The sequence below is a fragment of the Arctopsyche grandis genome, chromosome 2 (assembly GCF_051622035.1).
Source record: "Arctopsyche grandis isolate Sample6627 chromosome 2, ASM5162203v2, whole genome shotgun sequence".
NCBI classification, from domain to species: domain Eukaryota; kingdom Metazoa; phylum Arthropoda; class Insecta; order Trichoptera; family Hydropsychidae; genus Arctopsyche; species Arctopsyche grandis.
Window position 1 is genome coordinate 14076115 of NC_135356.1, and position 68770 is coordinate 14144884.

At 33.4% G+C, this 68770-nt stretch overlaps 1 protein-coding gene across 1 annotated transcript; it reads right to left on the reverse strand.

Annotated features, from left to right (window-relative positions):
* Window positions 1-42326: 42326 nt before the first annotated feature.
* Window positions 42327-60647, reverse strand: dos (daughter of sevenless). The gene is made up of 11 exons (XM_077446284.1): window positions 60406-60647; window positions 49597-49725; window positions 49339-49522; window positions 49151-49257; window positions 47697-47853; window positions 47312-47375; window positions 46824-46878; window positions 45565-45639; window positions 45422-45487; window positions 43731-43805; window positions 42327-43460 (listed from the first exon to the last, which is right to left on the reverse strand). Exons 1-11 carry the CDS (start codon window positions 60484-60486, stop codon window positions 43326-43328), a joined length of 1128 nt encoding a protein of 375 aa, XP_077302410.1. The 5' UTR covers window positions 60487-60647; the 3' UTR covers window positions 42327-43325.
* Between the last annotated feature and the right edge of the window lie 8123 nt (window positions 60648-68770).

A 68770-nucleotide genomic window follows, 5' to 3' on the forward strand; every position in this document is an offset into this window, starting at 1 on the left:
ATCTACTACTAACCGTTGAATCATATCCAATGCTAGATAAAGAAAAACTTCAAACTGAATTAGAAGTGTTTTACTCAAGGAAAGAAATGCATAGTATTAACGATTTATTAATAATTTTAAAACTTATTTTTGCAATCAATTTATGCAAAGTTGGTGTGGAAATAGCAAATCTTATTCAAATTCTGCTTACAACTTCAACTACCTCTGAGCTAGAACGGTGTTTTTCATCAATAAATAGAATAAAGACATACATATACGAGTATAAGAAACACAATGGTTCAGGAAAGATTGACGGCTTTGGCTATGCTGTCAATTGAAAAAAAATGATTATGAACAGTAAAAAATTTAACGAAAAGGTGATACATCTTTTTTCAAAGAAAAAAGACAGAAGAATCAATTTTTAAATGAAATAAAATACATACAATGTTTAATTGTGATAATTTTGATGTTAATAGTAAAATATAATCCAAATAAACATTTTTTTTATTTTTAATCAACCGCAGCACCCCCAGATATCTTATCCACGAGCCGCCACTGTTTAAACCGCTCAATTTTCCAAAAATTTCAACCAAATAGGCAAGTTCATGTCTCTTCATGTTGGTTTTCTTCGAGAAAGGTTGCTAATTAAATGTGTATATAAAAATGAAAGAAAAATACAAATAAACATTCATGCATTGAATTTTTACTGTTAAGCTACGATATGAAGTCTTATTTATTTGTAGATATTATGGTATGAAAATTATTTTTTTATTAAAAAGTTTGGAAACCGCTGCTCTACAGCGTATCGATTGATATATGAGCTGAAGCATTAGTTATTGTATCAATCTGGCGAGAGTATTCACACGGATACGGCGAGACACTTACACTTCCATATGTACGCCGCCCGATGTCTAGTCAGCGGAGCCTGAGGGGGCGTGTATTGTTCAAAGGTTGTAAATGCATTGTTAAGAGGGCTGTTCACCCGAAACCTTAATTTTGTTACCGTTCCTTTCTTCGATATATATATTGAGTGTATGTATATATTGAGTGAATGCGACAATATATATATCAATATATATATTGAGTGAATGCGACAGTTGCGCTTCGACCAGATAAAACGTGTTTTAAATTGACAAAATCGAGGTTTCGTATTCTACTATTTTCTCCTCCAAAACTGGACCAATTTTTAAAAAAATTTCATCATCGGTATGAGACAGATATTTTCTGTGCATCTATCGCCGTACTTTTTTTTAAATCGACCGTTAAATAACCACGCTAGACTCTTTTCGTGGGTGTAAAAAAGAGGCGATTTTATAGATGTTTGGCGGCTCCTAGCTCCTATAAAAAATAATTAATCAAAAAAATAAAACGATAGATGCACCCCAATGGTGGATATCCATAGCAAATCAAAAAATAATTTCTCTAGTGCCATAATTGAGGTAAGGAGAAGTATAGTACGTTTGTATGGACAAGGCGCTGCTGTCCAACCCTCTTAAAGGTTTGCCGAACAATGGATAGCACTGTGACTATCCTACCTCTACCGATGTCACACCAATGCACAGGGCTTCTCAAATCGTATATATGTATATATGTACATAAATACATACACGTCCACGTGCTATGAGACCATTTTCGAACGCACATACATACATTGTATGTACACCGGCTGAGAGCATTTTTGATATCAATTGAGCGCAAATGTAGGGAAACGCACAAAAGACAAAAGTTCTACTTCCGGTTCTCGGATTTTGTTCATTTTTTTTATTACTAAAAATCACTATATACATACATATATTACAGATTAAATATCAAGAAGATAAAAATATTTTTAAAGGTAAAAAAAAAATAATAAATTATTTTAAAAAAAAAAGTTGCTACTTCCTGTTTACGAATTCTGCCAAAACCTTAACAGCTCTAAGTTAGTACATAAAGAATATAAATATATGTAAATTTATTAATAGGGAAGACTTTGACGTTGAGCCAATTTTGTGACAACTGCTTTATAGGTTTGTATGGGTTTTTGGTTTAATTTTAGAAACTATTTTATTCATGTGCTATTTTATTGAGCAATTTCAAATATTAATCAATTTCGGTAAGTATAATTTACCGAAGGGTTTGACATGACTGATGAATTTTAGTAATTTAGATATATATAAGAAAAATGATTTTGATAATAAATGATTTTGATCTTTTTTAAATTTTTCAATTGCAGTTTCAAAAATAAAATAACGTTAAACGGAATTCTTATTGTTTTATTTTTTTGGTTTTGGCTATTTGCAGATACTATATTTGCAAATTATTGGCTATTTGCAGGTACTATATCTGCGAATTATTGACTTTTTGCAGGTGCTTTATCTGCGACAGGCGAAAAGTCTTCTGCACATGCGCGTGAACTGTCACTGTCAGCGTGTTTAATGTTAAAATTTTGTTTTAAACCTCTTAAAATTTAGTTCGAACTCGTAAAGTGACGTAGAGTAAAAAATATAATCCAAACTAGTTAATATTATTAATTGTTAGAAAATTATTATCATATACAATGTATAAAACCTACATAATAGTACAAGCCGCGAACTAGTTAAATGATATAAATCTATTATAATAACGTGCGAAATTTATTTGCCTCGTGTATAATGAACGATTGATTAAACAAGTCAAGCATACATTAAATGCAAGAAATTATAATCGGATTATAAGTTCACGCGCATGCGCAGAAGGCTTTGCGCCTGTCGTAGTTATAGTATGTGCCTGCAAATAGCCAATAATTCGCAGATACAGTAACAAGATCTTTCGATTTTCGATCTCTGCCTTCCGATATTTGCGTTTTCGGGCGTTTCACTTTCGGTCCCGTGAGGTAGACCCGTAACACAAACTATAACAGTAAAACTTCAGTTGTCGGTAAATCTTATTTACCAACTTATTTCTTTATCTATGTACGTAGTAACAATAGATGAAGTTTAGTGGCGTAGCTACCCGCAGACTCCACAATGCGGGGGGGGCGCCGCAAAGTGGCGTGCCTTTTTCACAGATTTTTAAATTTGTTATGTAATTTCTTTGTAATAATTTTTCCCTCCGCCTCTGCCAGCACCTCATCAGCTTTTGCCGTATCTCCTTCCGCCTGCGTGTCGCTACTTCTCGGGATTCCGATGCATTGCCTCTCGAGCCGTCGAAGAGTTGCTTCCTCTCCTTCGCGAGCAGATCGATTGGGATGATTCCTGCAACTACCAGAACAGCGTTCTCGGAGACAGTCGAGTACGCCGTGGCTACTCTGAGTGCGCTCCCCGCTGTACTGAGGCATACTTTTTCCTCGTCCTTTCTATTTCCATGAAATCCGCCCAGATCGGTGCTGCGTAGAGAAGCGTCGAATGGACAACGCTGTTCAGCAGCTTCCTTCTCTTTGATTTCGGCCCTCCGAGGTTTGGCATCAGTCGTTCCAGCACCGCTGTTACTGTTGCAGCTTTTTCGACCACCCTTGTCGCGTGCTCCCGGAAATTGAGTTTTTTGTCCAGATGGACTCCCAAATATTTCAGGGAATTCTGGAACAGTACCGGCTCTTCTCCTATGTTGATAGTCGGCGGCGTCAGCTTTCGCCGGCGGGTGAAAAAGATCGCTTTCGTCTTGCAAACGACAGTCCCGCTCCTTCTATCCAATTGGATACCCTTCTGAGTGCCTCGTTAGTGTGCAGCTCCAGCCACTCGGGTTTCCTTGCCGACACCAGGATTCCGATGTCGTCCACGAATCCCACCACGAAGGCTCCTTCTGGCAGCTCGATTCGGAACACTCCATCGTACATGACGTTCCACAGGGTCGGTCCGAGAACCGAGCCCTGGGGGACGCCTGCCGTCACTTGGTACGTCCCTTTCTCGCGTCCGCCCCCGTGGTGTATTCTAGAATCCGGTCGCTGAAATAGCTTTGTACGATCCTCAGCAGGTAGTCTGGAATTCTGCCGTTCGCCTTCAATGCCTTCATCACTTTCTCCCATTTTTCCGTATTAAATGTGTTCTTCACGTCCAGTTTTATCAGCGCGACGTGGCTACTGGCTTTTAGGGGTCCCGCCCAGGCCTCTCGCAACGTCCTCACTACCGTTCCAATAGCATTCATTGATCGTTGATCTGCCTCTTCGGAAGCCAAACTGTTGCGGGGACAGTCCTTATCCTTTGTAGAAGGAGTTTCTCCAGTAGCTTTCCGAGACCGTTGAGCATGCACAAGGGTCTGTAGGAGGACGGGTCGTCGGGCGGCTTGCCGATCTTTGGGAGGAGAACTAGGCGCTGCCACTTCCATATCTCGTGGAATTTTCCAGTCTTCAGGCTTCCATTGAACAGACGGAGTAGTATGGCGGGAGCGCATTCTTCGACCGCGAGTATGGCTTCGTTTGGAGCACTCTCGGCTCCGGTCCTCCGAGCTGGTGCATTTCACCGCGATGTGTCCGAATCTGCGGCATTTGATGCATCGTGTCTTGTGGGTCTGTCTAAATAATTGCGTCAGCTGCATCTTTCGGCAGATTCACCGCTGCAAATTGTGTTCCTCCGAAGGCTGGCCTCAGGAACACAATTTTAGCGTCTCTGGCTAATTGGGACGACACCGCCGCTAGTGACGCTTTCAGCTCGGCTTCGTTCGTAGCCTCGTCAATGTCCTTGATTTCGATGTCAGTTGTCGGGACGAGTTTCTTTACTGACGCCCCCTTCCCGAGAGCCGTGGTTATGGCTCCCACAAGACTATCTGTCTGCAATGTGCCTCTCTTCATTTGCAGAATCACGTCTTCATTTTTCGTGCTACGGATCGCTGTTACATGTTCTTGTCCTGTTCGGGCTTCTTTCCGTATCAGCCTAACCCTTTGCCTGCGAGACTAAGTTTTTTAAATCTCACCTTCCTTGCGGCACGATATTGTAAAAAACTATTTTTTCTTAGCGTGATGTCCAGACACGCTAATTACTGTGAGAATTTGCGACTTAACTGTCCAAAAAATAGGAATCTATATAAATAAGATATTAATCTATCTCTTGATCCATCAATACGTCCAATACAATACAATGTCCTCTACAGCAGCGGTTTCCAAACTTTATGCTACTAAAAAAAAATTTTTTTCCGCGCCTCCCTACCTTTTATTTTTTAATAGATATAATAATATAGACACGTTTTAAATAATAAACCTTTATTTAAAAAAAAATACTGAACACTAGAATAGACAGAATAATAAAAAGGTTTTGCTATAACATAAATTTATACGAACACTGTATATTTATTTTTATATTAAATTCAGTGGCGGCTCGTGGATAAGATATCTGGGGGTGCTGCGGTTGATTAAAAATAAAAAAAATGTTTATTTGGATTATATTTTACTATTAACATAATAAAATTGATTCTTCTGTCTTTTTTCTTTGAAAAAAGATGTATCACCTTTTCGTTAAATTTTTTACTGTTCATAATCATTTCTTTTCAATTGACAGCATAGACAAAGCCGTCAATCTTTCCTGAACCATTGTGTTTCTTATACTCGTATATGTATGTCTTTATTCTATTTATTGATGAAAAACACCGTTCTAGCTCAGAGGTAGTTGAAGTTGTAAGCAGAATTTGAATAAGATTTGCTATTTCCACACCAACTTTGCATAAATTGATTGCAAAAATAAGTTTTAAAATTATTAATAAATCGTTAATACTATGCATTTCTTTCCTTGAGTAAAACACTTCTAATTCAGTTTGAAGTTTTTCTTTATCTAGCATTGGATATGATTCAACGGTTAGTAGTAGATCTTCCATTGGCATTTTCTTACAGTACTTTTCAAAATTTTCTTTATTAAATAATATCACAGCTTTTCATTCATTAGAAAAAGCATATCTTGCTTTTATATCCTTAATAATAACAACGCACATATTTTTGGATTCTATAATATGTGCGATAATATATGCATCACATATTTTTGGTTTCAATTCGCTATAAGAATCTCGTATTTGTATAATGACATTAGTAAAACTTTTTAAGTTTTCTTTAATTGAAAATGCATCGATATTACTAGATTTCATTTGGTTATAAATAATTTCTACATGCGGCATTAACTTGTGAAAAAGTTCTGACTAAAATAAAAAATTGTATTCAGTAAATTGGTAGAATCTGTTATTGTTTTATCAGTATTTTCGGAAGAATATTTAACTTCTTGAAAACATTGGCTCAGCTTCTCTTGATTTTTATACCATCTTAAATACTTAGAGTGACGTGTAAAAGGAAGTGTAGAAAGATAGAAAGTGTAAGAGGTGTAGAAAGAAAGACAAAAGGTGCAGAAATGAGGAAAAGTGAGGAGCGTGTCGAGCGCACACGAACGCAACAAAAAAATGTGTATAGCAGTGTTGGGAGTGCAGTACGGACCAGGCTTCTAGCTGCCCCCGCGCCCCTCCTTCGAAATTCGTAATTCGAAATTCATAACTCGTAATTCGAAATTCGTAATTTGAAATTCAAAATTCAAAATTCAAATTTACAATTTCATAATTCGAAATTCATAATTCGAAATTCGTAATTCGAAATTCGTAATTCAAAATTCGTAATTCGAAATTCGTTATTCGAAATTCAAAATTCAAATTTACAATTTCATAATTTGAAATTCTTAATTCGAAATTCGAAATTCGAAATTCGAAATTCGAAAGTCGTAATTCGAAATTCTAAATTCAAAATTCAAAATTCAAAATTCAAATCTCCAATTTCAAATTTCGAAATTCAAAATTCAAAATTTAAATTTACAATTTCATAATTCGAAATTCGTAATTCGAAATTCAAAATTCAAATGGAACTAGTTTTGCCAAAACTAGTTCCATCTTCTTCATTGTTGTTAAAATGTAATGCTCACAATATTAATTAAAAGACACAATCTACAATACTCAGCAATTAGGGATTTCCATCGAAAAATTCTGCTATGGTTATAAATTCAGAAATTCCGGTGTAAACCAGTCTTTATAAACATTGACACGAACCATGTTCAATGCATTTTTTTTTCAATGCTACCTGTACAGGGTTAGCGGGTAGTATTTATGTTTATTTTTACATACTCAAAATACAACGCCTATCGGCGTATTTCAAGCTCATGGACTTGTTGGCAAAACGCCGATCGGCGTTGGTCAGAATTCAAAGGGTTAAGCTAAAAACTTCGAATTCGTACATAAATCGAAGTGTATGTCCAATCGACTACGCTATTTTATTTAGTATTTTTACTTGAATAGTTGAAAATTGTGGTCGACTTATTTGTATACTTCCATTAAACATGTATGATATTATAATTCTATGTACATATATGTAATTACACAGACTTATTCATTGGGTAAAAAGCCCACACACCACTAGGTATATAATCATAACCCAATTTCATAAAAAAGAACATGATTATTTGAAAAAAAATACTATAAAATGAAAATAATAAGATTACAAAAGCGGTACTTAATATTTCGTACTTACGAGAAAAGTATGAAGAGTGGTATCGACTTAAATAAAGATTTCTGTTAAAATGCATAATGCACAGATTACTATTCATTGAAACTCCAAGTATACAACAGATGTGCACACAGCTGATGCGGTTCGAACAATTACTACGAAAGACTTAAGGAGCAGAGATACAGAATCGTACGGCACGGCATGCCTAGAAAGACTCCGGCTATGAATGGTCGTGTCTTATGGAATTTAATTCGTACGATATTATTATTTGAACATTTCTTCAAATATGGGAATCATCGATAACGATAATACAAGAAAAACATATCGCCGAAGAGCTATGTCTGGTCAGAGTTGCTATATGGATGTGAAACGTGGACTCTGAAGACCAGGATGATCAGCGGCATCGAAGCGTTTGAGATGTGGGTCTACATGCGTATGCTGAAGATCCCATGGATCAAAAAAGTCTCAAATTAAACTGTCCTCAGCATGATAGGGAGAGGCAAGGAACTTATATATGTCATCAAGTGGAGAAATATGGAGTACCGACACATGATACGGGATCCAAAATACGAATTTCTCCGTTTGATAACCATGGGAAAAATAGAATATAGGAAATGGATTGGCAGGAAGAAGTTGTCTTGGCTTCGAAACATGCGCATGAGGACCGATATGAGCGCCGAAGAGCTATTTCGGATGCGGAATTAATCTTAGAAAGCAGAATGCATTTTTAGTGTAATTGAAGTCATCATCATTCGCAGTCATTCACCATCAACTGTTTGATGAAGACCTCTCCAACACGCTTCCATTCTTATTCACACAGAATTGCATTCATCCACTGAAACTGCATTTTCCTTATTTCATCCGTCGACTCATTTGTGGCCCGGCCCTCTCTTACATCCTGTTTCACTCTCTTGGGTACCGTTTGAGCACTTCTTTTGTCCATTCTTCAAAATCCTTCAATTCACTCGCTCCATTATGATAGCTATTCTAGCCACGTATCTCAGTGAGGGACTCTCATCTCTGTATTCCTCTCATGCTATGTACATACATATATCCTAGTTATACCGACAACACTTCCATACCAAGCTTTACACTTTCGGACATTGAACATTTGATATTAAACGTGTAACTTTCTCATTACTACATACATCATTACCGACAAAGTTCACTAATGAAAAGGCAATTTAAAAAAAAAATTATCGAATGTGTGACATCTATGAAAAAATATTATCATAAATAACATATGTAGCTAGCTTATGTATTATAAACTTTTTCTAAATATCTATGACATTTTATAGAGACATCTATATAAAATATTATAAATATTTGTGCTTATGTGAACATTTATAAAAAATGACCCCTTACACGAAATCCATGTGAACTGTATAAGAGGTAAGTAAAAAATGTTTTTGATTTGAAACATAGATGTCACAATAAATCTTACACATAAAGAAAATATCTGTAATTTTTTAAAAAATCACAAATTGTTTAAATTTAAGGGGTTATCTAGTCTAGAAATTTGAAAAAGTCGTTATTTTTTTTCATATGTTTAAAGCTTAAGCCTCTAAGAATATGTCCTTAAGAGAATTTTTCAAAATTTAAATTATTTTTGGACATAACTTTAAAGCCAATATATACAAGGGATGTGCTGCTAAACTATTAACCGGCCTCCCCCTTCCTGTAAAAATTTAAAAAATTATATACATATGTATAAAAAAATTGAAGTATTATATGTACTGACATATAGACGGAAACACTGCACTGTAGTTGAAAATTCTTTTCGAAGATACATATCTATCTAATATATGATTTCGAAAGAAACTTTGTATATATGTATATGTATGCAAGTATTTTTGGTTGGGAACGTCAAAAAAAAAGTCAAAAGTTTCCATGACGACGATTCGATTGTTGAATATTATTTTTTTTCGATTCAAATAAATTTAAAAAAAAAAACAAATGAATACATATTTACCATTAGATTCGCCATGTTTAAGCTATTTATATTACAAATACTGAGCGAAGCCGGGTTTAACAACTAGTGCTATATAAATACAGGGCTTATTTTGAAAAAAAAATGGTGCTGGAACCCACTTTTTGTCAAGTTTTTTATTGGAAAAGATTATATTAAAAATATATTATAAAGAATATTCGTTTGAAACCGCGTTTACATGGGAAAAAAAGCCTGTATAAATATATAAGTTATATACAAGTTAATACATTGCATACATATGTATATCTTGCATGAAAATCTTAAACTTTATATGAAAACTGTAAATATGAATTATATACTATCAAATCAAAATGTAAGCAACGAAGGAACAGCGAAATTGAAAGACGACTAAAATTGTTTATGTATGGGACCTTCTATTCTACGTACTTTGTACCTGTCCAGCTATGTTAGTATGATTAGTAAGTCAGTTGGATTGCAAACTAATACTATGTCATCTGTGAACCAAAGATGATTCAAGAGGAGACCATTAAGGTTTAATCCTGCTGAATCCCTCAAGCACCGCATTGAATGTCATAGCAGATACCTGACGCCTTTTCCTATGTTAAATCTATCTGTATCTGATATGTATTTATTATATAGGTATATGCAGAGAAATGTTATAATAATAGAAGTGGCTTTAGGCGTAATATTGTTGCCAAGTGACGATTCTCCACAGACAATCCTAAATAATTTTAGCATCAGTCGTATTTGATGTTTGGTGGTCGACGTATGTCCGATAAAAACTTCTCTGGGCAAGGGCATCGTTTAAAATTGCACGATGCATTCAAAAACACACAATAAATAACATGGGATACATTTTTATAAGTAAATTGATCACTTAAGTAGCATATTATTCAATTAACAGCGTATATGAAAGCGTCGGCATTGGGCAATAGCATACAATATTGCGTAGTTATGGAAACAGTAAGCGTGTTATTGAAACAAGAAATGTATTCGAAAGGGCGCTTCTATTATTATAGCATTTCTCTGGGTATATAATATAATATAAAAATATAAAAATCCCCAGCTCAGATAAATAGCTTTTACTCGTTCAACCCATACAACCCTAAAATTAAAAAAACAATACTATGCGATTTTTACCACAACAAAACTTACCGTCTCAGTAAAATTTTTACAAAAGTAGTAGAAATAAAAATAATAACATGGAGATGAAAGGCATGAAAGGATATATGTATGTATGTATGAATTACTACAAGTACCATACCTGAGTTCTTTATTTTCAATATATTTAATTTACAATAGATGTTGATTTATAAATACATATATTTATATATTTATAAATATCAAATATATAAACACGATAGTTCATAATAAAAAAAAAATGTATAAATGATGTGGGTTCTATTGGTACTATGCCAATAGAACCCAAATCAATATTATAGGTTTGGGCTTTGTAACCGTCTAAAATTAACTTGTACTACAATAAACCATACATAAAAATATAAAAGCGGATAGGCTGTTATGCCAACGGAAAAATTGTTTGTTCGTCGTTTTCTATTTTTACCCGTGGACCCTCTGAGAAAATCGGATTGTAACAATCTTCATTCGAGAATCATCTGAGAAGGTTGGAAAATTTTCATTAAATAGCGTCTTTATGAATATATTATGAATATTCTTCAAAAATTATCATGATTGTAAAACATTTTTAAATACAATAATTATGTTTTAAAACCTTTTCCAACGTTTAAGACGTTTTCTAGATCTCGTGGAACCTTTTAAGATCTCTGAGAAAAATTGAAAAAAATTACTTTAATAAATATACATATGTATACTCGATAGAATATGCTCCATGCATCTATCAATACATGTACATATATGTATAACATTTCAGAGAATTTTCTAGTACTCTCGTGGACTTTAAGTAGGTGATTTTGTTAAGAAGTGATTAAAAAATTGTTTTAGATAATTGGTGAAATTTGAAGCTGAATTTTAAATTTGATTTATTGCGGTAATTCTCTAAAGATACATAAAGTCTCTGGACCATTTTTATTTTAATTATTTATTTTTCAACCACCCTTGGTTTGTTTACATGGTAAAATGAAAATAAATTTGTACCAGGCGATCTTTTATATAAAACGGAGTGTTAAAATTGTGCATAATACATTTACCTGTACAATTTTACGATACTCGTTCAGTTGTCAGCATTTTTGCGGATTGTTTGATTGCGATTTTTATTTTGCAAAATTGATATATACATTGTACACAGGACTCATGAAGGGGGTGAGGGGGGAAAATCGTGATAAGGATATAGTAGAAAAATAATTTTAAATCAATAGCAAATTACGAATCTGCATTCATTGGGCTCCGATGAACAATGATTACCTGTTCTTAAAATAAAAAACGTTTTTTTACCACAATTTTTAAGCATATCCAATAAGGAAAATATTTTGTTTTCAAAATTCTAAAATACGACCCCAACCCCAAAATAGGGGACCCTGAATAATTATTTTCCCAGGGTTCATATGATGCTTTTATTCACAACGCAGTGCAATCGGAAAGGTGAGGCTGGTTGTAATAATTGCTGTTTTAAGAGCTCAAAATAACCCATACCAATGAAAATATTATTAAACAAGGGATAGGGGTATAATTATATTTAACTACATGTACACGTTAAGTATATTTCTTTATTTTCATTAAACAACACTGATACAGAGAAGTTTAATTTAACATAATAATTGATTTGATTTTTAACATTGATATAACATTTTTAAATTTAACACTGATATACATAAGAAGTACATTAACATTTATTAAGTTATTTGATAAAATTATTTTTTTTATTTTTTTACCAACACCGATATACATACAAGTGCATAAAGTGAGTAAGTCGTTAATATATGTAATTGATTTGAATTCAACACTGATATACAGAAGCAAAAAAAATAACATTTATTTGAGTAATTTGATTTTAAAATCATTTATGAGAATTTTGCTAACAACACCGATATAAGTACATAAAATGAATGTGACATTATGTGAACAAATAATTTGAATTCAGCACATTTTGAATTCAGTGATTAATTAGTTATATGTATAATGAAATACCTCTGAAAACATTGGATCAAATTCCTTCTCCGGTGAATTTCCTGCAAAGTTGACGTATAAAATCATGAAGATGCATACACTGATTATGCTGCCAATGCTGTGGAGAAATTAATACATATATTACAAACAATTCACAATAAGTATGTATTCGCTAATTTGCATAGGTATTATTATTACAGTAGCACGATTATCAATATATCTAAGCAAGTAAACTGCCATCCATTTCGACGTCCGTTCGGTTGCTGATAATTTTCTCTGAAAGAATAAATAAATTACCCAATTAACACACTGAAAAATAGACTTCACGCTAACAAATATAACTTTTTGAATAAATCATATAAGAAGACGGAAAATTTTTACATTTAGAGTTTACATATATCAATTGCATAATTCATTGCGCGTGCATACAGAAGTGTTCTTCTAAGCTGAATGAATAATTAAACACCGACAAATTAATGAAAAAAATCATAAATGTTCACATATGTACATTTGTAAATATTATAAATTAAGTAAATAAAAAAAAAACCAAATAACACATGAAATTAACCAATCAACAGCGTCGATTTATTAATAAAGTAATTACCTAGGTTCTTCTTCCATTTCTATGCCATGTTTTATAAAGAAAATAAATTATTAATGTTATTAATTTTCATACATACATATATCGCATATTGTTTTATAAATTACTCAAAAGTATCCGTAATTTTGATTTAATTTGATTCAAAATTGAATCACCCTCAAAACGACTCGCCATTGGATGAAATAAGCATGTCAACATTTTCCCGTACCGCAGTTCTGGAACTTTCCAAATTTCCCAATCTGGTTCTATACATATGACATAATTACCCTCAAATAAAATAGGTCAAATGGAATATTATAAAGTTGGAGGGCTCTAAAGCTACTTTGTTGGTTGGAAAATATGCTAGGACGAGGTGTTAAATTTGTTTGGGTTACATCAAGGGCTTTACACGATTTTAAAAAATCAAAATTACGGTTGCTTTTGCGTACGCTTTTTTATGGAATAAAAATTCTGTAATATTGCCAACTATTACCAAAATAGAGTGCTATAGCTGAAGGGTCAGCCAAGTCCAGTTCGGGAAATGTTGGATCGAACGGAGGATCTACAGGTGAATTCAACATTGCAGGTACTTCATTTATCGGAGGTAGCACAAATGGTGCAATCAATCCAATGGGTCTTTCCACCGCTGAGGCATTGCAATTTATTGGCATGGGAATATCTGTGCATATATTAAATTTCATTAAATTAAAATATGTTATGTTACACATATGTATGTATGTACATACATACATGGATATGCATACGCAAGAATAAAGTCGTTTAAAAAAACCCGACTCCAACTCCTGGTAGAATTAGTATTTGTCAACAGTTTGTTAGGGCCCAACGTGACCCATCACAGAGATGGTGATGGGTCACGTTAACGAATTTTGATTATTTTTTTTATCGTCTAACAATAAAATTATCGTTCGTCATACAAAAGTGAGGTATAATTAGCTTCCATATCAGCACACAGCTTTGCAAACAGCTTTGCTCTCAAAGGACTATTCCCAATGTTGTTTATAATTCTTATAACTCGCTCATATTTTTTGACAATAGAGCTGCTCTGAGAATCATACAGTGTGTCCAGATAGCTTGTGGTGCTTTCTTTTTGATCAATGCTTTAAGACCTGCTTTGTGAACGGACATCGAGTGAGCTCCGTCGGTACACAGTCCAATTATTATTTTATGTCGTTCACTTTATGTCGTTTTCTTCAACAAAGCTGTCTATTATATCAAAAGTTTCAATGGATGTGGTATTCCCAAGAATGTGTTTGCAAAATAATATATCTTCTAACATATTATTATCCGCGACATATCGAACATATGCAATTAAATGGGCATCTTTAGCTTATGCAAAGGCGCAATTTTTAAAATCTTCTTCTCCGGATAATTTTTTATAGGAATTAAATGTATATATAAAAATGAAAGAAAAATAAGAATAAACATTCATGCATTGAATTTTTACTGCTAAGCTACGATATGAAGTTTTATTTATTTGTAGATATTATGGTATGAAAATTATTTTTTTATTAAAAAGTTTTGGCGCCTCCCCTGGCAATAGTCCGCGCCTCCCCTGGGAGGTGCGCCTCCCAGTTTGGAAACCGCTGGTCTATCACAAAAGTTGCAACCGTCCCGGATGTACCAACATATGTACATACATACATAGATTGTCCTGAAATTGAAGCGCCTGCCAATAACCCGGTTAGACATCAAAATGAAATGGAATTAAATAAAAACCACCAACTAATACCATCTGCCTGTACATAAATGAATATTCGCTTTTCGATAGCAAATTATAAGCCGATTAATCAAAAATAATACAATGACAAATACAACAGTGGTTGGCATACATAATCCCCCATCATGGATAAAAATTATTTAAAAATAGTAATAAATAATTAATAATTTTAAATGATTCCGGCCGAGAGGATAACGATCGAATCTTTGGAACATGTGACAGTCTCCGATTGTTAGAAACAATATCGCACTGGTTCTCGGAGCGGACTTTCAAAACTGCTCCTGCGTTATTTTTCAACTATTCACGATTAACGCACTTATTCATGACTGAGGCATTCTTTGTCTTTTACTACAAAACAAAATAAGGGATACGTAAATTAAACTGTTCGAGACATTAAATATATATTGAATTCCAATTTAAATCCAACCAGCATCATGGTTGACTTTGAATTGGCGCAATTTCGAAAGAAATTTCTCAGATTGTGAAATTAAAGGATGTTTCTTTCATCTATCGGAAAATGATAGAGAACCGGACGCAACGGCTTTACCAAGAAGATTCCGATTTCGCACTGAAATTACGAATGATACCAGCTCTGGGAATTGGTTCCGACGGATGAAGTTGTCGATGCTTTTGAAGTACACGTTATTCGAATTGCATTTTTCTGACAAATAAATAGTATTAATACTGACTCTTTATTATAGACGATGTCAATTTATACAAAATATTTTTATCCATGGCGGGGGTTATTTTTCAGGGGGCTTTAACCGGGGGTATATGTATGTATTATATGGCCAGGGGTTACGTGTTCTGATACTGGTATACATATTCATACTTAAATGAATGATTAATCAAATGTGCGGCTATTTGAGAAATATGTGTTTGACAGTTTCCCGTTAGTCCCTTTATTAAAAAAGCACAGAAAGTTAAATTAAAATTGATTTTTTTTTTGTCTTAACTTGTAATTACAATGAAACGAAACGTGTGAATAAATGCAACATGAAAAAAAAGCTTTTTTCAAACATTTTAGAATTAAATCTGCATACAGTTACTGCAAAAAAAGGGATAAAACACATATTACCACTGCAACTTCTGAAATGCTGAAACATAAATATGTACATGTGTAAATACTGCAAAATACAATTTAATTTGATATAATACGACGAAAACAATGCTTGGATATACAATTATCTATGTAGCTGCTTTTGAAGAGTAGAAGCACCAGTCGAAGTCGGTACCGGCACTACCGGTATTGAAATACCCATTGATGAATATTTATAGTGATATTATGTGATAAAAATATTTTGAACAAAATCCGACCGCCGGAAGTAGAACTTTTGTCTCGTATGAGTTTCCTTATATTTTTATATAGTTTACCTATCGAAAATGTAGGGAATTATAACCAGTATGCGTGCTTCATTGTTGAATTGTGCTGTCTATACTATGTATGTATAAAGTCCGTTTGTTGCACGTACAAATCAATAATGATCACATTATTTGCCTTTCATTTGTTACATATAATCCTTTGCTCTGTTGTCCAAAATTACTGCCTGGCTTACGAAAAGTGCGTAAGTCAGGCAGTAATTCACTTTAAAAGTTGTGTTTAACCCTTTGGCTGCTACGAGGTTTTTCAATGTCCAAGCGAAAAATGCTAGCATTTGTAATTATTTTGAAAAAAAATAAATATAATATTTTTTTTTACATACTTACTTCGCCGAACGCTCGTAATTTTTATAATGCTTTATATACATTTTTAAGAAGCAGTTGTGGACTCATGCTCTCTCTTTCTGTCTTGCTTTTACACGCGTGCGTGCCAAAAAGATACCTACATATATACACTAAATAAGTTTTGACGATTGTTTTCCGACGCTCTATTTTTTTAAACAATCTATTTTTAGACATCGATGTATCCTTACAACATGCGATATATTCGAAACAGGTAGCGGTCTTTCTCTCTTTCTTTCTTGGTTTTAATTGTGTACGTGTGAGCGAGACACACAAGGATGCGAAGTTTCTAATAATCAAATAATTTTTCAACATGTATCATAAACATTTTGTATGCATTTCAGTTGCATTTGATTGATTGCACGAATTCGTGACGTCTCGTGACCTATATAATTGAAAGCGGATTTCTAATGTTTTTTGCCATTTATTTTAACTCTGCAAAATGATATCGGACAGTGAAAGTGATGAAAGCGAAATAATAGCTCCTCGCCGAGGAACTCGACCAAACAGCAGCTCTACTGATTCTGAAAATGAATTTATCGACAATAATCAATTCAAAGTAATAACTCCTTATATGACATTGACAACGAACCCGAAATTTACTTTGATGATGAACCCGAAATTGAAGAGCTTTTATTTAAAAAATTGATAAATATTTATAAAGCATAATTGAAAAATAAATATAAATACGTATATAAAAAAAATGTTTCGTGCCACTGATGCGCTGGCGACTCAAAGAAAGTATTGAAATACGACAATTAATGACGACAACAACGATCGTCGTAGCAATCTTCGCCTATTTCAAAACAACGATTTATCGTTGTTGTAGCAGTCAAAGGGTTAAAACGATTGTAAAATTTTAAAAGATAATTTCAAGAAGGTATGATGCAATATGGTGAACAAAGGAGAGTTTCAGTCAAGTTTATACTTTTAGTAGAGTATGTACATATGTAGTTAAAAATTTAGGATGAAGTCTTGATTTGAGCGTGCAATTCAATTCTAAAAAAAATTTCAAACAATAGAACATCGATGATTATGGAACCGAGACAAGTTCTGAAACGAATAATTGAACGTAATTTTAAAATCATTGAGGCAGAACTTCAACTTGAATAGTTAATTAATATGAAATAACTCCATCACATAATATAGTTGGACAACAGAGCAAAGGATTATATGCAACAAATGAAAGGCAAAAAAATAACAAAGGACCTAGCACCTACCAAAAGAGGAGAAATTGGACTTTTCCAGATGAGCGAATTTTGATACGAATTTTGCTCCAAAATAGATTCAAAACTGCATCACAGATTAGAGCGGAGTATATTGAAGAGTCAAGAAAACTGCAAATCTTATAATAGCCCATATGCGTATGTATATTAAATGCGTTAGGCTTATTATTGCGACGCCGTTCAAAAAAAACAAAAAAAAGAAATTCGTCTTCGGTAGGTCTAAATAGCATAACAAAGGACTTATCACCTGCCAGGAGAAGAAAAATGGCGAAAATCTGAGATTTCACGTTAAAAAAGAATCACACTTCGAAACCTATTGAAAACTACGTCACAAATTAGAGCAGATGTTATAGAAGAGTCTGAGACCAGTGCACTATAAACTAAATTTACTAGGCTTATAATATTGCGGCACCGTGCAAAGAACCTCTTTTCTTAAGGAAAATCAGAGAAATTAATATTCATTGGGACAAACATTTAAAAAAAAGGACGGTTCTAGATTGGGAGAGAGTTATTTAATCAAACTTAAATTGATTGAACCAGACGCGATAGTACTAGTATGACGAAGATCGGACGGAAGTTTTTCAAGCCTTACAAAGAAAGTAATATTAGAGGGTCACGTATTCCAAAATAATTTAGCACCAAGGCTAAGCTTTTTTTCGTTTGTTTGAATTTGTTCAACAATATATTAAACAAAAACATGAATTCGCAACTGAACAATTTTTTGCACTTCGCAATTGCGTAAATTCGGATAAACAATCGCGCAAACATAAACCGCCTAAAAGAAGAAAAGTAGTTAATAGTTTAAATAGTAGTTAGAATCACTTGCCTACTATCTTCATCTTGAGCTGGTTCACTGTGATGTCTGTACGCACGTGATCTGTACTCGACGAACTACCTCGAGTTACTGACTACCCCGCCATTCACACATTCAATGCACTTTTGTGCATTGCATGTGTGCGCTTATGGTATGCACCAAAAATATCAAACTCGCGTTTATTTTACTATTCATTATTTAATTAACCACTGCGTAGTTCATTGTTTAAACGATTATTTACCGATAGAGTGGTTGTGGGTTCAAATCCCGAGTGAAATCAAAATAATTGTTCAATCTTCTTGGTGACTATGACCTGTAGACCTCTAATTTTAGCATTTTTTTTTTCAATTTTAGAATTTTCAGGTTTAATTAGCACATAGGTATGTACAGTCCCTGACCAGAATATTACGCCACTCCTCTCGAGATGCGTCTGGGTAAATTTGTCACGGTCGTAAATAACTCATTATGGGAACTTTTGGCCTCATTTTTTTTGTGATCTTATCCTTAAATGCAACTCTATTCACTAGCAAAAAATATCGGTGGATTATCCCTCAAAAGTCGACGTCGTATTGTTGACGTAGATATTTCACGTTTTCGTCCTTTAATTGTTGTTGAATATTTTTTTTTGTAATAAATCGATTCTTGGAAACAAGCCTGGCGATTTTTTGATCCACACGAGGGCCAAATTTTTTTTTAGTACCACTATTAGCTCGCCGATTGAGTGTGGGGTCGCAATCAGTCTCCAGATTTTGTTTTATTTTTCTAATAGACGCCCTACTAACAACCTCCATTGTCGCGATTTTGTTTTGAGAAAACTTTCCTGTATTTAATAATGATGTAATGCTTGCAATTTTTTCTTTAGAAAGATCTGATTTTCTACCCATTTAAAAAAATCCAATAAAAGTTTTACAAGCAATTTAAATCATAAAACAAAGTAAAATTTCAAGATATTAAATACCAACTTACCTTAGAAATATGATAAATTTGCAGTAAAAGAGAAAAAAACACAGTGCTTTTCACAAAATAATGAATGATTTTAACGGAAACGCACGTCAATATTGAACAAAATTCAGACGCAAACCGATTTCAAACATCTTTCTTTTGTTTTTGAAGACCTTTTGAGGGATAATCCACCGATATTTTTTGCTAGTGAATAGAGTTGTATTTAAGGATAAGATCACAAAAAAAATGAGGCCCAAAGTTCCCATAATGAGTTATTTACGACCGTGACAAATTTACCCAAACGCATCTCGAGAGGGGTGGCGTAATATTCTGGTCAGGGACTGTATGTATGTATTTATTTAGATAGAATTTCATTACACGAAAAAATATAATCACTTGTGTCTAAGGTCTGTTTATACCTAGTCGGCACGTATCGGCAGCAACAGGCAACCTGCAGGTACTATATGGACATATTCATACTCCATTCACGCATCATACGCTTTTTTTTTCGCACGCATTCATAAGCATTTTTAAAACAATTCAGTGAAATTCTATAAATACATATCAATTTACATCCACAGAGACATTTATGGTTGCATTTGTAAATTAGCAGCATTTTATGCAATTCAGTGAAATCCGGGATTGCTGAAAACTGGAGATTTGCAAATAAATGGGTAAGGTTGCCAATTTGTTGGAACCGTTTCAATGAAAATCAGATAAATTGGCAAACTCTGATATGAACCCGTGCCCACTTTGTTCAAAGCATCATATGCTAACCACTAGTCTATTCTATTGCACGTACGTTTTTTTGGGTTTGGGTGAAAAGCTTTCGTATTTGTTCCGACATTACATATATATATATATATATATATATATATATATATATATATATATATATATATATATATATATATATATATATATATATATATATATATATATATATATGCAAAAATAAGAGGGGACTTTTTGCTTTATGCACAAAAAATGGTTCACTATGGTTTTATTGCTCTCCTGCTCTCTTTTGCTAAAGGATACATCTATTGTTATTTGACGTGCACCAAGCCAATGCCTACGTTTAATTACACTGTTCGAAAAATGACGACTTTTTTGGTTAAGAGACGAGATATGACTTTTCTAATATATCTATGTCCAGTAAACACGAATCTGGTAATAAAAAATGTTGATTGGCTCGACATTCAGAGATATATGTGTTTTTTTAAATCGCGCGATTTTTCTATATCTTGGTATCGTTCGGTCGATGTCTCAAAATCTGTCGATTTCCTGTTCAAAATGATTATTGGAATCTATAGTCGGGTATTTTATCTTTCATTTCTAGTACTTTTCAGCTTTCAAATCTCTCTAAGTAGTCGTTCAGTTTAAATCAAAAGTCAAAAGTACGTATTTTCACTTGGGATTTTTTCCACTGTTAATACTATTTTATATTGAGTATTTTCTATTAAAACATGTTCCCGAACATGCATACAATAAATCCTGAAAGTTCAATCGTTCCATCGTACAATAACGCATGCAATTCCCGTTCCCGTTCCCGTTGCGTTTCGATAAATGAATGTTTCAGTTTCAAATTAATACTTAATAATCTAATTAAATTATAGTAAAGTATAGGAACTCATACGTGAGAGACAGACAAACATTGATTTATATATATGATTGTTATGAGTGGTACGTAATGTCAGGTTGGTATGAGTGGTACGTTGGCATGCGTGCGCGCAAGTCGGTTACCAACGTAAAAATTTCCTTAACTACACACTGGCGCTTCATACTTTCGTGTCGATAAAATCGTAATTACGAATATTATTATTGAGCGATTTTATCCAGCTTTTTTTTCACAGTAATTTTTCCGGACATGCATAAAACAAATCCTGAAAGTTCCATCGTAATCGGTTCAGTCGTTTAGGAGCTTATTCGAGACATTGATTTTTATATATGTATATATGTACATAGATATAGTATTGTTCAAAAGCTTTGCATAATAACTTAAATTGAAATGTAAAATACATAAGAAGATGACTACTATGAATTTATTCGAATGCAGAGAAATAAGTAAACATGACATAAACGTTTTTCTATTCATCCATTTTAAAATTAATCATACAATTATTATAAAAATATAATTTTGGCTTTCTTATCGCGTAAATCCGGCCTTGAACTATGACCCAATCTAAAATCCAATAGATTTTAGATTGTTTCATACTATTTTTTCATTTTATTTCATTTTGGAACCTGTATAATGATTCGAATTATTTTTTTATAAATTTTATAGTGGTTTTCTAATTGTTGTAAAAATTAAATAAATAGATGCGTAAATTAGTAGCTATGGTGCACACCATTCAGGTATTATGCGATGGCACGAATGTAAGGTAAACGTGGATAAATTTACATACGCTGACCAGAGCGATGAATTCCGAAAAATGTTTTTTTCATAATTCTATCATCGATATTTTCATCATACAGAGAGCGAAAAAAAACCGTTTTTCTTTTTTCGAAATAAAATGGTCGGTAGAACAAAGGATTTCTATGATTTTTACAGGCTTCGATTCGATTTTTTTTTATTATTTAATGTTATCTCTGTACTACTTTTCCACTCGATTTATTGCGGAAAAACTAAGATTTCCCGGCCATGGCATTCATGCATACATACATATTTAAAGTGCAACGGATACTCACACATATCAATCCATTCTTTTCAAACAAGACATACGCATATTTTAAAAATAAAATGCATTTTTCATTAAATATTTCGACATCAAACATATGAGGCTGGATGGGCACCATATTGATATCTAAATTGAAAAGCTAAGAAGTTTGTATTTCGCAACTTACGCAATACTTGTAAGTTTTGCTTGGCTTTGTAACGATCAATTAAAATGAAAAGAATGCCATATTAAAATCATCGCAAGCCATAAATTTGTAATTTACAGATAAACAATATACTAATAATATATATAACATTCGGATTGTCCTCAATTTCGAATTTGTTTAACTTTCATTTAGTGGGCAGTCCACTCTGAAACAATATGTGATAATTTAAAATTACAAAATACTTATGTACATATGTGTGTATTATACATATGTATATGAGGTTTAGAGATAATATGCATATATCTTACACATCATGGCCGTCGTCGTAAGGCGCTCCGCACAAAGGGCACTTGTCACTTGGAATACCCATAAGTTCATCCGTTATTGGGATGGATCCCGAAGCTGTGACGGGGCTAATTGCTAGGTCTCGAAGGCTCGCTTCTATATTTTCTGTCATCGATTGAGAGCTTCTGTAAATATAATTGAAAATCGTTTGGTACTTAAAGGTATTTTGGTCTTTTTGTATTTATCATAAAAATATCACTATAATATGTACTTACATCTGCCTGCCATCGGCATCCGATATTAATGGTTTTCCTATTCAAAATATAAATATGTGTTAATTTTGAAAGTAGTCTGTTTCAAATTTTAGTTTGCACATTTTTGACATGATATAATATATATATGTACTATGTATAATATATATCTATATATACAACAAATGATATAATATATATACAACAAATGTTGAACCCGGCATGCGTTGCAATGCCACAATAACGCATGCAATTCCCGTTCCCGTTTTTGAGCGATTTTTTTTAACAGAAACCATCGCAGGTATGCACACAATATCTCATGTAAGTTTTATCGCAATCGGTTGAATGGTATAGATTGATTTTTATATACATATACATATTTATGTATGTATATATATATGTACATATGTATGTAGTGTAAATCTATAAATTTACTTTTACATTGCACCAAAGAGATTCGTGAAGTTGTTTTGGACAAAATGTAACTATTGTGGAATAAATTAATGAATCTTTTTAGCATAACTATTGCCGTAAGATAGGATTACTATTCGTCAGTCCCGGATTTAACTATTCACAGCTTTATACTGAGCGTATAAAGCTGAAAATTAATATTTGTATTCTTTGTGTACTAACTTGGAGCTGATAAGGTTTTGGTCAACATTTGTAAACCGGAAGTAGTATTTTTTTTTAAAACAATATTTCATTATTATATTTTTATCTTTTAAATTATTTTTATTTTCTTGATATTTTATGTGTATGACGATGATGGTGATTTTAAGTATTAAAAAAATTTCGAACAAAATCTGACAACCAAAAGTAGAATTTTTGTTTTGTGTAATTTTCCCTACATTTGCGCTCATAACCGTATGTGTGTGTGTAAACGTATTTTATTATTATGTTTAATTATCGAATTTTGTTTTGTGACCTTCTTATATTCCTCAAACACATACATAGATAAAGTCATGGGTTAGTCACATCCGAATTTCACATGAAAATAATTCAAATTCAACCATGTCGAATAGAAACTTTGATTTGTTTTTCGATCGCCAACAAACTTTACGTACATACATACATACATACAAAGTCTCTTTCGAAATTATATATTAGATATTGCATAGCATGTGTAAATAAAAAGTAAGAAGAGGTTATTAAAAATGGGGGGGGGCTCAAATTTTAGTTTTTTTTCCGGTGTGCTAAAAATCCTCGGGCCGGTCCTGATGATATGGGACACAAACCCCCTATTTACTGTAATTTAAAATTATCCAACCGCTTAAATAGAACAGCAGTTATTTCATATTAACACTTTGTATGCGGGCGATATTTCAATTGCTCATCGCCTGACAGCGGGCGATTTTGATCGAAAAAATCGTAATCTGAAGGAAAATTTCAGAATACATATTTCAAAAAAATTTTTAAAACTTTTATAAGTGTTTTTAAATTTAACATAGCTTTCAAACCTATCGAATGATTCAAATAAAATTAAAATTAAAATTCGGATGAGTGAGGAAAAAAATTTAAAATATTCTAATCATCTTTATGATATAAATTATTGCCAAATTTAAAATATAATAATTTTTGGACAGGGGTAACAAACCTTTTTTTATACAAAGAGATTTTTAAGTGAGGAAAAAATCTAAAAATATTCCCACTGTCTTTATTATATAAATGATTGCAAAATTTAAAACATAATAATTTTTGGACAGGGGTGACCAACCTTTTTTTATACAATGAAATTTTTAAAGAGAAAAAATCTAAAAATATTCCCATCATCTTTATCATACAAATTATTGCAAAATTTAAAATATTATAATTTTTGAACAGGGGTAACCAACTTTTTTTTATACAACAAAGTTTTTAAAGTGAGGAAAAAATCTAAAAATATTCCCATTGTCTTGATGATATAAATGGTTGCAAAATTTGAAATATAATAATTAAAGCCCGGATAACCAAGGTGCCGTTCATTGTTCGAATGTTGTAAAGGCATTGTTAAAGGTTTGCCGAACCTTTTTTACAAAGCATTTACAACAATTGAACAATGAGCGGCACCTTGGCTTTCCGTACTCTGATAATAATTTTTAAACAGGGATAATCAATCTTTTTTTATTCAAAGAAATTTTTAATGAGCGGAAAACGACGCCCTCACCAAGAACGTAAAAAACAGGACAGTTCGAATTCGCACTAGACACGTGATCATCAACCATGCGTTGTATCGACATGCACACAGTGGCGGACTGGCCATACAAGCGAACATGCCCGATGGCATGTGGGCCCCACTATCTGTTAGAAAATATGGGCCCTCAGTAAAATTAAATAACTTTTTAACTATTTCACGTGTGTAAACATTTATAGGATATTGCACTTTGGGACCTAAAGTTTGGGTATTTCAACAAAACAAATTTCTTACGATATACACAAACAACTAATGAACCGATCCTTGCTTTAACAGCCCAAGGATCGGTTAACTTTTTTTATTAGGCTCGAAATGTAAGTTTCAACATTTGCGTGGGCCCTTTTGCTGGGCCCATTTCTAACCTCAATATTATGTATATATCAATACCTATGTAACTACCTACTGAAATAAAAATGGGAGTAAACAAATTTCCGTGAATAATATAAACTGAATTGCTTAAAATAATTTTGATAGGACGATTCATCATCAACCAGCGATTTAAATTTACTTCATACTTTCAAAATAACATTTGATTATACTTCGACGATATAGTAAGATTTAAATACACAATTTTAAACAGTTTCCGAATATAAAATCTATTCGTAATCTAGACACATCCATGTATATAGAAATATAGGATAGGGGCCCCCTCCCCAAAATCCCGATTAACATTAATTGAAAATATTATGCATTGTTTTCAGGGACGTAATTGGGGGGGGGGGGATAGGGGAGGTACTCGCCCCCCTAAATTAAGGAATAGCGTGATTTAGAAAATATTATGAATTTAATGATTAATGAGATACTACGGATCTATGAATGCTACATTTATTTCTTATGTATGTTACTTTTGGGTAACTAATAAAATAATCGCTGCTATGTGCTATGAAAAAAAAATGATTATTTCAAAGCTAGTATATTTTGGTTTTTAAGTGGTAAGCCTTGGGTAAAATTCTTAGAAATTGTTAACGTTTATTATTCCGAAAGTTCGTATATTTTTTGTTTTCAAGAAAAATTTTATATTAATATTTTACTGAATCGGTTCAATCACAAATGATTTTATTTCTCGTATTTTTTTTTATTTTTTGTATTTGCAGACGTCCATTCTCTCACAAAACAACGAATGAGATGGATTTAAACTTCATGTGTAACGAATTCGGTTCAAAAAAAGTTTTAGTTATTTAATAAAATTGCTTTCTGACCAAAACCTTATCAAATTTAGTACATAAAGAAGACAAATATAATTTTTCAGCTTGATACGTTCAGGGGTGTGGTTAATTTTTTTTTTTATTTTTTAAGAGGAAAAAACCCCCCTTCTGGTTAATTAAATTTGATGATTTTTTTGTTATTATATTTTCATCATATTGATACAAGGAATTATACATAAAATCGTGAAGAACAGACATATTTAAAGTGTCGATCAAAATAGTGGAAGAAAAATCCGGTAAACTGCCAACAGGAGTAAACTGTCACTTTCGGTTAGCCGGTGTTCACGAAATTTTATATATGTATATAACTTGGCATTAGGTTTATAATTATAGATATGAAATGTCAGTTCAATACGTCGAAAAGTTTCCGAGAAAAAAATAAAAATACCTCGATCTTATAGGGTAAAAGTACTACTTCTGGTTGAGATAAAAATAATTTTATATACATATATGTACATATATAAAATAATAAAAAGACACACAGAAACACACACTCAGACACACAGAGCCGCACACATTTTTCTATATTATGTAAACGTGATCAGTGATCGATTCCGAGTTCGAATTTTCGAATGATCACAAAACTTTATCTTTATCTTTATAAAGTGAAAAGACAGTCGGTAGAAATTAAGTTAATTGACTTTTTTTTTTTAGTGACTCAGTTTGATGGTCGATTTTTGTTGACTATGTGAAGATTTTTGAAAAAAAATTTTCGCCTGCGGCGCTTTTTTCGTTTTTTACATAATATTTTTTTATAATTATTTTATCAAAAATAAGCTTATCTTATTATATTTTATAACTCAATAAGGTGTATGCAAAGAATATTTTCCATTTTTATTCCGATATAAAACAGATTTTTTGAAAAAAAATTCAATTTGACCAATCTTTGCCTGCCCCCCCCCCCCCTGATGAACGTCCCTGATTGTTTTCTACCGAAAGTAAAAGCCGCTTTTATACCGCATTCTTTTATGATGCATTCTATTTACCTAGGACAAGGGTTAAAAAGAAATATACAATGTAATTTATGGATCTATATTGTTTTTGCCATTTTTCTTGTACCCTTGATATTTAGCGTGATGGAAAGAAGAAATTTTTTTTATATGGGGGGGGGGGACAATTTCTTTTAACCCTGGGTGGGGGCCCCCTTTGACTCATGGCATGTACTAATTTCAGTCCCAGTCCGCCACTGGCAGTGGCGGACTGGCCATACAAGCGAACATGCCCGATGGCATGTGGGCCCCACTATCTGTTAGAAAATATGGGCCCTCAGTAAAATTAAATAACTTTTTAACTATTTCACGTGTGTAAAAATTTATAGGATATTGCACTTTGGGTATTTTAACAAAACGAATTTCTTACGATATACACAAACAATTAATACCTGCTTTAACAGCCCAAGGATCGGTTAACTTTTTTTTATTAGGCTCGAAATGTAAGTTTCAACATTTGCGTGGGCCCTTTTGCCGGGCCCATTTCCAACCTTAAGATTATGTACATATATGTATATACCAATACCTATGTAACAACTACATACTGAAATAAAAATGGGAATAAACAAATTTCTGTGAATAATATAAACTGAATTGCTTAAAACAATTTTGATAGGACGATTCATCATCAACAAGCGATTTAAATTTACTTCATAATAACATTTAATTATACTTCGACGATATAGTAAGATTTAAATACACAATTTTAAACAGTTTCGGAATATAAAATCTATTCCTAATCTAGACACAACCATGTATACAGAAATAAAGGATAGGGGCCCCCTCCCCAAAATCCCGATTTTCGATTAACATTAACTGAAAATATTATGCATTTTTTTCAGGGACGTAATAGGGGGGCGCTCGCCTCCCTTAATTAAGGAATAGTGTGAATTTAGAAAATATTATGAATTTAACGATTAATGAGATACTATGGATCTATGAATGCTACTGTATGTTACTTTTGGGTATCTAATAAAATAAATCGCTGCTATGTGCTTTGAAAAAAAAAGATTTTATTATTTCGAAACAAGTATATTTTGGTTTTTAAGTGGTATGCCTTGGGTAAAATTCTTAGAAATTGTTCATCCTATGGAGCGAATCGTTAGAAAGGTCCCCTTTACTTTATTTTGTCTCAAAAGCAGATGTGTAACGTTTATTTTTCCGAAAGTTCGTATATTTTTTGTTTTCAAGAAAGGTTTTAAATTAATATTTTGCTGAATCGGTTAAATCACAAATGATTTTATTTCTCCTATTTTATTTTATTTGCAGACGTCCATTCTCTCACAAAACAACGAATAAAATGGATTTAAACTTCATGTGTAACGAATTCGGTCCAAAACAAGTTTTAGTTATTTAATATAAATAATAATAAGTCACACAGAGCCATACACATTTTTCTATATTATGTAAACGTGATCAGCGATCGATTATGAGTTCGAATTTTTGCATGATCTCAAAACTTTTTCTATTGTTATTACGTACATATGTATGTATATAGAAAAAAATTTTCGCCTGCGGCGCTTTTTTCGCTTTTTAGATAATATTTTTTTATAATTATTTTTTCAAAAATAAGCTTATTTTTTTCATATTTTAAAACTCAATAAGGTGTATGCAAAGAATATTTTCCATTTTTATTCCGATATAAACAAGATTTATTGAAAATTTTTCAATTTGACCAATCTTTGCCTGCCCCTCCCAAGAAAAAGCTGAAATGACGTCCCCGATTGTTTTCTACCGAAAGTAAAAGTCGCTTTTATGCCGCATTCTTTTATTTTGCATTCTATTTACCTAGTACAAGGGTTAAAACGAAATATACAATGTAATGTATGGATCTATTTTGCTTTTGCCATTTTTCTTGTACTTAAATTTGTTTATTCCCATTTTTGAATTTTTTTTTATACTTGATTTTTAGCGTGATGGAAAGAAGAAAATTTTGTTATATGGGGGGGGAAGGAAAAATTTTTTTAACCCTGGGTGGGCCTCCTTTGACTCCTGGCATGTACTGATTTCAGTCCCAGTCCGCCACTGCCTGAAGGTACCCAGTCCTGAAGTTCCCAGGCAACCAGACCTGAGGAAGACGAAATGTCTTGGTAATTTCTTCACAGGTTCAGCGAAATTTTAATGCAGCCGCCCACAACGAAAAAGATTTGCTGTGCTAGACGCTAGGGCGCGAACTTTTCACTGGCCCAAACACACGTAAGTTTGTACCAGTGATACCAACACGAACATTAAACTTCGGATGTCACCAACTTTATCTATATATGTATTTGAGAAATATAAGAAGTTTAAAAAAAAATCGAAAGTGAAACGTACAGATGTATGTATATACATAAATACATATGTACACGTCCACGTGCTACGAGACCATTTTCGTACGCACATACATACATTGTATGTACACCGGCTGAGAGCATTTTTGATATCAATTGAGCGCAAATGTAGGGAAACGCACAAAAGACAAAAGTTCTACTTCCGGTTCTCGGAATTTGGTAATTTTTTTTATTACTAAAAATCACTATATACATACATATATTACACATTAAATTTTAAAAGGTCAAAAAAACAAAAAAAATTATTTAAAAAATAAAATTGCTACTTCCTGTTTACGAATTCTTCCAAAACCTTAACAGCTCTAAGTTAGTACATAAAGAATATAAATATATGTAAATTTATTTATAGGGAAGACTTTGACGTTGAGCCAACTTTGTGACAAATGCTTTATAGGTTTGTATGGGTTTTTGGTTTAATTTTAGAAACTATTTTATTCATGTGTTATTTTATTGAGCAATTTCAAATATTAATCAATTTCGGTAAGTATAATTTACCGAAGGGTTTGACATGACTGATGAATTTTAGTAATTTAGATATACATAAGAAAAATGATTTTGATAATAAATGATGTTGATCTTTTTTAAATTTTTCAATTGCAGTTTCAAAAATTAAATTACGTTAAACGGATTTCTTATTGTTTTATTTTTTTAGGTTGTGGCTATTTGCAGATACCATATTTGCACATTATTGGCTATTTGCAGGTACTATATCTGCGAATTATTGACTATTTGCAGGTGCTATATCTGCGACAGGCGAAAAGTCTATTGCGCATGCGCGTGAACTGTCACTGTCAGCGTGTTTGATGTTAAAATTTTGTTTTAAACCTCTTAAAATTTAGTTCGAACTCGTAAAGTGACGTAGAGTAAAAAATATAATCCAAACTAGTTAATTTTATTAATTGTTAGAAAATTATTATCATATACAATGTATAAAACCTACATAATAGTACAAGCCGCGAACTAGCTAAATGATATAAATCTATAATAATAACGTGTGAAATTTATTTGCCTCATGTATAATGAACGATTGATTAAACAAGTCTAGCATACATTAAATGTAAGAAATTATAATCGGATTATAAGTTCACGCGCATGCGCAGAAGGCTTTGCGCCTGTCGTAGTTATAGTATGTGCCTGCAAATAGCCAATAATTCGCAGATACAGTAACAAGATCTTTCGATTTTCGATCTCTGCCTTCCGATATTTGCGTTTTCGGGCGTTTCACTTTCGGTCCCGTGAGGTAGACCCGTAACACAAACTATAACAGTAAAACTTCAGTTGTCGGTAAATCTTATTTACCAACTTATTTCTTTATCTATGTACGTAGTAACAATAGATGAAGTTTAGTGGCGTAGCTACCCGCAGACTCCACAATGCGGGGGGGGCGCCGCAAAGTGGCGTGCCTTTTTCACAGATTTTTAAATTTGTTATGTAATTTCTTTGTAATAATTTTTCCCTCCGCCTCTGCCAGCACCTCATCAGCTTTTGCCGTATCTCTTTCCGCCTGCGTGTCGCTACTTCTCGGGATTCCGATGCATTGCCTCTCGAGCCGTCGAAGAGTTGCTTCCTCTCCTTCGCGAGCAGATCGATTGGGATGATTCCTGCAACTACCAGAACAGCGTTCTCGGAGACACTCGAAACAGTACCGGCTCTCCTCCTATGTTGATAGTCGGCGGCGTCAGCTTTCGCCGGCGGGTGAAAAAGATCGCTTTCGTCTTGCAAGCGACAGTCCCGCTCCTTCTATCCAATTGGATACCCTTCTGAGTGCCTCGTTAGTGTGCAGCTCCAGCCACTCGGGTTTCCTTGCCGACACCAGGATTCCGATGTCGTCCGCGAATCCCACCACGAAGGCTCCTTCTGGCAACTCGATTCGGAACACTCCATCGTACATGACGTTCCACAGGGTCGGTCCGAGAACCGAGCCCTGGGGGACGCCTGCCGTCACTTGGTACGTCCCTTTCTCGCGTCCGCCCCCGTGGTGTATTCTAGAATCCGGTCGCTGAAATAGCTTTGTACGATCCTCAGCAGGTAGTCTGGCATTCTGCCGTTCGCCTTCAATGCCTTCATCACTTTCTTCCATTTTGCCATATTAAATGTGTTCTTCACGTCCAGTTTTATCAGCGCGACGTGGCTACTGGCTTTTAGGGGTCCCGCCCAGGCCTCTCGCAACGTCCTCACTACCGTTCCAATAGCATTGATCGTTGATCTGCCTCTTCGGAAGCCAAACTGTTGCGGGGACAGTCCATCCGGCTCGAGATGCGATTGTATCCTTTGTAGAAGGAGTTTCTCCAGTAGCTTTCCGAGACCGTTGAGCATGCACAAGGGTCTGTAGGAGGACGGGTCGTCGGGCGGCTTGCCGATCTTTGGGAGGAGAACTAGGCGCTGCCACTTCCATATCTCGTGGAATTTTCCAGTCTTCAGGCTTCCATTGAACAGACGGAGTAGTATGGCGGGAGCGCATTCTTCGACCGCGAGTATGGCTTCGTTTGGAGCACTCTCGGCTCCGGTCCTCCGAGCTGGTGCATTTCACCGCGATGTGTCCGAATCTGCGGCATTTGATGCATCGTGTCTTGTGGGTCTGTCTAAATAATTGCGTCAGCTGCATCTTTCGGCAGATTCACCGCTGCAAATTGTGTTCCTCCGAAGGCTGGCCTCAGGAACACAATTTTAGCGTCTCTGGCTAATTGGGACGACACCGCCGCTAGTGACGCTTTCAGCTCGGCTTCGTTCGTAGCCTCGTCAATGTCCTTGATTTCGATGTCAGTTGTCGGGACGAGTTTCTTTACTGACGCCCCCTTCCCGAGAGCCGTGGTTATGGCTCCCACAAGACTATCTGTCTGCAATGTGCCTCTCTTCATTTGCAGAATCACGTCTTCATTTTTCGTGCTACGGATCGCTGTTACATGTTCTTGTCCTGTTCGGGCTTCTTTCCGTATCAGCTTAACCTTTTGCCTGCGAGACTAAGTTTTTTAAATCTCACCTTCCTTGCGGCACGATATTGTAAAAAACTATTTTTTCTTAGCGTGATGTCCAGACACGCTAATTACTGTGAGAATTTGCGACTTAACTGACCAAAAAATAGGAATCTATATAAATAAGATATTAATCTATCTCTTGATCCATCAATACGTCCAATACAATACAATGTCCTCTACAGCAGCGGTTTCCAAACTTTATGCTACCAAAAAAAAAATTTTTTTCCGCGCCTCCCTACCTTTTATTTTTTAATAGATATAATAATATAGACACGTTTTAAATAATAAACCTTTATTTAAAAAAAAATACTGAACACTAGAATAGACAGAATAATAAAAAGGTTTTGCTATAACATAAATTTATACGAACACTGTATATTTATTTTTATATTAAATTCAGTGGCGGCTCGTGGATAAGATATCTGGCGGTGCTGCGGTTGATTAAAAATAAAAAAAATGTTTATTTGGATTATATTTTACTATTTACATAATATTATCAAAATTAAACATTATTTATATTTTATTTCATTATAAAATTAATTCTTCTGTCTTTTTTCTTTGAAAAAAGATGTATCACCTTTTCGTTAAATTTTTTACTGTTCATAATCATTTCTTTTCAATTGACAGCATAGACAAAGCCGTCAATCTTTCCTGAACCATTGTGTTTCTTATACTCGTATATGTATGTCTTTATTCTATTTATTGATGAAAAACACCGTTCTGGCTCAGAGGTAGTTGAAGTTGTAAGCAGAATTTGAATAAGATTTGCTATTTCCACACCAACTTTACATAAATTGATTGAAAAATAAGTTTTAAAATTATTAATAAATCGTTAATACTATGAATTTCTTTGTTTATCAGTATTTTCGGAAGAATATTTAAGTTCTTGAAAACATTGGCTCAGCTTCTCTTGATTTTTATACCATCTTAAATACTTAGAGTGACGTGTAAAAGGAAGTGTAGAAAGATAGAAAGTGTAAGAGGTGTAGAAAGAAAGACAAAAGGTGCAGAAGAAATGAGGAAAAGTGAGGAGCGTGTCGAGCGCACACGAACGCAACAAAAAAATGTGTATAGCAGTGTTGGGAGTGCAGTTCGGACCAGGCTTCTAGCTGCCCCCACGCCCCTCCTTCGAAATTCGTAATTCGAAATTCATAACTCGTAATTCGAAATTCGTAATTTGAAATTCAAAATTCAAAATTCAAATTTACAATTTCATAATTCGAAATTCGTAATTCGAAATTCGAAATTCGAAATTCGAAAGTCGTAATTCGAAATTCGAAATTCAAAATTCAAAATTCAAAATTCAAATCTCCAATTTCAAATTTCGAAATTCAAAATTCAAAATTTAAATTTACAATTTCATAATTCGAAATTCGTAATTCGTAATTCGAAATTCAAAATTCAAATGGAACTAGTTTTGCCAAAACTAGTTCCATCTTCTTCATTTTTGTTAAAATGTAATGCTCACAATATTAATTAAAAGACACAATCTACAATACTCAGCAATTAGGGATTTCCATCGAAAAATTCTGCTATGGTTATAAATTCAGAAATTCCGGTGTAAACCAGTCTTTATAAACATTGACACGAACCATGTTCAATGCATTTTTTTTTCAATGCTACCTGTACAGGGTTAGCGGGTAGTATTTATGTTTATTTTTACATACTCAAAATACAACGCCTATCGGCGTATTTCAAGCTCATGGACTTGTTGGCAAAACGCCGATCGGCGTTGGTCAGAATTCAAAGGGTTAAGCTAAAAACTTCGAATTCGTACATAAATCGAAGTGTATGTCCAATCGACTACGCTATTTTATTTAGTATTTTTACTTGAATAGTTGAAAATTGTGGTCGACTTATTTGTATACTTCCATTAAACATGTATGATATTATAATTCTATGTACATATATGTAATTACACAGACTTATTCATTGGGTAAAAAGCCCACACACCACTAGGTATATAATCATAACCCAATTTCATAAAAAAGAACATGATTATTTGAAAAAAAATACTATAAAATGAAAATAATAAGATTACAAAAGCGGTACTTAATATTTCGTACTTACGAGAAAAGTATGAAGAGTGGTATCGACTTAAATAAAGATTTCTGTTAAAATGCATAATGCACAGATTACTATTCATTGAAACTCCAAGTATACAACAGATGTGCACACAGCTGATGCGGTTCGAACAATTACTACGAAAGACTTAAGGAGCAGAGATACAGAATCGTACGGCACGGCATGCCTAGAAAGACTCCGGCTATGAATGGTCGTGTCTTATGGAATTTAATTCGTACGATATTATTATTTGAACATTTCTTCAAATATGGGAATCATCGATAACGATAATACAAGAAAAACATATCGCCGAAGAGCTATGTCTGGTCAGAGTTGCTATATGGATGTGAAACGTGGACTCTGAAGACCAGGATGATCAGCGGCATCGAAGCGTTTGAGATGTGGGTCTACATGCGTATGCTGAAGATCCCATGGATCAAAAAAGTCTCAAATTAAACTGTCCTCAGCATGATAGGGAGAGGCAAGGAACTTATATATGTCATCAAGTGGAGAAATATGGAGTACCGACACATGATACGGGATCCAAAATACGAATTTCTCCGTTTGATAACCATGGGAAAAATAGAATGTAGGAAACATGCGCATGCGGACCGATATGAGCGCCGAAGAGCTATTTCGGATGCGGAATTAATCTTAGAAAGCAGAATGCATTTTTAGTGTAATTGAAGTCATCATCATTCGCAGTCATTCACCATCAACTGTTTGATGAAGACCTCTCCAACACGCTTCCATTCTTATTCACACAGAATTGCATTCATCCACTGAAACTGCATTTTCCTTATTTCGTCCGTCGACTCATTTGTGGCCCGGCCCTCTCTTACATCCTTTTTCACTCTCTTGGGTACCGTTTGAGCACTTCTTTTGTCCATTCTTCAAAATCCTTTGCAATTCACTCGCTCCATTATGATAGCTATTCTAGCCACGTATCTCAGTGAGGGACTCTCATCTCTGTATTCCTCTCATGCTATGTACATATATCCTAGTTATACCGACAACACTTCCATACCAAGCTTTACACTTTCGGACATTGAACATTTGATATTAAACGTGTAACTTTCTCATTACTACATACAGTGAGCGACAAAAATAGGTACGCAGTAGCAAAATTTCATTTTATTCGTGTATATCGCAATATTTTTGATTTAAAAGTTTCTTAAATCATGACTAGGATCATTAAGATAATAAAACAAGACAAATTATTAATTATATTGATGTATTTATTGAGATATTGGAATTATTTACGAAATGGACAAAGTTGGGAAAAAAGTATTGGCAGTTCTTCGGGCGTTTTTAATTTAATTTAAAGCGGTTTTCACGGTATAAATTTTTTAAATGTTTCCTATTAATAATTTATACATAAAACAATAATATATAAATAAAATAAAGCTTAATATTTAGTAATTCCCCCTTTGTTTTTGATTACTGCCTCAATTCTTCTGGGCATAGAATAAAACAATTTTTTTATAACATCTGGGGAAATATCCTTTGCACATGCCTCCGTTATTATGTTTTCCAGCTCCTGAAGCGTTTTTGGATTGCGGGCTCTTACTAAATTTCCTCTTCAAAATCGCCCATAAATTTTCGATAATGTTCAGGTCTGGACTGTTCCCGGGCCAGGTAAGGGATTTAATTCCCAAACTTTCATTATAATTGGTTATCTAAAACAAGTCGATGATATTTACCACATAAAAAAAAACAAATTAAAGATAGAAAAACGGTTAGATTAGTTAGTCGTCCTGAAATATTGGTTCAGCGACGAATTCTGTGAGTGCTTCGATGGTGGATAAAACACGTTCCCGTATCGTGTTTTCGTATTGGATGGCATTCATGGACCCTCGGACGAACTTTAGCACCCCCATTCTATATCCTGTAATGCACCCCCAAATCATGACATACGGGGAATGCTTCGCGGTCGCGAAACACAACTTGCGTGAAAACATTCTCCACTTCTACGGCGAACTGTGGTCTTCCCATCCGATCCAATAAGATTCTAATTAGATTCATCTGAGAACACCACCCTGTACCAGTCCTTTGATATCCAATTCTTCTTGTCCTTGGCCCATTTCAACTGCTTTTTCTTCATTGAAACCGCCAGAAGTGGCTTTTTCGCGAATTTGATCGCTCTAAACCCTAATTTATTCAGCTTCCTTTGGATCATACGGGTATGTACTGCTGTGGATGTTGAAGTGTAAACCTCATCCCTGATTTTAGAAGCAGTAATAAATTGATCTTGAAGAGCAGCACGTTTTATGACACGATTTTCACGTTCCGTCAATTTTGACTTCCTTCCAGATCCTGGAGCCCTTGTTAATAATCCTGTATCCCTGTATTTTTTGATGAATTTTCTCACAGAACCTTCACTGAACCCCACCCAACGAGCAATCTCTCGATACGCGATTCGCTCTTTCGTAAGAGCCAAAATGACTGCTTTTTCATCGGTCGACATTTGGCGTGCGGACGACATTTTTCTGATGCGATGTTATTGCAACCAAAGTTAACGTGAAACTAAATAGGGAATTGACCATCAGCTTTGTAAATCTTTGTACCAACGGTACATAGAGTTGTGTAAAAAAAAAAAGGTTGGGGTCTCATTGTTTACGGCAGGTAGAGAGGTTTGTTTCGCGCTGTTTGTCCGAAATCTATGTGCGTACCTATTTTTGTCGCTCACTGTACATCATTACCGACAAAGTTCACTAATGAAAAGGCAATTTAAAAAAAAAATTATCGAATGTGTGACATCTATGAAAAAATATTATCATAAATAACATAGCTAGCTTATGTATTATAAACTTTTTCTAAATATCTGACATTTTATAGAGACATCTATATAAAATATTATAAATATTTGTGCTAATGTGAACATTTATAAAAAATGACCTCTTACACGAAATCCATGTGAACTGTATAAGAGGTAAGTAAAAAATGTTTTTGATTTGAAACATAGATGTCACAACAAATCTTAAACATAAATTAAAATATCTGTAATTGTTTAAAAAATTACAAATTGTTTAAATTTAAGGGGTTATTCTAGTCTAGAAATTTGAAAAACTCGTTATTTTTTTTCATATGTTTAAAGCTTAAGCCTCTAAGAATATGTCCTTAAGAGGATTTTTCAAAATTTAAATTATTTTTGGACATAACTTTAAAGCCAATATATACAAGGGATGTGCTGCTAAACTATTAACCGGCCTCCCCCTTCCTGTAAAAATTTAAAAAATTATATACATATGTATAAAAAAATTGAAGTATTATATGTACTGACATATAGACGGAAACACTGCACTGTAGTTGAAAATTCTTTTCGAAGATACATATCTATCTAATATATGATTTCGAAAGAAACTTTGTATATATGTATATGTATGCAAGTATTTTTGGTTGGGAACGTCAAAAAAAAAGTCAAAAGTTTCCATGACGACGATTCGATTGTTGAATATTATTTTTTTTCGATTCAAATAAATTTAAAAAAAAAAACAAATGAATACATATTTACCATTAGATTCGCCATGTTTAAGCTATTTATATTACAAATACTGAGCGAAGCCGGGTTTAACAACTAGTGCTATATAAATACAGGGCTTATTTTGAAAAAAAAATGGTGCTGGAACCCACTTTTTGTCAAGTTTTTTATTGGAAAAGATTATATTAAAAATATATTATAAAGAATATTCGTTTGAAACCGCGTTTACATGGGAAAAAAAGCCTGTATAAATATATAAGTTATATACAAGTTAATACATTGCATACATATGTATATCTTGCATGAAAATCTTAAACTTTATATGAAAACTGTAAATATGAATTATATATTATACTATCAAATCAAAATGTAAGCAACAAAGGTACAGCGAAATTGAAAGACGACTAAAATTGTTTATGTATGGTTCCTTCTATTCTACATACTTTGTACCTGTCCAGCTATGTTAGTCTGATTAGTAAGTCAGTTGGATTGCGAACTAGTACTATGTCATCTGTGAACCAAAGATGATTCAAGAGGAGACCATTGAGGTTTAATCCTGCTGAATCTCTCAAGCACCGCATTGAATGGCATAGCAGATACCTGACGCCTTTTCCTATGTTAAATCTATCTGTATCTGATATGTATTTATTATATAGGTATATGCAGAGAAATGTTATAATAATAGAAGTGGCTTTAGGCGTTATATTGTTGCCAAGTGACGATTCTCCACAGACAATCCTAAATAATTTTAGCATCACTTAAGTACATCACATAAATTGATCACTTAAGTAGCATATTATTCAATTAACAGCGTATATGAAAGCGTCGGCATTGGGCAATAGCATACAATATTGCATAGTTATGGAAACAGTAAGCGTGTTATTGAAACAAGAAATGTATTCGAAAGGGCGCTTCTATTATTATAACATTTCTCTGGGTATATAATATAATATAAAAATATAAATATCCCCAGCTCAGATAAATAGCTTTTACTCGTTCAACCCATACAACCCTAAAATTAAAAAAACAATACTATGCGATTTTTACCACAACAAAACTTACCGTCTCAGTAAAATTTTTACAAAAGTAGTAGAAATAAAAATAATAACATGGAGATGAAAGGCATGAAAGGATATATGTATGTATGTATGAATTACTACAAGTACCATACCTGAGTTCTTTATTTTCAATATATTTAATTTACAATAGATGTTGATATATAAATACATATATTTATATATTTATAAATATCAAATATATAAACACGATAGTTCATAATAAAAAAAAATATGTATAAATGATTTGTATTACATTAGTTGCAGTTCAGTCAACAGAGTTATAAAATTACATTGCTTCTTTCGTCTAGCTCTCAGTGTATTTATTTCTATTCAATTTCGATTATCAACAACAATCAAACACACTAAACAATATAAAGCGAAAGCTATTGCTTAAGTTAGAATTAAAATTTGAACTCAAATCAAAAACCAGGTCTGCCTAATCACCGTAAAAACAAATGAGCGTCCGTATAAATTTTTTTAATAAATCGATCTAATTTTATCGAAACAACAAAGTTAAAACAAATGAAGGATAATTAATACCAATTTTGAATTTGAAAGATAATGATTGTATGATTGAATTATTTAAGCTGTACTTTCCGTGCTTCATTTCTTTTATATGAAGACTAAGTATTTAGCACTGCTTGGGTTCAATTCCCATACAATAAATTGGCTGACGTAAACAGTGTAAATCCAGAGATTCAATGAAGTATACACACCCAAACCACTCACGTGGCACGGGATGTAAACATTCGACCACAGATTGAAGCAACTTACATAATTTACAACTTACTTATTTATTCACGAATGTATATACCCTTTATCCTAACAATTTTGTGGACTTAGCTTAATGCTCTTGATTCGAAATGAACAGCAAAAGTAAATACACCGGAGTGATATGTAGAAATTATAATGTCGAGATCATTTGTCAAATACTAAAAATGTCTAGAAAAATATTTGTATAATGGTAATTAATACTCCTGTACTGCCAGATTAAGCCATTCGACAGGTTCGTGTGAATGTTTATTATAATACTATATATCAGTTCTGTGTCCGTTGATGTTCAACGGGTGGTTTTGGAATGGAATATCAAAATATCTGAATTCGAAATGTCAAATGCAAAAATATTAATAGATAGTGATAGACCCGTATTTTTGCATTTTGCAATAGATGCTAAAAGGATACATTTCCTTAGGTTGCTATATCTATAAATGAAGTATCAATAGATGTAATTATTTAATATATAAATGATATGTTTTACATCTTAAACGATTGATCTTTATATCAAAAAGAAATGCATGCTAAAACTGAATATTCTATTTGCTTAAATTGAAAAAAATACGGGTCTCTATTGTTACCATGCACCAGAAAGTGGCTATATATATATATATATATATATATATATATATATATATATATATATATATATATATATATATATATATATATATATATATATATATATATATATATATATATATATATGTATATATATATATATATATATATATATATATATATATATATATATATATATATATATATATATATATATATATATGAAATGTAAACACACAATGCTTACATAAAGCGCAGTTTGCATGTGAATAAGTTACGAAGCTGACAAATGCCGTAAGCTGACAGTAAATTTTTCAGTCAAAGCGTAGCTTAAGTTTTGAACTATCAAAAGAAATAATAAATAATAAAATAAAATCATACTGTGGCAACATATAAAAAAAATAAAACTTATAATAACTGGTATATGTTAATATCGGATTGATATCTTCTCTTTTTTTATATATCATAATGTTCTCACTGCAATGCTGCACGTCAAGTAAAAATAATAATTTGTACTTCAAATATAAAAATAAAAATCTACAACAAAGTAAATATTAATTAGTAGTATACATTCAGAGTGGCTCGAGGCCGTCGCCTCGAGACAGAGACAAGCTCGCTACCGAAAAGTGTCGGATCAGAAAGCTCGCACTAAATCAGACTCGCGCCCCCCTCAAACGACATTTACGCCACGAGCTGCCAAAAGTCCGAGTCGGATTCGGCACGGGTCTTCACCTGGGAGCGGGAAGAGCCCGCCGTCCCGTCCGAGCGGCCTCGAGTGATTCAAACACAACAATAATTACAGTGGACACAAAATTGGCAATCATTACACACATCGAAAGCTAAAACCATCAGAAGAATGGGTCACGGTGTTCCGACTTCAAAGCAGCACCTCTAACAGTCCAAGTCACTTCATATATGTATGTATAATATATATTCATCTAAAAATTTAATATAATCTCTTAATTATACTAATTTTCGAGACAAGGCAACTTACTATACATTATATGCATATAACGGATATGTAAAATTATGTCTCGGACGTTAACTAACAAATTCTATTGATATACATACTTGTTCTGTCGCACACTGAATTGTACAAAAACAAACAATGGAAATAGTTTAACACACGACACCAAAGACTACTGAATACTTTCGATATTTACGGAACACTTGACAGATGTGCCGTAATCGAGCCATTTTAAATATTAACAATTATAATCAATATATATACAAAGAAAAAAAAGCCCGAATATTAGATCGGCCTCAGATCAAAATCTCAGCAATGAGCAAATGACACGTACAAGAAGAAGAAAAAGATCACTGGCAAGTTAATGAATAAATGTTCCAGTATTGCTTTTAAATTATTTACAAAATAATGGTAACCAAATTCAATTCAATATAATAATTACAAAAAAAAAAATCCCCCTCAAATAATCAACTATGTTCAATATCTCTAATACTTAAAAATTTAAGAAATTATTAAAATGAGACATACATTAGGAAAGTCGTATTTTTTTAGTGGAGTATTAATAACACAGGCCTGTTCTTGAACAAGTCTGTTTATAAAATCTTTTACCAAACTGTCAGGAGGATGCTACAAAGCGGCTGACAGTTTGAGACTAATAGACCTAGTATAGAAAACTAGTTCGAAAATGTATATTTTATTTGTTATATTTTCAATTTGTTTTAATGTACCTTCAAATAATACTTATAACAAAAAGTATAAAAAAAACACTTTATAGTTAATTAACGGTGACAGCCCTAATGTATATTATAAGAGCACCACGTTTACACATTATATATATATATATATATATATTAAACGTACATAGAAAAAAATAAACATCAGTTTTCAAACAAATTTAAATTCTAAGAAAAAATATTTATGTGCATTTTAATTTTTATTTATTCGAGTTGAGTGATTTAAGCTTCTGTGGAATATTTCGATTTATATTATTATTGCTTCATGCATGGCAACGATAATAAAAATCGACATTCCGTCATGAACTATTATTCCATTTAAAAAAAAAGATCATGACATCAGTCGTTTGTCTTACTCATCTTCCAACTTGAAGTTATAAACTTCCAAGTTGATTTCGAACGGTTGAAAAGTTAGCCCAAAAATATTTACGAGAATATACATACAATTTAAATACTAAAATTTGGTATATTTAAACATTCTAAAAATAAGGCTTGCGAACGTACGATTTATTTAATGCACTTTCTTTGTGAAAAATTAAATTAGTCTTATCGTAATGTTGATATACATAGCATAAAAGTAATGCAACAGCTGAACACATGAGATTTTATATATAAAAATAAATACAAAAGAATTTCAACACAGTGTACATTACATTGAGTGATATGTTTGTATTGTTGTATTATTTATGTAAAACAAAACATAAACTATTATTAATAATACAATTTATAAAAGTAAAAAAGTAGCGACTATGCAATGAGCATTATGAATTCATGTAAAAAAAACATAAATATTATACTGATTTTTCTATTTTATAAAAACAAAACACATGATATTGTGATGCACAAAAATATAAATACACATACATAGTACGACACGAAAAATTTGTTTATAAAACTGGGTTATATATTGCAAAATTAAATTCTAAAAGTAAAATATACTGATTTGCACTGGATTTAATTTTTAAAATATTGCATTTCGGAACGGCTTATTTAATACGATATATTATCACATTCTTTTAGCTTGCATTACAAATTCATCCACGGGTTCAACAATATCCAAAACGAATTACAAAATTCACCATGTACATATATACATTATATCAGACATACATAAGATATAATATATATATAAACACACACAAACGTACATCAAAAATAAAAAAAATTCTTAGCCCGTAAATAATGCGTTGTAATAAAATAAGAATGGATCAATCTTGTAGCTGCACATCGTTTCGTCGGTAAGCTTCAGCCCGGGTCATACTCAACGCTTCCGTTTTTAGAAAATCAACCTCTTTGTAATTTGCCGAACAGCTAGACTCAATACGAGACTTCGAAGGTGATTCCTTTAAAAGAGAAAGCATTGACAATCACCACCAGAATAAAATAACAAAACAAAATCAATGGAGACTTTACGCTTTACCAGCATAAACTGAGTTGGGTTTCAAAATGATACTAGTACATAATTTTCCTTTGACTATTTTACTCCACACAAAGTTTATTTACGACTCGTTTAATAAAAAACCAAGCATTATATCCCAGATATAATTAAAATGACAAAGTATCCCATAATAAAATCTCCATTGTTGTATTGAGAATATAAAAAATATACATACAGAATTAGACGGTTCTAAATCTAAATCCAAGTATTGAAGTTTGCTCGGGTAGTCTGTGGAATATCTATAGGGACCCTGAAAAAATACAACGATTGACGTTAATAAGGCATTAGAATAAAACTAGGGAAAGTGATGGTATCAAAATTTTGGAAAAATGTGAATATTTACTAAGTTTGACAGACTGAATGATTATGAGTGTTTTGTTGGTTTAGAAAAATGCGCTACCAATAGTTTTTTTTGCTTGCGGGTCTTTAACTCAAAATCTAGTATTGCTGTGCCAAAAGTGGGTATTTAAATAATAGTCAGATATAGTTTCTATCGATTGTGAATTTTGAATGCTTTAAAATACTTACAATTAATTATCTAGCGAATTTTAAGTCAAAAATATATTTTATTTTACATATTTTTTTCCCGTAATAAATATGATGAGCTTATTTCGACCATTTTTAACTTTCCCACGTTTATAAGGAATGGTTTTTTATTTTATCTCAATCCACTTCGTTAATTTTTTCCGTTAAAATATCTGTTTTACATGTTTTTTTTAAGCACAGCAATACTTTAATATTTTGAGGTAATGAAATTGGTCGTTTTTTTAAACGCTTATATTAGTGATGGTTACTTATATGTATGTAGACTGGAAGTAATAAGGTTTTTTACTACTCAAATAGAAAATAAAATGAATTCCAATTAAAAATTTGTTTCTTAATAGAAGTATTTTTGGCCACAAATATGTAAAAATAAAACACAAAAGTGAGTAAACTCATAATGAGTTCAGGGTATTGTTTTCCGTCAAGCTTCTTCTGTTTCAGCAAATGTTATTTGCAAATGAAAACACACGTTCACTAGTAAAATACATTGACTATCGACTTAGCATATACATATATAGTTTTAAAACTAATGCTAGACGCCATTTGCACTTGGAAATAGCATTGTAAATCACTCGAAAAAAAAAATTTAAGCCTTCTTTAGTCCAAAAGGGTCAATTTACTATTCTCAAAAATATTCATATGTAACTATGAACAAACCCATCTAGTGGAAGTGACAATGTACCTATGAGGGAGACCGAAAAGTAATCAAAATCATTCGATGAGCTCTTTCGCAGTCAGTTTGTGTCAAAACACGTTCCAGTAAACAATTAAGTTTTATTTAACTTAGCATATAAGTTCGCATAAATGATAGTGAAATACATACGCAAAATGTGGAAAATATGTGGATGCGTGTAAAAAGAAAGATGACGCGTCAATTCGGCAGAACGCGTGCCCGTTTTGATTCATATTTAGATGAATTTGTATTGAACCACAAACGAATGCGTGTATATTCCATTCGCAATATGTGGAATATTTCCGTACGCTGCCCAACCATCCGAAATTATATGCGAACCAGACAGTATATGTCGGAGTATGTCATCAGGTAAAAGTCGAGTTAATTCAGGGCACGGCAATACTATTGGCATCGCAAAGAGTAGCCGATCACAAGAAGGAGCGGGTCGACCGAGCCTCGCTTCCGAGCCTAGAGGGTCCGCCTCGCCGAGAATTCAGACTTTTACCTAATATCTTTTTAATTATAAATTAACCGGTTAACCGAGTGAATTTCGCCGTTTTTAGTGACTATCAAAAAAATCTTTCATCGATTGACCAGTGTCGGAAACCCTAGACCAAGACATTAGATCTGATGCTAAATGAGATACGCACCGATGCAGAATGAACAATATCGAGTCTGAACTTGTGCGTCCTGTTCAACCAACATCTGAGATCGTTCTGAAATATTAAAAATACATATATATAAATATATAAACAATATGTAAATGGATGAAATGTGTGATTGAAGTACTCACATGTGACATGCACGAAGTGTATGAATGGCGCGGTTTTAAATTTCGATCGACAACTGGCGCGTACAGATTGTAATACTGAAAACAAAACGAAGAAAATTTTCATTAAATAAATCCAATATATAATTTCGAAAGGAACTTTGTATGTAACTATTGTTGGTTCGTAGGAAAACAAAGGAATATTCAAATTAATTTAAATAAAATAAAACTAAAATAAAAATTTAATAAAATGTTTACTATTAGATTAGTCATGTTTAATAAGTGGTTTATATTACAAATACCGAGCGAAGCCGGGTAAAAACACTAGTTCTCTATAAATACGGTTTGTTCATTCGACCTAGCAATTCGATGCCAGGTCTCGTGATACAAATAGTGATTAGTTAAATATACGAACTGAACTTTTCATGTTAAGACTTTTCCATGCGACTATATGTTACCAATAGCTGATTCATATCAATGGATGTATGTAATCTGTTCATCGATATGCACATCTATTCAATGGACCGCTTAAATTAATTGTTTTTGAAATTGACAACTCTACTAGAGCAACCTTTAAAACGGTCATTGAAGTCCGGACACCAAAAAAATTATTTGTGAAACAAAACCAGCCATTACATTAATGCTAACCACCGAGGGGTTGCGGAGTTCGATCCCGTGGGTTGACCTTGATTGAAAATAATGTATTCCGAGTATTATCTGTAAGTGTTGATGGTCAAACTTGGATATTTATGACTCCATTTCAATCGTTTCCTATCAGAGTTTGACAATTTATCTGATTTTGTTGTTGAAACGTCACCACTATTTGAATATGATTCAAAAATTTATATATATCATAGGAAGATATAAAATTGGATCCATCAGCTATGGCGTCTTTCCCAAAGTATAAATAAAATAAAAAAATACTAAAACTACTTTTTGTAATTTCAGAAACCACAACCTAGCTTCAAGCATTTTTGATACTACAGATTTAAAAACATGCAGCAGAAGACTGTAAAAAAAGATATTGAATCGTTTGCGAAGTGAAACATAGAAGAAAACCTTGTAAAAACGGTCACCCATATAAAAAGTTTCACATAAAAAAGCTTTTAATAATAACTATGGCACAAATTTTAAAAATAAAAACCGAGAAGCACTTGTTCAGTAGACATTAAATACGACTTCGTATACAAGGATCAAAACGAACGTGAGGATAAGTACAACTATGCAATACAAGTTTTTTATTCGGTAAGTAAATCTTATCGTTAAAACATAAATAAAATCACCTTTTGAATGTATTCTTCTTTCGGCTCCTTCATGGGAGCTCCGACGAACGAAAATCTGCAAACAGAAACAAAACGAAACGTTGAAATCATCGCCAACATTGTCCAAACCTGCCTCAAGAGATCCAAACGACGCGCAAAACCGAAATTACCAAGCCGACAATTAATTCTTTTATGACATGCATGTAGAAAATGTTCTCAATATGATGACTCAGATTACGAGCCTTAAATGTGAATCCATCGGTCGACCTGCAGGTGCATATGGATGATGGGTGAAAAGTCTGAGGGAATATTACAAAGTAAATTTGCGCTCGCCGTATCAACTGAATACAATCACAATACAATAAACATAATAATAATAATAAACAAGTTGCATATAATCACATCGCCAGTACATTATCAACCACAATAAATTAGTACACATATGTTATACGCATTTGAAGCAAACCACAAGAATGATAATGGTAATAATAGTAATGAAATATATATACTTAGTAAAAGTGGAGTCGCGCGTGAATCGCGTTGGTTTGGGTGGTCTCGGTGGCGCCGCATTTCCTATACAAAAGCAAAAAATTCAAATTCAATATTCAAATTCAATGATACTAAAAAGAAAGATGTTAACAACAAAAGGTAAACATTAGAGATTCCGAACCTGACACGTGTACCCCTAATTTTACGTCAAGAGCTTGAATATATTTAAACCTTTTCATGATTAGTAGTCGTCATCTATTGGATTGAACGTTCGACAAAAGAGGACGACAAAAATCTAGGTCAGAAATAATGATTGCAATGTCTTTCCACCATCATATTTTCTTTTACATACTCTTTAGGGTACGCGTATCTCCGGTTGGGAATCGCCGATAAAAATGATTTTACCGTTTGTCTGACTAGTTATCGACAGCGAGTGATTCAACTCTTCGGACAGGGGTGCATCATTCTCGGTAAGTACGGGCTCTCTGGGAGAGTCGGCGAGGTTGAATGTTTTGTTTCCGATGAGTGCATCGTCACAGTTGATGTACACCCTTATGTCGCTCTGATGAAGAACCAAGAAAAAAGAAGAAAAATCATAAAATTATCATTCAAAACAAAAAAATAGGTAATATTTTCATACAATATTTGGCAGATTCATAACCAGTCCTAGGCATTCAATGGTTGCTTTTCGCACAAAATATGGTCCACTATTGTCAATTTCTTTGAAAAACCATGCTTTTTTGCTCTCTTGCTTTGAACACCAATCGAGCGGTCTTTTGTTATTTGAAAAGCATCCTTCCAACACCGATCTTTATTAATAACTGACATCATCGAGCTGATGAATTCTAGTGATTAGGTGAATCTGTCTCAACTGAGTGAAGTGACTTAAGATCCCCTACCACGTCTACTACACTTCAAATACTAATTTTCAATCATGTACTAAGCGATACAATGATTTCTTTTTTGAATTTTATTTATCATTTATTCAATTGAATCGTCCCGAGTTTGTTTTTTCAGTTCTTAAGCACATAAAATATGATAGCTATCGAATGAAAATTGTTGACACAACTGTAGAACTTTTGGATGTGAATAATAAAATGTACACATTGAAATTGAATTGTTACGAAAGTATATAATGTATCTTTCTAACGCGATCAGAAAGATTATAAAGGTTATCTTGAAGATGCAAGGAAACAATATTAATCTCTTTAAAACCGTATGGATTGCGTATATTAAGTTTTATCAATAAATTCAAATTACGTAAAAAACCTTGCCAGTTTAATTCTTTGCAACGATTAAAACAAGATATACTGAAAGAGATATCCCTCACTGACTGCATCTACAATTCCAATAAACCATTCATTTAAAATTTCATATTATAAAAACCATTAAATATTTTGAAATATGTTTATTTCATAATGATTCAAATGGAAATTGCTCGAACCTTCTTTGTCTCATGAAAATCGTATCGCTGTTACCATGTTTTTATCTATCAGCTGGTTGCGATATTTATTTATTTTACATATTAACCAAGTTATTATCAATTCTTCATACATGTTAGTTCCATTTACTGTTCATTTGTATGTACTAACTTCATTTAAATTACTTTTAAATTCAATTTGAAATAAAAAGGAGTGTTGAGCAAAATCAATATCAATAGAATGATTAGATGCAGCTTGGTATGGGGGCCCCGGAACCTACATCTCCTTTAGAAACTCTCCTTTTTTGTCACTACCCTTAACAGAAAATTAAATATATGTACTTGGTTTAATCAAGCTCAGTATAATCTGAGCTCTAGTAAAAGTAAAATAAAATCATTCTTGTTGAATCTTTTTTGAAAAACGACTAACTGCACGAACCTCTCGATATGTCGACGGCGGACCAGTAAAGCATTCTGAAATGGGTATATATGGCCTCGGAGAATTTGGAGCTGACGAACTGTGCGTACCTTCAGATCTGGTAAAAACTATTGAAAAAAATAAAAAATAAAACATCCGATTTTAAACTAGACAATTATAACAATCAATATTTATATATTTCGACATACATTTTTCATCTTCTGTTGAATGCATACCACACGCATTACAAATCACCTCTACCCACTTTTCCATATCGGTTTCACAGTCAGCTTGCAAGTGATAAGTTCGGGACTTTGTTCTAATGGAAAATACGGAAGCCTTCAAGATGGTGTCTTTGCGATCACGCAGTTGCATACGCAGACCAGCGTCAATCTGAATTATAAAAATAAATTATAATAAATACACAACGATATTTCAAAATGCATTGAACACGAAAAAAATCATACCTGTTCGCATAGGTTTAAATTGATAGAACCTTTTAACTTTTGTCCATTTTTATCAGTGTAATAGTCAAGGAAAAACTGGGCTGGCATTTCTTTGGATTGCCTCAGAGTAAACCAGCGACGTCTCCATTTCTATATAAAATAAATAAATAATAAAACATTAATAATACAATCAACAATTAAGCCTTTGGCGACAAATTACATGTGATAAATGGCAGGAAATTGCTCTGGCGTACATCCCTAATAACAGTCTGATAACTAATATGACCAATCCATTGATATGTGTGAACATATGCATATGTTAGTCAGTATGTTAAATTGAAAAATATTAACAATTTGAAATTATTAATACAAACCAAATAAAGAAATAAAAGATAGAAAAAAAACGCAATTTCAAATTCATGTGCAGCCAAACCCCATCATAACGAACAATAACATTTTCTCGTAATAACTTATTATAGCAGCAATGAGTAAAAATTTTTTTTTACAATCAGCACATTTAATTACCTTGTACAAACCACAATACAAAAGATAATTCATGTGTATGTATATATATTCAACTTGATACTATATTATAAATAATATTATTCATTCTCATAATCTTTTACGTGTTACGATGATGATTAAGCGTTCCTTACATTAGTACAAAAAAAAAGATCTTGAAGCTTTTTCCCGAAATATATTTGTATTTCCAACACGATTTGGTGTGAAGACTTTATTTTCTTCCCCTTTTTGAGTTTATTGAATCCATTTGTATAATGAAGACATTCATAAATATGAAAAGTATCTATCGCGTATGTACATACATACATATATACAATGGGTTTTGGAGAGATAACAATGTTTAATTGTTGATATAACAATGTCAAAATTGAAACTTTTTGTCAGAGGAATTTGAATACTGTCTTCGGCGTTCGACCAATTTCCATACGTATCAGCGTAGATAAGACTAAATTAACGTATAATGAATATTGCATGCCCGATAGTATCACATTAGACAATTGAGCAGTACAAATAGTTAAAAATTATCTACATCCAGGTCAAATCATTGACATGTCCGATAATAAAGAAGAGGAGATAAAGAACATTTGAGCGAATGGGTGCTATATTAAAATCTAAAATAACACTTCTTCATGTGCCTTGTCCTCCCAGAATGTCGGCAACTAAACTTCCCATCCGTACTCTGTCTATGGCTGCTCAGAATAGTGGCTAGACCGTACCACTGCCGAAGATTCTTTATTTAACCAAGATAAAATGCCACTGCCTGAAGAAAAAAATCAATGTGTTTTGATAATGATGATGTATAGATGCGACACTTGGGCATTGAACGCCAGAATTCTGCATAAGGTCCAGTGCACTCAAAGAAATAAGGAACGCTGTATGCTTGACATAACGAGGAGAGATAGAAAACGATAATACGTGGGTTAGAAGTGCGACAAAGGTGGTGGATGTAATAGCGAAAGTAAAGACATTGAAATGGCAATGGGCGGGTCACAGCTAGAAGATGGGACGATAGATGGACGAAAGAAGTGCTTGAATGGTACCCGAGAGTGTGAAATGGTGAAAGGAAATGGTGAAAGGAAGGCCACAGGAGAGATGGGTGGATGAAATCAGATAAATGTGTGGGATGAGATGGGTGAGAGTTGCTCAAAACCGAAACTAATAGAAGCGTGTTGGAGTGAATGATGATATCTCAATCAGCAAATATAGGTTATTTTATTTTTAACATATTAGCCACAGTGACATTACAGAGAGCTCTAACACGTCACTGTGGCCAGTCATACAATCATAACATAATAATAACCTTAATCATAATATTAACAACTTGTTATATCTTGATGGAAGAATCATTGACATTTATAATTGATAAAATCAACCACTGGCGTTGCTCAACAACCACTCAACCAGTTTACTGCGGTTTACATTGAAGAGGTCAATTTCACCAGCAACCCGGTTGAGCAGATATATCGCTCTAGATATTGGAGACCTTGCCAAAATATTTGTGCGAGCCACGGGAGGAGAAAACAAATCATAATTCCTCAGGTCCCTGAATTTACTAGGTGTATAAAACTTAAATTCATTAAGAACATGAGGGTTGTGTACTATCCCATTTAATAACTTAAAAAAGTGCTTTCCCAGAAACATAACACGACGAGAATCCAATGAGTTGAAGCTTAACGCCCCTAATATATATTTTTATACCTTCCTCAAACCAATATACAGCAACATTGCCTCGTTTTGAAACTCCATGCACACTTCATCATTGGAGCGAAGTTCAAAAAATCCCTGTACAACCCACAAGATTTTCATTTTTACCCACATGAGGATAATTTAATGTAGTTCCAAATAATGAAGTTGACTACAAATGGTTTTTTTTAAATAGAAAATTTGAACAATATAAGCTAACTTCCGTTACGCATTCGTTCCGAGTACATATCCAGTTTAATCAGATAAAGCATATTTTCCCATTAAGTGGTATATTAGCCGGAATTATTATATAAATAACCACTATTACCTTATAGTAGCTTTGACAAAGGACACAGGTATGGATTTAAAACATTCTACAATCGTAATTTACCAATCTTCGACTTGGGTGACGCCTATACATGTACATTTATCCACTAATTGTTAAAATTAACTGATAAAAGCGTACAAGAACAATTTAAAATTAGATAACTGAACTTCTTTCATCAACGACGATTCTACTGAAAGCATCCGAAGACCCCTGATACATGTATCCGGTTGTAATTCGTTCCGATACACAATCATAAACACCAGACCGGTGTGTTGTTACAACACGCGATAAACTCCATTCCACAACATAATCGCTCGATTGACCAATTTCATTTACATTCAACATTGTAATCACCGTTTGTTCGTTGATGATTAATGCAAATTTAAGATTTCGCAATCTGGAGCGTGTTCGATTTGACGAGAGCGCCAATTACTAGCATCACCTCTTCGAGGTGAAAAAAAATCAGATCAATAAAGGTTAAACATTTCAAAACGACACCCGTCGAGCTGATCAATTATAAATTCATGTCAGCCTCGACTACAATAAGCTCGAAATACATTATTATAATAACCAGGAATATCTTGTTGCAATCAGGAATACGTTAGTCGAGATGCATATACATATTTCATGGAATAAATTTCAATGAGTCTCAAATACAATAACAGATATAAAAAATGTCTTCTTAAACGAAAACCATGTGAAACGTATAAGAGGTTAGTAAAAAGTATCGAATACTTCTAATATCGGGAATAGTTTGCAACTAAATATAACAAACCACTTTGGAAATTATACATCGCACAAAACCAGAAACCTATAAAAAAATGACGCATCATTATTTTGATAACATTGGAGTAAAGCTGTAACTGCGTACTGTAAATACATATTCTAAGAATTTTTATGTGTCATATTTCAATGATAAGTAATAATAACAAACGTTTTTCCTATTTTATTTCAATAATAAATACATAATAGTATTATTTTTTTTTATATCGCAAGAAAAATTACTCGAATACTTTTATTTATCATGTCAAAATTTTTATTTGTAAACCAATTATTGAAACAAAATTTACAATAACTAACTCATTGTTAGTTTTCCGAAAAATCTATGAGAGTCCACTTATTTTTCGCAAACAACCGGTAAAAATTAAAGGTTTTGTAAATTAAACATAACTCCTAAACCTTACTATCAAGCAGATTAAAAATTAGAATGCAGCTTCTTTACTGTTGTCTTCCGCCGTATAAATAATCAGATCAGTGTTTCTCAAACTGTGGTGATTGCTGAATTCAATTCTGTATAAAATTTAGCTACTTATTGGTTATACAGGCGCATCGAGTATACACACTTATACTAACGCATACAAATACCCGGCAGTTATACAAATTGCCTCTAGGTGTCGCATAGTGACAGTATGCAACCAGTAATAGACGTTACATCGAACAATATCGATAAAAATCCCTATATATTATCCATCTATGAATTTCACATATATATGTTCTGGTGAAGGCCAGTATTGTCTTATTGCAGAATATCTTCAAATGGATTTCGGTTTCATATTATATACCGCCAAATAAACTGCAAAATAACTTTCCATATGTTGAGGAGCCACAATATCATAATTACATATGCGAGAAAAAAAAGAGAATATTATTATTTTGAAACATTATCAATCAATCAATTCCTTGGAAAAAACGTCAAGCTTTAAACAATAGAAATATATATATTTTTTAATTTATTTATCGTTATTTTAAATAAAGATATGCCAGTATGATATCTATGGATGGAAATTTTAAAATAAAACGTTTAATAATTTTTTTTTAATAAGATTTTACTAAGATCAACTTTTCTTTCCAGCGTATAAAATTACTAGTAATGAAAATAATAGCAATTTATTGAATTAATAGTAGTGAAATTGGTATAAATAATAAGTAAATACATCCATAGTAAATGTGTATGAATTTCATACACAAATAAATCAATTTAATAAAAAAAAAAGGTTTGGCCGCAACACATCAAAATAGTGCAATTCAACGATTTTATTTATAATGTAATTTAAATTCATGATTTTCATAAAAAAATTATTAAATTTCAATTTATTAGTGGAATCTTAGGTTGACGCATACCGTAACGCTATTAATTAAAGGGTCAGAGTCAGTTGATTTTTTACAACTCTGACTCTGCTTGAAATGCCCCGACTCCACAACCCTGATAAAATGGAACACTGTAAAGGCACCCACAGTTCTCCCCCTCTACATTTTCAACTAATGGCTCAAACTAACTTTTAAACCTTTTTAAAGTGAAAACTTATTAACCCACAGTAGAGTAAATTGGATTTGTAAACGATTCAATTAATTTTTTTGCAAAACTCTAGTAAACACTAATAAGCGTAGTGCACTGGTACTGTACTATTGCATACCAGTAGAGTGGTTGTGAGTTCAAGCCCCGGGCAAATACGCTGCTGGCGATAAAGTAAATCCACTAATAAATTTCAATTTAAAATTAGAGACTCTAGTTGACATATACCATAATAAAGCCCTGTTAAAAACACACCATGTATGTTTACGGCCCATAGTGAGTTAGCATCATTTATTCAGTATGACACGAGAGCATTACCAATTCTGTCATCCATGTAAATATTTTTAAACAAATAAACACACTTGCAACACTAACCGCAAAGCAACGCGATATTCAGACCCTAGTTATAAAAAAAAATCAATTACACTAACCGCAAAGTGACACTGTGTTTTATTTGCAAAGCGTCTTTCTAATATAATACATCACACACATATTAAATGCATATCGTACACACACACTGTTTGCAGTAATTGAAGATTGCAAATTCACATACACGATATCTGGAATGGTGCACGTGATAATACATACAGTACTATACTACATACATATGTAGAGTACATGACACATTGACCCTACGCATCCGGGTTATGTGATTAGCATTTGCAATTTAATAGATAAGTTATATTGATTCTATATATATATACTTTATGTTACCAATTAAGATTTTCAACGCCATATAATTATGCCTATTTGTAATAACAATTCCAAGACATATTAGAAAGTCGAAAAATTTTAAACCCTCACATCGACTCTTATAATAGTGATACAAATCGAAGTATTCATCTAAAATTTACGTAGAACAAATGATAAAAAAAAAACAAATACAAATTATAAAGTATATGTTGTATTAATCTACCTTTGTACGACGTATGAGAGTCGACGACTATCTGTAACTCCGAACTTTCCCAATGGAATTCTTAATCTGGAACTTTCTCCGTCTGCCATCAACACAGTCATTGAATATGTACGATTCTACAACTTTGCAACTATCGATTTATGTAACACTAATGCTGTCTTTCTGTTGATGTATATCATTTGTGTTTCTTCGGACAGTTGGGGTATTATGCATTGTGAGTAAGTTAAGCCCTAGACAAACACAATCCCAATATATGTGCGTACATAGATGTGTTGAAACAACATATGTAAATGTATCTTTCATATGTAATGTATCGAGTAATTATAAAAATCATTTTTAAATGCTATATTGTATATATGTACATACAAGATTTTAATTAATACTAGCTGAACCCGGCATGCGTTGCAATGCCACAATAACGCATACAATTCCCGTTCCCGTTCCCGTTTCTCGGTGTTTTTCGATAAGTGAATGTTACAGTTTTAAATTAATACTTAATAATCGCATTAAATTACAGTAATGATAATTTTTCGGAAAAACGCAGACTTACTATTACTATGTTACCACCTATTTATTCATCCCGATCAAAATTTTAGTAATTTTCAACATTTAATACTGAAAATAGACAAACTCCAGACTACCCAATACGCATTTGAATCAATTTTTAATGCAATAATATGCCTGTATATTTACATACATACTGAAAACGCGATAAAATATAACAATTTCTGGTAATTGTCTTTCCGGTTTAGTGCAACCAATGGACACATTTTAATTTATATTTGCTTATAACACACTTCTCTAATAAATGAATATAATGTCTTCATTATTTATTTTAGTATTTATGGTGAAATTTCAACAAATATAACACTAAGGACCAAAAAGTGCCCAGTTGACACATAAGAGTAACGGTTCCTGGAAAGATCCACTAAATTGCACTGAATAGTAGCGCAGTTTCGAGAAGTCCTAATTTTCAAAGGCGCTCAAAATGAACTTACGCAATAGAATTCCACAAAAAAAGGTCAGCACCCTCAGATAACATACAAATATACCCCTCGACGCTTTTTCGAGAAATTCAATTCGGTTAGTTCTCCTTGAGCATCTCGAATGCATTTTTCTGGTCACCAAGAGTAACATATTTGTTAAAAAATCCCTAAAAAAAATATGTTTTATTATTATCATTTACAAAATATTCCGCATTTTCATTGTGATATGTTCTAACTTGTTTGAAATGAATGCAACGAACATAGGATGATAAGCCTAATGAGTCATGTTCTAAAAATATTTTTAATAACAATACATTTGACGCATTTAGATTAAAATTGAACATATGTATAAGCGAAACGCAATTCGGTTTTCGGAATAGATTAGACTTTTCAGTATCCAAGTCCTCATAGGCCGATATATGAATACAGATGTTTATTTACGTTTTATAGACTTCGAAAAGGCTTTAAAAGAGTACAACATAAACCAATGATACACATACTACAATGTACGGCTATACGCAGATGATGATCTCCAAATCATACTAGCAACAAAAATCCACTGTCAGAGTGGACGAGAAAATGACAGAATACACCGACATACAAAGGGGAGTGATACAAGGATGCATTCTATCCCCAATGATCTTCAATGTATACTCCAAAATATATTTGAAGCATTGGCAACAGCCAAAGAGGTCATTAAAGTAAACGAAGTATTGTTAAACAACCTGTGTTGTTTAGATGACACTAGCGGCAGACAGTCGAGATGGATTGCGGGCACTCTCATTAATAGAGTATAATATAGTCGTGCAATAGATACGGTCTAAAATTAAATAATTATAAAAAAAAAAAACAAAATACAAGAATATCTGCAAACACCTATCTGATGGATTGACATGCGAAGTTGAAGGAATGCTTCTGGAGAGTCAACAAGATCATATATCTGGGTTGTACTTCGGATGATGGGTGGGATGCCGAATAAAAAAAGCAAGGACAACTTATTCGGCATAAAAGTCATACAAAATTATATGGATTATACAAAAAAAAAACCTGTAAGGATAGTGAAATGCTGTGTTTTCAGTGATTTGTTGATTGATTATTTATGATGTATTTGCGGAATTAGCTGCGTTAAACAAAAATTTGCAAAAAAAATTTAACATCTATAAATAGGGTTGCCAAGTGTCATTGACAAATAAAAAAATGAACATTTAACAAAAAAAATGTCTATTTTTTACACTTTTCTTTATAATTGTGCAGGTTATTATTAAAGTGAAATAAGTCATTTAAAGTACCAAAAATAGCATTATTTTACAAGGTAATCGTAAAACTCCACCAGTACATGAAAGATTATATCTATAAGGCTAAGAATCATAATGTATCAAAATAATTTTAAAACAAATTTACGCAAAAGTCCAATTATCTCAAACGAAATATCACATGAAGTGATATTTAGAATATCTATAATTGATTTTTTCCTTTCTATTTTTAATATGTAAATGAAAAGTGCTACGATTACAATGAAGACACCAAAGATAGACTTCACTGAGAGGATTAGTGAAAAAATCTAATAAGGCTTTTGGTGCTTTTTCTTGAGCTAAAAAAAGCTTTAAATAGCTTTAGAGTGCGTTCTATTGGAGGTAATAGTGACAGCCACCTAGTTTTTGAATGTGAGAGTAGATTTTTATATTCAACATTAGCAAAATCACAGAAATCTTCTAGTCTTTTTGTTCTGACGGTGTCTATTCCACGTCTGCGTGTAATGAATCATTCTGAGTGTGAAAAAATTATCGATTCAAGATAAATTGATTGATGCCTGATACACATTTTTTGCCTCCCTTCTAGAAATTATAAGACAGAGACAAATAGTTCATTTTTTAATATTGCTGCAGTGTTTACCAGACTGTCTGGTTCAGACATCGACATTTTTTTTATAGTGTTACGGGGCCGAGCAGGAGATTATAATAATTAAAAACATAATTTTGATATGCTTATATTATATTTCCCAAAGCAGTTTGTATTTACAGTAATAGGCTTATATTTAAGTATAATCACAAGTACTAGTTACTTATTAAACAGTCCAATCACAAGTTACTAGTGAGGCAGTTTAATCGCAAGTGGCCTTTAATAGGTTTAACATGAGCATATATTCAATAAGGGAAACCATTTCAACCAATCACAGTTTGGTAAAACAACTGGTGATTAACAGTGGCATTCATGCGTAAGATAGTTTTAGTATTTGATATATGTATGTATCCCTCGGGTGTATCGACAAATGGTTGGGTAGGATTAAGAGGGATAATAATATTTAACGGTAGCACAATTCGTGAGAAAAATGTAGCAAAACAATAAAGTTAATTAAAAACAATATTTTAAGATTTAGTATTTGACATATGTATTCCTTGAGTGTATCGAGAAATAGTTACGTAGTAGATACGCACAATTAGTCATGCAGATTAAAAGGTATAACAATATTTGAGGGTAACACGAGTCGTGAGACAAAAATACAGCTAAAACAATAAAGATTTTGAAAGTCTCTTAAATAACCTTAAAGGAAAATATCAATTAAACGTGCGCTCACAGAATCAAGATCAAACAACAAGCAGGAATAAAGAGTAATACATAGGTTGTAAGATATTCACCACATAACGATAGTTTATGTCAATTCTGAGTTAAAAACTTCCGTAGGAATTTAAAAAGTAGTAAAACGGGGACATTTGGGCGTCCCGAGAGGTTTGTTCGGGAGACGAGACTTAAAACTGGTGACAATCCCGATTAATCGGGATGCCTGACAGAGCCCTGATAATAGGGCGTGTAATGTGAACAATGATGGTGTACAATAATGACAGTATTAGCGATCGTGTAATGGTGCGTACGCACCAAGCCAACGAACGGCCCACAGGCCAACTTTTAAAACCAGTAGCGTACAAAATATCGAAATAAAAATTAAATTTAAAAATTGAAATTAAATATCAAAATTAAAACTATTATTATTATATTAAAATTAAATTCAAGTATCAAAATAAAATTATAATCATTATATTAAAATTAAAATAAAATATTGAAAGTTAAAACAGAACATGCACAATTTAAATAAATTTTCGAGATTGACCTAAAATTAGATCATCAACAGTCACATACAGGTAATCCTCGACTTAAGAAGTTTTGACTTACGAAGATACGCACTAAGATCGAAAAAAAAATCAAAGAATTATTATTTTTACTTCCCCGTAAAGCACAGCTACTGAGAATATATCATGTATTAGTATGGGTGATCCAACGATTTTTGCTAACCCGAAGTGTTGTCGGTCACATCAAACGGATCTTTTTATTCTTCAATTGTTTCTCTCGTCGAAATAAATCAAGTGATTAAATCATTTCAGAGGTAAAATTTATCGGATAATGTGTGATTATTAATTTTATTTCGACGAAAGAAAAAAAAACCCTTTGACAAATCACCGACATCGCGTTTTTTTATGAATTGTTTTTTTTTATCGATCATCGACGTCGAAATACAGAAACATATCGTGACGACTTTAAAAAATTATATATCAAGATATTTTTTCACTCGTAAGCAGAGAAATTATAATATTTCTCTGGTTTTAAATGCGTATCGTCGCCATTCAAAACATTGTTGTAGTTCAAAACATCAACGATGATCTAATTTTAGCTCAATGTCGCTCTTTAGCTTAATTTTGATATTTAATTTAATTTTTATTTCAATATTTTGTACGCTACTGGTTTTATCCTGCTGATTAAAAAAGTTGGCCCAAAATCGTCGTTGGTTTAGTCCGTAAGCACCATAAGCCGCCTCATATGTATTACGTCTACGTACGGCACGTCACTGTTATTGTATTTACGTATTGACAACGATGGACGCAGGTCGCACGAATTAAGACCAAAATGCTAACACCGTGAGACATAATTGGACGTTCGTGACGTCGAAGGTCGCCAGGTGGTGAAGGTGCGCGCGTACCTTCGAGGGGGGGTGGTCGGTCGCGAGGGGAGAGGCATTAGTAGACGGGGGAGGGTGGGGGGGGGGTGAGTTAACTGTCAAACGTGGCGACGGCTGTGAGGACAAAGAGACCGTGTGTAAGATGCGACTTACCGGTTTGCAGAAGCGTTTGGACGGCGGCGATTTGGTGAGCCAACCTTCGTGGATGACGTCGGGGTGGCGTACGGCCGCCATTATTTCGTGTGGCCCCGTGGACAGCCTCAGAGCGGCCGTCCGCCCGTGGCCCTGTCGAGCTCACGCTCACAAAGAACGCCCGACCCCAACTGGTACGAGCATAGCCCGCGAGAAGCGGTGTGTACACCTATGCCTCCCCTCTGTCGAAGCTGCCTTAGTGTGACCACTGTAATAAAATAATGCTGCATTCACACGAGCAATGGCGTAGCAAAGGGGGGGGGGGTCTGGACCCCCCTTGGCGAAACGCAGTCGACGGCAAAATATCCCACTCCTGCCGAAACGCCAATGAGTGCTCAAAAATGTTATTGAAACAAATATACCATCTGCTGGAAGATCCCACCAGTGGCGGATTAAACGTTTCGGAGGCCACAGGCGCAACGTAATTATTTAAAGCCCCCCCCCCACTTATCATAAAGTGACTTTTTTTTCAATTGTGAATTGTAGGTATGTTAATTATAAAAAAAAACTTGTGCTATTTTGTATTTAAAATTGTTTATTTAATAATATAAATATATAATATTTACAAACTTATACAAACAAAAAATATATATTATACAATTATATTTATTTTATTTTATTTTTATTTTACAAAATCAATTAATCAAGCACACTCGTCTAACAGATTGCTCCAAAGCGACGAGTGTGCTAAAAAGATTAAGAAGTACAATAGGAAAAAATACAAGTTAAATAAACAAATTATATATACAAATATACAAATTAAATAAGGAAAGGATAACTAAATAAAACATGAAATCATAATAAAATCATAATTAAAAACACTAACTCAACCCTTCTAAATGGTCGCGGCCTCCATAACTTTGGAAGTGGTGCAGAGAATGAAGAGAGACGTGACAAATGTCAATGGCACCATCCAGTGAATTTAAAAAACGGAGACCGCGAGGAATGGGAGAAACATCTATAAACAAACATCTATTTACAAACAATCAAGAAAAAAAGGAAAACATTTTAAATTGGTACTTTGGCCACAATGCTAAATCTATATTTATTAGAAGCCATTACAGTATCATTTTCAACTTTACTTTCTTCCTCATTTTCTTTTTCAGAAAACTATTCTTAAACCCCGAGGTGCCGGAGGCATCGGGGGCGCTGGGGGCGAAGCCCCCGGTGTGCCGAAAGCATTGGGGGCGCTGGGGGGCAAAGCCCCCGGGGTGCCGAAGGAATCGGGGGCGCTGGGTGCGGTGCGGGCGGCGCTGGGGCCGAAGGCCCCGGAGCGACGGAAGCGCCGGGGGCAAAGGCCCCGGGATGCCGGAGGCGTCGGCGATGCACAAAATGTAATTCGTAATTCGTAATCACTTCGTAATTTGTCATTCGTAATTCGTGCATCAATTTCGATTCCACCAGTCGATTCAATATCTTTAACTTTATTTTTATTCGAGTTTCAATTCCTTTTCGAAACTACCCGTTGAAATCAACGGGTCCAACACTAGTTAGATATATTTACAATAAAGACGCGAAGATTGGATCTTTGAATTTCGTACTGTTTTTAAAGTATTCATTATTTTTATTTTATTTGAATTTTGTTCATACCATATTTTTATTACGTATTTACTTTATTTTTATATGTTGTGATTTTATATTAATTAAATATAAATTATATAAATTATCTTGCCCTTTTTCCTGTCAAAACCCCCCCCTTGACAAAATCCTGGCTACGCCATTGCACACGAGACCAAGGGCGAAAACGGTAATTGGATTTGTAGGAATATAGCACATCGCGTACTATCCACTATCGATTTCAATACACTCGCATACTCCCCCGTCACACAGATGCCAGCACCCCTCTGCAATGCACTTCTATTCAAGCGGAACATACACAAAACCCACCACGACCCCTAGACAAAGACAACTGCACACGATCACGTGTACACCTGAAACAGATGCACTGGCGGATCAGCAATAAACGCCAGTGAGAGCTTTGGGTGCTCGACCATGGTTCACTCCGACGAAGTAAATACATTACATATGTATATACTTCGCCGTACATACAAATACAAATGTATTAATCGAACAATAAAGATCCTATTCTAAAAAAACACAACCGCGTGTTTCTATAGGCCGTGGGACACGGTCAACATATTGTTGCGTAGGGGTGGGTGGAGGATCCAAGTAAAAGGCCAACAGTCGTATCACAGCATTTATTGATTATTAAGGAGATACACGCATTGTCACTGCTCCGTCCAGAATGACCTGAGATCGCTTACGTACCGCCTTATAAGGGGTAGATCTCTCAGGACGTCTAATCTGTTTACCTACTGTATAGTCACGTATTCGGATATGTATTCCCACGGTATGAGAAGTGCAATCATTGTTTCATGCACTTAGCTTGTCGCTAATCCTTAAAACCCACTTATACCAGTCGCACGGTATGCATTTAGTTAATCCGTTAACAAATATCCGTTACAGATAATCTTTGAACGGTCACACAGTCTCTGGGATTCTATTCGCTTAATCCGCGGCGTACGTTACAATATCACTATATATTCCCGCACTGCCTAAAGATTATTAGTTACATTGCGATCGCCCAAAAGAAAATTTTTGCCATGATAATCGCAAATACGGAATATTTGACACTCGAGTTCTCGTTAGTATTATATTATTAGTATGAGTTCCAGTACTTTAAAAAAAAAATGCACTGAGTAAATGGATTATTCCGCAAAAAGCGATCTCGCACATGTTACTAAAATCTCGATCACGGAACATCTGGCTGTCGTGTTCTCGTTAATACAATATTTGGCGTGGGTAGTTTTCGATTGATAAAGTTTTTGGGCTGACAATTGGGACTCGTACCCAGCACATTATTTATCGCTCGTACGCCAATTTTATTTACAACTGACGTCACCTCGATACTCTTAGGGCGGTTTCAGACTAGCGTATTTTTCTGCGCCTATACGGTCGTTTCGGCATACGCGCTAACACGCGCGCAACATTTCGCGCTACAAAAAATCGGACGCGCGTACACGGGCTTATTCCGGTGTTTTCGCTCGAACCGGTAGTGGTAATTTAGTATCAACATGGATAATACGAGCTTATAAGCGCGTTGACGCTTGTACGAGTTGCGCGTATGGCAAATGGCGCGCCTATACGCACTTCAAAAAACGAGCTTATACGCGCGTATAAAACTCTAGTCTGAAACCGCCCTTATGACCCTTTAAATATCCACTGGTTCTATTCCAGACCTTCGAGGTGACACTCTGTGAGCGGTGAGCAGCGGGACCAAAAATGATCCAAAAACAGAAGGGCACCTTGATGCAAATACCTATAGATAAATCGTTCTATTAATTGTGTCATATCCTATCCTACATATTAGCCATTATATTTGAAAGTGGCATGAGTCCACTTTTCTTTATTTCGAGAAATATTTCATAAAACATTGAAAATGTTTTACGTTTAACAATATTTAAAAATACGGATGGCCTGAATACGTTTATTCTGCTTTTCGGAGACTTGTGAATTAAGTCAAAATTAAAGTGTTTTTAGAACTGAAAATTGGACTTCCGCCACTTTCAAATACAACAGCTCATAATATAGTGGTTAATGTATTAAAATATGTTGTATTTCAGCAGTTTCAAATGACAAAAATTTCTCCACATCCTAATTTCTGGCCTAAATATTGCAATAAAATTGCATACCCACCCATACAACACAGTATCTATAATTTAATAATCGTAAGTGAAACATAAAAGAGGTTTGTAAAAATTATTCTTCTTGTTTTTAGGTAAAAATGTCGTGTTTACACAAATTTTGTTCGGATTGGATTCCAACAAGATTTTTTTTATATGGCCCGCAATACATACATTTCAAAATATCAAAAAAAAAAATTTGTTTCCAAGAAAGATTTGTCCTAAATTATTGCATTTAGCAAACTGTACTGAATTTACGTCATTTGGTTTCATAATCATGTTTTTTCAGAGACGTCTTGTAGATAGAGGCATATAAAGCGACACCTTTTGAAGATGGCAAACAGAAGGAAAATATATCTAAAATATTTGTAATTCTAAATAATAAAAAAATTATCATTTAATACTGGACCGCCAATCATCGACTGATTTCAAGTGAGTACATCCTAATTAGATTAATTAAAACACATAATAATATATATTTTAAAACATCCATCTTTAATATAAAAATTACGTTTTTTTTCGTTTGTTTCAGATTTTACAATTCAGAGCGTTGTAAATTCAAGGAGAAATAGTCAAATTTAATTTTTTTATGCTATTCATCAAAATAAATATACGTTCACAATCGACACTTGATGATTCAACGGTTCCAAAAATATCGTAAATAACCGATTTATAAATTCTTCCATATTTAGGGCATAAGTTACTATGTATGTACAAATGTATATCATTAAATGTTTTAACACAACCAGTTTTACGTTTTTCATTCTAATATTCTAACATTTCATTTTAATATTTTGTTTATATAATTTACATCAGTGTTTTTCAACCACGTCCCACTAGGAAGCATTACATGAGAAAATCATTAATATTTGTATATTTTTGCTCAGAATTCCGTTCAACGTAATTTAATTTTTGAAACTGCAATTGAAAAATTTAAAAAAGATCAAAATAATTGATCTTATATCTAAATTACTAAAATTCATCAGTCACAAAATTGGCTCAACGTCAAAGTCTTCCCTATTAATAAATTTACATATATTTATATTCTTTATGTACTAACTTAGAGCTGTTAAGGTTTTGGCAGAATTCGTAAACAGGAAGTAGCAACTTTTTTTTTTTAAATAATTTTTTTTTTTTTTTTGACCTTTAAAAATATTTTTATCTTCTTGATATTTAATCTGTAATATATGTATGTATATAGTGATTTTTAGTAATAAAAAAAATGAACAAAATCCGAGAACCGGAAGTAGAACTCTTTTGTGCGTTTCCCTACATTTGCGCTCAATTGATATCAAAAATGCTCTCAGCCGGTGTACATACAATGTATGTATGTGCGTACGAAAATGGTCTCATAGCACGTGGACGTGTATGTATTTATGTACATATATACATATATACGATTTGAGAAGCCCTGTGCATTGGTGTGACATCGGTAGAGGTAGGATAGTCACAGTGCTATCCATTGTTCGGCAAACCTTTAAGAGGGTTGGACAGCAGCGCCTTGTCCATACAAACGTACTATACTTCTCCCTACCTCAATTATGGCACTAGAGAAATTATTTTTTGATATGCTATGGATATCCACCATTGGGGTGCATCTATCGTTTTATTTTTTTGATTAATTATTTTTTATAGGAGCTAGGAGCCGCCAAACATCTATAAAATCGCCTCTTTTTTACACCCACGAAAAGAGTCTAGCGTGGTTATTTAACGGTCGATTTAAAAAAAAATACGCCGATAGATGCACAGAAAATATCTTTCTCATACCGATGATGAAATTTTTTTAAAAATTGGTCCAGTTTTGGAGGAGAAAATAGTAGAATACGAAACCTCGATTTTGTCAATTTAAAACACGTTTTATCTGGTCGAAGCGCAACTGTCGCATTCACTCAATATATATATTGATACATATATATTTTCGCATTCACTCAATATATACATACACTCAATATATATATCGAAGAAAGGAACGGTAACAAAATTAAGGTTTCGGGTGAACAGCCCTCTTAACAATGCATTTACAACCTTTGAACAATACACGCCCCCTCAGGCTCCGCTGACTAGACATCGGGCGGCGTACATATGGAAGTGTAAGTGTCTCGCCGTATCCGTGTGAATACTCTCGCCAGATTGATACAATAACTAATGCTTCAGCTCATATATCAATCGATACGCTGTAGAGCAGCGGTTTCCAAACTTTTTAATAAAAAAATAATTTTCATACCATAATATCTACAAATAAATAAGACTTCATATCGTAGCTTAACAGTAAAAATTCAATGCATGAATGTTTATTTGTATTTTTCTTTCATTTTTATATACACATTTAATTAGCAACCTTTCTCGAAGAAAACCAACATGAAGAGACATGAACTTGCCTATTTGGTTGAAATTTTTGGAAAATTGAGCGGTTTAAAGAGTGGCGGCTCGTGGATAAGATATCTGGGGGTGCTGCGGTTGATTAAAAATAAAAAAAATGTTTATTTGGATTATATTTTACTATTAACATCAAAATTATCACAATTAAACATTGTATGTATTTTATTTCATTTAAAAATTGATTCTTCTGTCTTTTTTCTTTGAAAAAAGATGTATCACCTTTTCGTTAAATTTTTTACTGTTCATAATCATTTTTTTTCAATTGACAGCATAGCCAAAGCCGTCAATCTTTCCTGAACCATTGTGTTTCTTATACTCGTATATGTATGTCTTTATTCTATTTATTGATGAAAAACACCGTTCTGGCTCAGAGGTAGTTGAAGTTGTTAGCAGAATTTGAATAAGTTTTGTTATTTCCACACGAACTTTGGATAAATTGATTGCAAAAATAAGTTTTAAAAATATTAATAAATCATTAATACTATGCATTTCTTTCCTTAAGTAAAACACTTCTAATTCAGTTTGAAGTTTTTCTTTATCTAGCATTGGATATGATTCAACGGTTAGTAGTAGATCTTCCATTGGCATTTTCTTTCAGTACTTTTCAAAATTTTCTTTATTAAATAATTTCACAGCTTTTAATTGATTAGAAAAAGTATATCTTTCTATTATAAAGAAAAACTTCAAACTGAATTAGAAGTTTTTTACTCAAGGAAAGAAATGCATAGTATTAATGATATATTAATATTTTTAAAACTTTTTTTTGCAAACAAAACTTCTGCTTACAACTTCAACTACCTCTGAGCCAGAACGGTGTTTTTCATCAATAAATATAATAAAGACATACATATACGAGCATAAGAAACACAATGGTTCAGGAAAGATTGACGGCTTTGTCTATGCTGTCAATTGAAAAAAATGATTATGAACACTAAAAAATTTAACGAAAAGGTGATACATCTTTTTTCAAAGAAAAAAGACAGAAGAATCAATTTTTTAATGAAATATATAATGAAACATATAATGTTTAATTTTAATAATATTATGTTAATAGTAAAATTTAATCCAAATAAACATTTTTTTTATTTTTAATCAACCGCAGCACCCCCAGATATCTTATCCACGAGCCGCCACTGAATTTAATATAAAAATAAATATACAGTGTTCGTATAAATTTATGTTATAGCAAAACCTTTTTAATATTCTGTCTATTCTGGTGTTCAGTATTTTTTTTTAAATAAAGGTTTATTATTTAAAACGTGTCTATATTATTATATCTATTAAAAAATAAAAGGTAGGGAGGCGCGGAAAAAATTTTTTTTTTTAGTAGCATAAAGTTTGGAAACCGCTGCTGTAGAGGACATTGTATTGTATTGGACGTATTGATGGATCAAGAGATAGATTAATTTCTTATTTATATAGATTTTTGGTCAGTTACGTTGCAAATTCTCACAGTAATGAGCGTGTCTGGACATCACGCTAAGAAAAAATAGTTTTTTACAAGATCGTGCGTGAGATTTAAAAAACTTAGTCTCGCAGGCAAAGGGTTAAGCTGATACGGAAAGAAACAATTTGCAGCGGTGAATCTGCCGAAAGATGCAGCTGACGCAAATATTTAGACAGACCCACCAGACACGATGCATCAAATGCCGCAGATTCGGACACATCGCGGTGAAATGCACCAGTCGCCCAGAACTTCAGTCGGAGAAGGTAAATAAGACCCACACATGATTTCTTTCCTACAGATAAACCTCAACGGGTGTCGAGCAGCCGAGGACCTTTTGACGCAGAGCGCGCATCAGAAAAGGGCAGACGTCGTCATCATCAGTGAGCAGTACAACCGCTGTCCCGGTACCTGGTATTCCGACGCTTCATCGAGAGCAGCGGTGCACATGCCCGGGAACAGAGTAGCAGTCACCGAAGGAGGCGAACAACTAACAGGCTCGGTGTGGGTGCGAACTAGCAATAATCTTCGCATACACAGCTGTTACTACTCTCCGAACGCACCACTGGAGGAATGCACCAAACAAATAAAAGAACTCGAAGAAAGCGTGCGAAGGGAACCGGGAAGCGTCCTCGTGGCCGGAGACTTCAACGCTAAGGCACCGGAATGGGGATGCAGCAAAATCGACCGCAGGGGAATGATACTCGCCGAGATGATGGCCAGGCTGAACTTGTACGTTAAAACACCGGTAGCACCAACACGTTCCGAAGAGGGTCCACAGGAAAGAATGCCTGAAAGCATGCCGGAGAGCGCAACGCAC

Bases quoted from the DNA above. Each gene is read 5' to 3' on its own strand.
- dos (XM_077446284.1), bottom strand. From the start codon at position 60,486: ATGGCGGCCGTACGCCACCCCGACGTCATCCACGAAGGTTGGCTCACC. The intron at 49,258-49,338 runs GTATGTCGAAAT...TTTTTTCAATAG, and splicing joins TTCAACAGAAGATGAAAAAT to TTTTTACCAGATCTGAAGGT. The intron at 46,879-47,311 runs GTATATATATTT...TTCTGTTTGCAG, and splicing joins CGCGACTCCACTTTTACTAA to ATTTTCGTTCGTCGGAGCTC.